Raw genomic sequence first — 72,089 nt, 5'->3', positions numbered from 1 at the left:
TCGTTTAGTTGATGGTTTGAAATATAATCTCATTAGTGTAAGTCAACTTACTGATACTGGTCATAAGGTTAAGTTCGATAAAGATGTATGCTATATTGGTACTCATACTAACGAGTTTGCTTTAGTTGCCAAAAGGAAAGGAAATATTTTTGTGTTAGATTTTGATGAGCAGCAAGAAGAAATTTGTCTAGCTACCGTTCAAGAATAACAAGATCTGTGGCATAGGCGTCTTGGTCATGTTCATATGGATCTTCTTCGGAAGATATCTTCTCATGAGTTAGCTCGAGGTTTACCAAAGCTGAAGTACAAGAAAATAGAACCTTGTTCAGCTTGCCAACTTGGAAAATAGGTGAAAACTTCCTTTACTGCTAAGAATAAAGTATCAACTTCTGTTCCTTTACAGCTCCTTCATCTAGATCTTTTTGGTCCAGAAAGGTATGTAAGCTTAGGAGGTAAGAATTATGCTTTTGTTATAGTTGATGATTATTCTCGTTTTACTTGGGTATTATTTTTACGATCTAAGGATGAAGCTTTTGTTGAGTTTAAGGATCTTATTACTAACCTTGAGACTAAGTATTCATTTAAGCTCAAGACTATTCGTAGTGATCATGGAGGTGAATTCGAGAAGGATTTCATAACCTTCTGTAAATCAAGAGGAATCACTCATGAATTCTCAGCTCCTCGAACTCCTCAGCAGAACGGAGTAGTAGAACGCAAGAACAGAACTCTACAGGAAACTGCCAGAACTCTACTGCATGAGAGTAAGCTTCCAAGAAAATTTTGGGCTGAAGCGGTACACACTTCCTGTTATGTTTTAAATAGAGTACTTATTCGTCCTATTTTTCTTAAAACTCCGTATGAATTGCTTAAGAAAAGGACTCCTAACATTAGTTATTTTCGAGTATTTGGTTCCAAGTGTTTTATTTTAGATACTCAAAATAATCGAGGCAAGTTCGATGCGAAATCTACGGAAGGAATCTTCTTGGGATATTCTACAACAAGCAAAGCTTATCGTGTTTATAATTCTGTCAAGAACAAAGTAGAAGAATCCATCAATATTACATTCAATGAATCTTCAAGGAATATATCTCAAATTGATGAAGACACTGCGGATCTATCGTCTCATTCCCAAATGAGACAGTCTCATTCCGAAAAGAGTCAGTCTCATTCTGACAAATCAAACAGTCAAGACTCTCCAGGTCCATCTCAGTCTTCTGATAATTCTTCAGGATCTACTCAAGCTTCAGATGAATCTTCTGGCTCTCCAAAGACTCCCGATAGTGTTTCAAATGTGAATTCTGTTACTCCTCTGGATAAATCATCACAAGCGGAAATGAGGCAGTCTCTTTTGAATGAGACAACTCCTATTCATTTCCAGGCAGACAATTCTAATGAGGAAGAAATGAGTAATATTCAACTTCCTAAGTCTTCTAGGACTGTGAAGAATCATCCACCAGATAATCTTCTCACTGATTTAGATCAAGGGATTTCTACTCGAAGCAGACTTCATAATCTATGTGCGTTCTGTGCTTTTGTTGCTGAATTCGAACCAAAGAATGCTCAAGAAGCAGTTGCAGACGAACATTGGTCTGTTGCAATGCAGGAGGAATTGAACCAGTTCGAGCGTTGTGAAGTTTGGGAACTCGTCCCACCTCCTCAGGATGCCAAGATCATTGGAACTCGTTGGGTTTTCAAGAATAAGAAAGATGAAGATGGAAATATCATTCGAAATAAAGCTCGTTTGGTTGCTCAGGGATACAACCAGCAGGAAGGAATCGATTACGACGAGACATATGCTCCAGTAGCTCGTTTAGAAGCTATTCGAATCTTAATGGCTTTTGCAGCTCACAAGAAGTTCAAGCTCTATCAGATGGACGTCAAAAGCGCATTTCTAAATGGCTATCTCAAGGAAGAAGTCTACGTGAAGCAGCCTCCAGGTTTTATTCACGAGAAGTACCCTAACTATGTTTACAAGCTCAAGAAATCTGTCTATGGATTGAGACAGTCCCCTCGTTGTTGGTACGAGCGTCTCAGTCAATTTCTTGTGAACAATGGTTTTATTCGCGGTACACTCGATCCAACTCTCTTTATTTTTCATAAACGTGATAACTTTCTTTTAGTTCAAGTTTATGTTGATGATATAGTATTTGGATCTTCTAACGAATCTTTGTGTAAGTGGTTTTCTGATTGCATGCATAAGGAATTCGATATGAGTTTGATGGGTGAATTGCAGTACTTTCTAGGTTTGCAAATTAATCAGTCTAATGCAGGAATATTTATTCACCAAGGCAAGTACATAAAGGATTTACTCAAAAGATTTGCACTTGATCATGTCACACCTAAATCAACTCCTATGAGTACTTCAGTTAAGCTTACAAAGGATGAACAAGGTACACCTGTAGATGTCACTAAATTTCGAGGTATGATTGGTTCATTGTTATATTTAACTGCCTCACGACCTGACATTATGCATAGTGTATGCTTGTGTGCTCGTTTTCAATCTCAACCTAAAGAATCTCATTTGAATGCCGTTAAACGTATTTTTAAATATTTGAAAGGTACGAGTGACTTGGGATTATTTTATCCAAGCTCCTCTTCCTTTGACTTAATCGGTTTTTCAGATGCTGACTATGCAGGGTCACAGGTTGATAGAAAAAGCACAAGTGGTGCTTGTGAATTTTTAGGAGATTGTTTAGTTGCATGGCATAGTAAAAAGCAAACTTCAGTAGCTCTTTCTACCGCTGAAGGAGAGTACATTGCAGCTGGAAGTTGCTGTGCTCAAATTTTGTGGATGCAACAAACATTGCAGGATTTTGGTATTTCTTATACAAATATTCCAATTTATTGTGATAATACCTCTGCAATTAATATCTCTAAAAATCCTGTTATGCATTCTCGTACTAAGCATATTGATGTTCGTCACCATTTTCTACGAGATAATGTTTCTAAAGGTAATATTGAGCTTATTTATATTTCTACTGAGAAACAGCGTGCAGATATCTTCACTAAGCCTTTAGCTGAAGATAAATTTTGTTTAATGCGCCGTGAATTAGGTATGTGTTCTCTGTAATTTATTACGTGATTTTATGTAATTTATGTGTTTAAATATGAATTATGTCATAATACTTAAATATATGTTGTGTATTTATTATTTGAGTAATTAGGTATGTTTATGAGTTTGTGTTTATTTTGTTTTTATTTGTCCGAGTGTTTATGCGTGTATATAGCATTAGATTTTGTAAATCTTTTGATTAGACTTTTCATATCCTTGAAACTCGTGCATGTATTACTCTTTCAGTACATAACTTCTGTCTTGCATCTCTTCGACTTCTTTTCAATCTCTATCTCTTCAATTCTCACTTTTTATTTAAACTCATCTTCTTAACCCTTTCAGTTTCCTATTCACCTTCTCTCTCTTAAACACAATCAAAAACCTTTCTCAATTTCTTTTCTACTTTCTCACCTCTATCCATGGCACGCAAATCTACCCCTTTCACCCGTTCTCGATCTACCGCTCAACGTACCCCAACTGATGCGGCTTCAGGTTCCAAGCGTCAATGGGTCGGTAATTTTGAACCGGAAGTATCAAGCGGAATGTCTGATAGTTCTTTTGAGCGACATGCAAAGGAGACTACTTCGACGAAAGTGATGTCAAAGTTGATTCTGAAGGAACGCCTGTGTGATCTGGATCTTCTGAAGAAAATCGGTATTGTGGGCTTGTTTGATTCAGTAGGTTGTTCGTCATTATTGTCGCCCCCGGAGATTATTTATCCCGAGTTAGTGAAAGAATTCTACGCCAAGCTACGTATTTTGGATGGAAATATTGTGTTCTCAGAAGTCCAAGGGAATCCTGTTTGTTTTAAAGCGGATCTTCTGGCACGACTTACTGGTGTTTCTGACAAGGGAGTTTGTCCGTCGACAACTCATCAAGCGTTTCAAGACATTCCTGGTCTCCAGTACGAGGAACAGCTCAAGGTCATTCTTGGTGACAATTTTGTTTCGGTGTCAGTCAAACCTTCGGTAAATGATTTAACCCCAGTTTCTCTTGTTTTGTTTCGCTTATTTCATATGAATGTTATGCCTCGTAAATCCGGTCGTGATAGAGTCACTTTCCAAGATTGTATTCTTATGTCTGTTTTTGTTAAAAAGATTCAGTGCAATGTTGCTTCCTTGATTATATCCAATATGGGTCACTGTGCCAAGCATGATTCTATGCACTTACCATACCCTGGCCTTTTGTCTCGAGTATTTGAATATTTTTGTGCCTTGACCCCTGCTTCTGTGTCTGATAAGATTTCCGTAGTTTTTGACTTGTCAGTATTAACCTTAAATGGTTTAGTTGTTTCTGAGTCCAATGAGTTAGTTTTTGATAATGCTTCTAGGAATGTTGGTGGTATTCCTAAGTCTCCTAATTATGCCTCAGACCCCTTTGATCAGCCTACCAATACTCTTCTTAATTCTCTGTTGATCAAATTAAATGAAAATTCTGTTGCTTTGGCTAATCTTAATCAGCATTTTGCTTCTGTCAAAACCCTTGGATCACTAACTTCTGAAGTTAGTATTCTAAATGCTTCTTTTGAGTTGTTTAGGAAGTATGTTTGTTCATCTTTGGATGATATCAATGCCAAACTCTCTGTATTACATACTTCTGATGTCAAGTTGTCTAAGACCATAGACTTTGAGTTTGGGACTCTACAGGAAGGGATGGTTTCTTCTGCTAAGGCATGGGAAAAGGAATTTGTTAAGTTGTTTTTTAAGCTTGGGTCAGAGAATAAGTTTTTATCTCAGCAGTTGTCAGCCATGCAAGACAAGAGCAAGATGTATTGGCACAAGAAACGAGACTGGATTGGAGATTGTACTCTAGAATAAATCACTGCTCCTCTGCCACTCCCTGCCATTCCTCCACCTTCAGTTTTTGGTATGACCAGGGAAGAATACAAGGCAAAGATTTTTGACTGGCTTCGTGAAAGGGACGGAAAGGCACCAGCTCAGGAAGCTTTTGACAAGCTATTTTCAGAGTATGGCTCAGCTCCGGTGTTTCCTTCATCCCAGAACAAGGCTTCTGGTTCAGGCAAACGCAAAGCTCCAGTTAACGTTGATGACGATTCCGATTAAGGACCCTTTTATGATGAAGGGGGAGAAATTATGAGATGTTTTTAAGACGTTTGAGACTATGTTTCTTTGATGGGTGTTTCGTACTTAAGTCTATGTGTTGGTGTTGGTGTTTGAACTTAATTTTTTGATGGATGATTTTATGTGTTTAACTGATATTCTGGATTTGTTAGATGATTTTATGTGTTTAACTGATATTCTGGATTTGTTAGATAACTATTGCAACTGGACATCCTGGTTTAGGGATGGGTTGTTATGTTTTAAGTATTTAATGTTTGAGACTGTTTTATGCATATTTTTCTGGTGTCTCATTCATTCTTTAGTTGTCTCATTCTCATATAATTGCACATATTATAAACTGCAATATATTCTGTTGGTTCTAATTTTGTTTTTCAGGCCTTTAGTGTTTTTGATAGGGGGAGCATTTATGCTTTCTTTGTCATCATCATAAAAGGGGGAGAATGTTAGATGTTCAGGTTTATGATGATTGCAGATAAACAGAAGATAAACAGAATGCAAGTAAACGAGATTCAAGCTTTGCAGTTTGTTCAGATTTTCCAGCAGTGGCTATTTCTCAAGATTAGGTTTGTTAGGGTTTTGTGTATATCTTGTTTATCTGGATAAACCTTATCTCAAACAAACCTACCACCTTATCTTATAAATCAAGTTTAAATCTCTCAAGCCTTTTCTTTACTTGATTTATCTTTTTCAAACGTACTAACAGATTAGTTTCAAAGTTTCATTCAAATATTTTCAAACAAACTTATCTTCCAACCTTATCTTGTGTTTGAAAATAAATCTGTTATAACTTTGCTTATAAATACAACTCTTCATTTCAGATTTGTAGCTAACACTTTCACGAGAATCTTTCATCATCTGAAATCAATTTCTTGTTTCATACCCGAGATATTCATATGCAGAAAAACAAGAAACCTAGTTTGAGTTGTAATCAATTTGTTTATTCTTGTACTTGTGTATTCATATCAACTTTGTGCCGGGTTGTGGCAAGCTTGATTTCAAAGTATAGCAAGGTAGCTAGAAGGCTAAGGAATAGCAGTGGGCTAGGTAGCAAGGTAGCTTGGGAAAGGGTTTCTTTCAGGTGCTATATTTGTAATCAAGGAAAAGACTGTAAGTTCTTTTATTAAAGTTGATATAATACATTCTCTATGCTAGTTGGCATGGGGACTTGGATGTAGGCCATAGACTAGGTGTAGGGGCCGAACCAAGTGAAAACTCTTGGTGTTCTGCATTGTTTAATTTCTTTATTACTGCATTTATATTTCAGTAATTTACTTTCTGCAGTTAAAAGAGACTGTCCCATACCCTGTCTCATTTGTAAAGGGACTGTCCCATTTGCATAAGAGACTGTCCCATTTGCCTTGACAGTTAGAATATTATTTTATCTATCGAGCCATCGAATTTCAGTGAGGCTCTCTCTTGGATGCTCGCCAGGAGTGGCCAATCTATTTAAATTGAGAGTGATTCTCTTGTTGCAGTAAACTCTATCTGCAGTAGGACAACAAATCAGCTTGAAATTGGTCATGTATTTGAGCTTTGCCGAGAAATCATGCAAGTTAGACCTGACATGTCCTTACACTTTGTTAGAAAGTAAGCGAACGAGGCGCGCATTTGATGGCGTGTGTCCCTTGTGAGCTAAATAGCTACAAATTATTCTTGTCTCCTCCATTGTCTGTGTTGGAGACCATTGTTTCTGAGTTTTCAGTGTTTTAATGGAATTTCTCTTGTTTAAAAAAAACTACATGTAGTTATTTTCATTTTTTTATTTAAGGTTTGATCAATAGTATAATTTTGTTTAACCCGGCCTACGTGAATTATATATATATATTTTTTAAATCAAAATCATTAGACATATTATTATTCTGTTGTGAATATATATTTTATGAGAGTGTTTTATTTTAAATATTACTATAATTACAGTGAGTGACCGAACGGACTACCAACCAAACTTTTATTGTTTCGTCTTTAATATAATAGTATAAATATTATAGAAGATAGATCGATTGATACATAGGTAATCAACATATATTAAAAATAATTATCCATAATATTTTAGAGAAAAATTTGTTTTATTTGGAGAAAATAAAAAAAGACAACATTTTTTTTGTAAATAAAAAGACAACATATTTTACTTACAAAATGTATAAATTAAAAAGAATTGTCTAAAATATTTGTAGAAAAAAATTTGTTTTAGTTGGTGAAAATAAAAGAGGCAACGTATTTTACTTATAAAGGTAATTAGTTAGATATTAATTAAAGGCATTTGAGTAAATTAATAATTTCTTTTAAGAAAATGCAATTATGTAATTGAAGGAAGAACAATAAAGTTTCGTATTTAATATAATAATATAGATAGATAAATAATTCGACTTCAGAAAGCAAATATTTATTTTATTTTGTCTATGTAACTGAATTGTAAGATAATGCTTACTCTAAATATATTTGTCTTTACATTAATAGGAAAAATTATATAAAACAAATATTTTTTATTGTGGACCCCTACAAAATATATATGCGACAACTACTGGTTAAAGATGCATATGGTTTTGACTTTTGTATTGTTTTAAGAATAGACGGTTTTGCATTGTCTTAAACGATGGGCTGAGATTGGTGATGATACTAAGTTGTTTTTGTAAAGGAGTTAAGAATTTATGGATTTCTAAAGTCAAAAAACTTAACAAAGTCTTTAAGTAAAACTATAATTAAATAAAATAAACAATTAAGCAGCTGAAAAAGATAATTTATTAGTTATTAGTGGTTATAATATTATTCTATTTTATTAAAAAAAAATCCGTGATATTTAGAGAAGTTGTTTTAATGGAGAGAAATAAAAAAGGTAACGTGTTATAGTTAAAAACGATTTTTTTTTCTATTATAATTCGATTAATAAGGCTAATAAAACTTTTAAATAAAACAAGGGTATTTCAATAAATTTTGCGTGTACTAAAAAACAGGTACCGTACCAAAATTTTTAATATTTCGTTTTTTTATATTTTGACTTTTGCATTATTTTAAGAACAAAGGGTTTTTGAATTATTTTAAACAATGAGATGCGATTGTTGTTGTTGTTGTCAAGTAATAAGTATGATGATACTAAGTTGTTCTTGTAAAACAGTTAAGAATTTATGGATTGCTATAGTCAAAGAGCTTAACAAAGTCTTTAAGTAAAACAATAATTAAATAAAATAAACAATTACGTAGCTGAAAAAGGTAATTTATTAATTATTAGTGGTTGTTGTTTATTAGTTATTAATGGTTATAATATTATTATTCTATTTTATTAATATTTAGAGAAATTGTTTTAATTGAGAGAAATAATAAAAGTAACGTGTTATAGTTGAAAACGATTTTTTTTTCTATTATAATTTGATTTATAAGGTTAATAAAATTTTTAAGTAAAATAAGGGTAATTCAGTAAATTCAGCATGTACCAAAAAATAGATACCGTACCAAAATTTTTGATATTTCGTCTTTTATATAATAATAATAAATGTATAAAATATCTGGCATGCAGATATTACAAATAGTAGTTGTTATAAGGAATAAATTTGGTTTGCCTGTCATGGCCAAAACAATAATTTAATATCATTTAGCTAACGTGTATACAATAAATACAAGTGATAGAAAAAATCAATAAAATACTAAAATATCATTTGATGAAGCGAAAGTTTAAAAAAATTGAACTAAATTTTCACGAAAAAATAATTTAGAATTATCTCGTACATCGCACGGATAAGCTTGTATTCAATAACGAAAACAAAAACATTGTAGCAACCTGTTAACCAAAAAAAACATTGCAGCACAAATCCTGTAATAACGGGATGAGTGATCTCCGCGAGAAACTATCCTATTTTTCTTGTTGGTGTGGGTAACTCAGCTAGTTTAGACATCCAAAGTTCTATGTTCGATTTAAATTATACACTCAGGAATAAAGTAAGGATAATGATGGTGAGACGTTATGTTATACCGTTACATGATTAGCTGAGATAATACGCGTAAACTGGCCTGTACACCACAACCAGCCGAGATGCGCGGCCAACCATATTCTCAGTTAAGGTGCATAAATTTTACAATCTAAAGCATCTTGCATGATTAACAGATAAATATAAATATATTCAGCACACCGGCTTGAACAGAATTAGAAATTCTATGCAATCACGTACAAACAGTTGCATGAGAACCAAAATGTGACCTAGATTGGCCCATTGAGAAGTGCTATGAGTTTTTACAATCAGGTTAGCCCACTGAAAGCAGTCGGAGAAGCCCACACTACAATGTAAGCCCACGGCAGCCCGGGAGGCCCATATTATACCTTGTATCTGTACTCTGGTGTGTACAAACGTGCATAATTTTTGTGGATCGCTAGTTGTATGCAAAATGTTCCTTTGAAGAGCCTGTGCATGAGCTAGTAGGGTAGTGGCGGCGGGTTCACCACGATAAAAAAAAGTTATTAATAAGATCTGAAAAAAATAACTTCCATGTGTTCTATAAAATTAGTCTCATAAATTATGAATAAAAATTGATTCCATTTTCGACAGAACTATTAAAAAATTTAATTCGAATCAATTTTTTTACCATTATTCACCTAATTAAAACACCTTACCTCCAGTGAAGTCAGGTACTGGAATTTTTATTCTCTTTTACGAGAAATAGTTAATAAAAAAAACCAACCTTTCACCTAGAATATACCTTAGACAATATACTTTCATCCAATAATCAAATACCAAGTGAATAATTCGCTCGGTAACAAAGTTAACATGTGATTAATGATTCGAGTTTGGTAATAAAACAATAATTGCTCAAAGCATCTTTTCACCGAGTAAGTTGCAAGGAAAAAAGAAATTAGAAAGAGAGAACCAAAGGGGAAAAAAGTCATTAAAAATATAAGAAAAATAACATGGAAAAGAATTAGAAGAAGGCATCAAGGCTAAGTTCTTTACTTTAGAATTATAAGTTTAAAATAATAAAAAGAAAAATCCACTTGAAAGAAGTTGCATGGAGTTCATCCTCCCAAATTGTAAGTCTCATCAGTCATGCTTAACTTTCAATCCCTTCTTTTTAATTAAATCAAATAATTAATCAACAACAACATAAAGCACATTCATTTTGTTAGTGGCATGGGCATTTCCCTTTTAAGGCCATTAAGTTTAGAGTTTCTTTTAGAAGAGAAACATCACTGCCCCCCACCTGGTAAAAAGTATGATTAAACCTCTAATGAAGCTCTCTAATACCCATTGATCTGGCATACTGGTATTGTTTATTTAGTAGTTTAATTTCATTCTACACAGATTGCACACGGAAAACAGGATAAGATTAACACAGTGATTAGGGATTTAAAGATAATTTGTAGCATTCTCTGAGAGTAAATATGTGATACTTATGCGAGAAATTTGTAGCAAATGTTCAAAATAGTACTAAAATCAACACCAATTTTAAAAAGTAATAAGATTTTTACGAATTCGAGCACACTGCTGTAAGAACTTGTTAAGTAACTGTCTTTAGCTTCTTTTCTTTTCACAAATATGTTTTACAATCTTACAAATATATATTTGTTCTCATAAATTATGTGAGTGAGCGAGTATCAATAAACTTATATTATATTAATATTTTTTACTTTACAGTGTAAAAAGTTTATTAATCATTTTTTAGTTTCCTTATTTGAAAAACTATGTAGAGGAGTAAAAGAATGAAATAGAGCTCATCTCCGATTTTTTCTTAAACACATAGAATAGAATCTCATTCTAGAGAAGAAAAGAAAGGAGTTAATGTTCATGTAATTGATGTTAATTCATCATAATCATGGAACTAATCGTGTCATAATCCCCATCGATGATTCAAAAGTAGACGAGGAAACTTGTTGTTTATTGGTCACCATATAAGGTGATAGTTAGTGCCCCCTTCTCTTTCTCTTTCGAAACACACTACTAAATATTATGAGAGGGTCTCCCATCCATTGACGATAACTATTTTTAATTAACTTGAAACTATACATTCACATTTTTAAATTTCTAGTCTATACTTTTTGTTCAAACAATGGGTGACACTGTACTTAGCTCCAATTCTTTACTTGATCCTAACATGCACTACGGACTGTACTTTACAAATGCACTATAATTAAAGCTTAGTGGTTAAGGCTGCGTGAGTTAGAGATATTACCATCATTCAATTTTTTTATATTCTCTTGTAAAGCCAGCTAAAGCTCTATTTGTGTAAACGTAGAATTAACACATGCAGACCAACATGAATCTGTAGCTCAAATAATGTGCCTGTATCTGGGCTCCGTCCTTTTTTTAGTATATTAGAATGGATATGTCATTTTTTTTATATCTGTTCAAAAAAATTTATTTATAGTACAGAACGCCTGTAATTGTGAGATTCTCCAACTGACACCCAGAACAAGTGTCGTTCTGAGTCATTTTAATATATATATTTTTTTCTCTTTTTCCCATGATGAAGTTGTGTTAGTGTGTTTTTGAAAGAAATAAAATAAGGCGAAGGACTGTTTTTGGACTCCGATATTAAATAAATGGAAAATGTTTTCATTAATTTTTTTTTGTTGGCTTGTAATGTAAACCTAATTTATGTGTGTATTTTTTAATTTAAATAAAAAACCGTCTAAATATGAATTTTGTAACTCCAAAAAGGGTGTCGTGAAATGTGAGTGTATAATTTTTAGGTGAGTGCATGTTTTGACACGTGCGTATGTAAATAACCGTAGTTTTTTTGGGATCCAAATTTTTTTGTTGTGTTGTAATGTAAACCTATATTTTGGGAAAATTTTAATTTTGAATTAAAAATTTATATGACCAACACTTTTATAGCTTCGAAAATGGTGTCTTGAGCGGCGAGTGCGTAATTGTCACGGGAGGGCAAATTTGTGCACAACATATTTAAATAACCGGAAATTTGTTTAGGTCCATTTTTCTATTGTTTTGTAGGTATGTAAAAATATTTGGAGTCTGTATGATTAAATAATAAATAAACATTTGGAGTTTTTTTATTAAAAACTAATATCACTAACACTTTTGTAGCTTCGAAAATGGTGTATTGAGCGGCGAGTGCTTAATTGTAAGCGAGGGCATGTTTGGGCGTAATTGGCAAAAAAATTGTATATGTTACATTTTAGATTTTAATTTGAAACTGAAGAAAGGGTGTCATGTGGGAACATTAATTTAAAAGTACGTTGTAACGGAAAGTGGGATAATGAAAATGATAAAGTGGGAAGTACATTGCAACTGAAAAAGGGATAATGAAAGAACTCTCAAATTCTTTAATCATCCGCAAGATTAACTACGTAATGATCAAAATCTTGATCTTCAATCTCGTTAGCTTTCTCATCATTTTCTTCGTCATCCCCCTGAATGTGATGGGAGGTATGCTTATGACCTCCCTCCCCATTTTTGTGGCTCGATGCGTGCCTACTCGACCGAGTTTGACGCGGTGGCCACGGGTCGGGGCCGGGACGAGTATAACAGATGTTTGTAGCCATACCAGAATCATCGTGGCCTTGAGAAAAATCCCCAAGTTTGACAATATACGTAGCATATTTATTATCCCACTGCTGTTCCTCTTCACGTATCTTTTCACTCCTACACCTTGCGAGTACATCCTCGGCCTCCCTTTTCCTCATCTCAAGCTCGTCCTCCATCAAGTGGTAGTATCGAGACATTTCTTTTAATTCATAATCATGTTTTTCCTTTGAAATGTTACCAGCGTTGAAATTCTTAATAATGTTATCTTCGTACCGGATCGATGATTTCATAAAGTCGAAGTGCATTTCCCCGTACCCAAGAAACTGTTCATTGTCACGGACGGCGAATCCTTGTGCAGCCCGTATAGCTCGCATTCTTCGGACAAATTGTTTGACCTCACTGATTTTTGCTCTGTGAGAATCAGCAGGTGCCTGAGATTCGGTCCATTTATACCAATTAACTTCCCCGTTGTTACGCATTTCCGACCTTGCTCGTCCCTTGCCCTTGTTCATGACCTCAGTGTATGAATCTAAAAATGTGGAGAAGGTTAAACTAGAGAGGGGTGAAATGGAGATGATGACTTATAGATTCGCAGATATTTATAGTCAAAAAAATGAACTGGTAAAACTTTAAACTTTGAACTGGGGCAATAATGATTTAAAACATTTGCACGTGACTAAAGTTCTGAATTATTAAATGTGCAATACCTTTGAAAAGCACATAGTACTTGTTTCAACTTATATTAATTCCGAGGAGATTCGCAAATGGGGTGTTTAATGCAGTGATGGACAAGAAGAAGATATTTGAGGGAAAAACCTATTACAATGAGGCAAAGAAATTACATTATTTGCTAAAAATCAGCAAGGTTAATGACATATTCCTCAGACTCTTCACCAGACTCTTCATCCTCAGCCTCCATCTGTAGGTGTTGCTGATGAGCCACAACGTACCTTGCTATTAAGTTATCGTCTTGTTCGATAAGGTTGATTTTCATTATGTCATATTTTTTGTAAACCTCATCCACCTGATACGTTCCCCCTCTGTTTGGGACATATCGTTATAGGCCCTTTCAATCTTCATTTTATCAGCTTTTATTTCGTCCAATATTTTCTGATTAACCTTACCATACGATTTCTTCGTGGTTTTGGATGCTTTCTTTTTCCTTCCACGTTCAACGGATTCAGCTAAACTTAGTTGACACATACCTCTCTTAACATTTATAGGCGTTGCATGCCCTTTGCCCTTATCCATTTTATGTGTAATAAGATGCCTACAGTTTGAACATAAGGTTTAAAGTTATGAAGTATGATGTATTTATAGGGAAAAATGAGCTTTGTAGTGGTACAACGTAAAGGCTATTTTGCATGCTTACAGTAAACTCCCCAACAATTATAATTTTAAAATGTTATCCAACAACCACTGAAATCTTATCAGCAACAGCAACCAACAATTAATTTGCAAATATGTGATTTGAGTTGTCATTGCTGTTTTCCATACTGCATTTAATGAAGACAGTCAGTTGTCATATTTTCACATGCAATTATCTTCAATTATTCTGAAATGACTACTCGTTGTAGTGAAAGTAGGAAAATTTATCGTTATTGTGTAACAACTGTAGAGCGTGAATAAAGATTGAAAAGACTACTCGTTGTAGTGATATTGTCATTATTAGTCCATTGCGTGTCTGAATTACTTTTATCAGTGGGTTGTATAGTGTATCCTTGTCATTCAATGTAGCTTTACAGTAACATTATAGCAATCTATCATTGCGTGTCTGAATTATTATTGATGTATCATTCAATGTAGCTTTACTGTCATTCAATTATTGTCATTGCATGGCTGAATTATTATTGATGTATTATTTTAGTTTTCCAATGGTTCCCTTGTAACAGTAATTTCATTTGGCTCAAGTTTTAAATTGTTTAAGTTTAGAAAGCATTTTGAATACTAATATCGGGAACGGAACTGACTTGATCGTGGCATAATAAAATACAACAAGTCCGAAAGTAACCATAATTAATAAAGTAAAGTCTAAACTGCATACAAACTGAAAACATGGCATAATAAAGATGAGAATGATGGGAACATGAGCAACAGTACTAATCAGCCACAGAACCTCCCGCCGGTGTGGCATAGCCTCCTTTTCCCTTTTACTGCTCTACGGGGCCGCTGCCTCACTTGCACAGGAGTATCAGCTTCCTCACCAGCGTCTTCCTGCTCATCACTGTCATCCCTCATATCTTCCTCTTGCATGTGATGGGGTGTATGCACCTGACGCCCCTGCTCGAAACTCTGTGCGGAGGTGTCATGTACCAACCACGGGTCGAACCCCCTAGTCAGGGTTTGAAAAGAAAATCCCGAACCACTTGTCTCGGGTGGAAAACTGTATGTAGTCTGTGGAAAATCAATCTGAGTAGAATGGCCCCAAGTGGATCCAGCAGCCCAAGCACTAGGAACAACATAAGGGCTCTCAGAAGTGTGGCACATAGTAGATGTGCCGAAATAAGGGCTCTGAGTACTGTGGCCAAAAGTAGATGTAGCAGCAGCATGGCTCTGAGATATCTGCCCCCACGAGGAGCCCACTGCATCATGGAGTTGGGAACTATGACCCCAAGTAGACATATGAGAGGATCCCTCTCCCTGAACGTAGTGGTCCCAGGTAGGCTCAGTATGTCCCGGGGAACTTTGCTCCCAACCTGATGCAGATGAGGTGTATAGAGAAGAACCCTCACCAACTGATGGGCGAGGCCAAGGCTCCCAACCATCCAAAGGAGCTACTGGAACATGAATAGAAGCGGTACGTGGCCTATGTGCATGAGCACCGCTAGTACGTGGGGTAGCAGGAGGTGGATGCGGGGGCCTCTGTGAAAGAGAAGTGAATCATATGGCATCTAATGTGCCATGTAAACCCTGAAGTGCCTCATCCACAGTAGCATCATCCTCAGCCACGCCCGAACCCCGAATCTGGTGGTAGGCAGCGGACAAGCCCTCAGCCTGCATTGACAACATGTAAAAGTGTGAACATAAACTCATATAAGGAAAAAAATGGAGGTACTTGACTTAAGAATATAAATCTTACAGCCACGGGTAGGTATCCCTGCGACCCCTAGAAGCCTTGTTGGCCCCTCCACATCCTAGGGTTGATCATGAAATGCCTTGTGACTCTATCGAACCACTGAGGATACTGAACTGCGCACATAGGTCTCCGAGTGCGCCTGTAAGCTGGTGGCTGAAGCACCGCACTGTGGCGTGAGTCCCACAGCTCACGCACCCTATCGAACTGCAAAGGCCATCCTCTCTGACCCCTATGAAAAGAATCATGGCCTCGGAGCAGAGAGTCGGTAGGGACCTGCTGCAAGTAGCCAAACTGTCTAGTGACCCTATCGGTGTAGCACCACTCCACCCATGTCAAGTAAAAAAGGGGAGAAGGTGCACTCATAAGTGAAATCTCAAGTGCAGGGATGTCTCGTGCCTCATCCGCGCAATCCTCGTAGGGCCTCCACCTGAAGGAATTCGCCGACATGGTATCTAGGTCATAGGAATCCCGCGCAACGAATGTGTCTACATAGTCGTAGCATTCAATGGGACCATCCACCTACAGCAAAATGTATTGTGTTAACGACATGGTTGCAACATTTGTCAACATCAAATGAAGTAGTCAGAATGTAGCATACCTCAGAGCACGGGGATGCTGCATCAAATAAACGTTTCGCTGCATCGGAGCTAAGGTTGTACAATGCTCATAGATCCAAACCTGCACGCATATAATATTAAGTATCAAATATGGATCATGTATATAATAGTATGCATGAAGGTTGTAGTGTGGATATGTACCTGTAATAAAGTCATGGAACCACAAAGCTCCCTCTTATATCCAATACTGCCAGAGCATAACCGTCGGTAAAGATAAGTCAGACATGCACTGCCCCAGCTGTAAGTACTGATGTGTTCCACGTGCCGAACAAATGGGAGGAAGTTCAAAGGCATGCGGTAACCACTGTAATTTGGCACAGCAGAGCCAATGAGCAGAAGCAAGTGTGCACGCGTGTGGTACAAGAGCTCACGCTCGTAGTCATCATCAGCAGAAGAGTGTAAACGTGACAATCACCAAATTGACGAACCAACCAACTGATCTTAATTTCACCCTTCTTTATGACATCCATATCTAGCTCTGGATCTAGGGCAACACCAAGAAGCTTATGGAGTAAAGATGCACCTACATCCCCTCCAATAGGTAACACTGGACGTCCGACACTGCGTAGGCCCAAAATGTAGTAAACATCCTCCAATGTCACAGTGGCCTCACCAAAATGGAGATGGAAAGTATGAGTCTCCGGACGCCAGCGATCAAGAAATGCGGAGATGAGGTCAGCATCATGTCTCATACTCCCGGTTAGCAGAACACCCATGAAACCAACTTCTCTTACGGCATCGTGGATACGTTGTGGTAGGGGGTTCGCCTCAATACAATCCCAGTATGTTTTGAAATTCGAACGTAGCCGTAAATGATCATCAGTACCTTGCAAGTAAATGTCTAATTATGCATTTGAAATACGCAGCAAGTAAATTATAACGGATATTTGGAAAATGAGGTGTACCGTGCCATCCCACACAAACTGTGAACGATGTCTGTTCCGTTGGTTAAGTACATCCCCATCAATTGGTACCGTGACAAAGCAACGCTCTTGGGAGCAGTGAGGCGTGCACATATTAACACTGATCGTATATATAAAACTACAAGGAGTAACAAAGAACAGCTCATTGTACAGTGTCGGGCTAAGGGGTATAACTGGAGGATGAGGGCTGCTTTCATGAATGATTCCGGGTACTGGCGGATTAATGTTAATAGAGAGAAACACAAATGCATGGTCGATCGGCCGTTACAAGATCACAAGAAGTTATCTGCAAGGATGATTGCGCAGCTTGTAAAACCACTTGTAGGTAAATCTTTAGCAAACGCCACTTATTAAAGCCGAATTTTTTTTGACATTTACTGTTTTATGTGAAACAGGTAATAGATACACCAGAAATTCCCATTAAAACAATTATCCCACTGATCAACAATGAGCACAACCACATAGTGGGGTACAAGAAAGCGTGGAGAGGGAAGCAAATAGCAATTGAGGAAGTGTATGGCAGTTGGGCTACAACATACCAAGCTCTACCCATGTTCCTGGCAGCCATTATGAAGACAAATCCTGGAACCATTGCTGAGATCGATGTTTTCTCTCATGCTAAGGAGCGGGGCACGTCCGTCTGCAAGCGGATTTTTTGGTCTTTAAAGGCAATGATGGACGGGTGGCAACATGCACGTCCTGTGATTTCAATAGATGGGACATTCTTGAAAGGAAGATATAGGGGCAAACTGCTTATTGCTATGGGTGTTGATTCGAACAACCACCCGTTCCCTCTCTGTTATGGCTTGGTTGATGAGGAGACGTACGAGAACTGGTCTTAGTTTTTGCAGCATCTTCGAAGGCATGTCTGTTGGCAACGGACCGGCGTTTGCATCATTTCTGACCGTGCTGCCAACATTATCTCCGCCCTACGAGACCCTCAAACGGTTTTGCTGAGCCACTCGACATCCATAGGTTTTGTCTCCTCCATGTAAGAAGTAACTTTTGTAGTCATCACCCAGGTGGTGAACTAAAAAATTTAATGTGGAAAGCTGGAAGAACCACACAAGTCTCAAAACACGACGCATATATGTCAAGGATTGGTGAAATTTCCCCCACCGTCCTACAATATCTTGCTACAATACCCGTGGAGAGGTGGACACTTTCCCACGATAGTGGTGTTCGCTACGGTCAAACAACCACAAACATGCTTGAGGGCTTCAACGGCAACATAAGGAGGGCTCGTTTTCTTCCAGTAACAGCAATGATGGAGTACCTCTTCTACAAGGTGGTCACAATTGTAGATAAACATCGAAACATAGTGGATGACGGTCTACAAGAGGGGCAACAGTTATGTGCACGTTCCGCCACTATGTTAGCTAAAATTCGGAGAAAGGCAACAGGACATACAGTTATTACTTTCCATCGTCTCCGCGGGATTATGAAAATACTAACACATCAGTACACAACTACAAAGGGGACGGTAAAGGGAGGTAAAACCCAGGTTGTCAACCTCAATGACCGTACGTGCACCTGTGGAAAATGGGCGACCCATCACATGTTGTGCTCCCATGCAATGGCAGGTTGTATAACACATGGATTGAGTTGGGAGCATTTCATCGATCATTTCCATAAGAACCAAACAATGCAGGACTTGTACAGGCCAATAATTTATCCGTTGGAACCAACTGAATACTGGAACTACGACTTACCCGTACCTTGGCAGGGGTATGGAAAGTTAGTGCCGGAAGAGTCCTTAAAAAATTAAAGAAAAACGCGGGGATAAGGGACAATCGGTACGGATCCAAACGGAGATTGATGGTCCGCGGTCTGGAAAGAAATGTAGTTTATGTAACCAAGAAGGTCACACCAAGCGTAGTAAGAAATACCCAGGGCGCCCACACTAAAACACGTGATCTTCTTGTCAAACATATGTACTACTGTTATTACAAGCAGTCTACTTGTAATATGGTTCCGTTTCCTTATTTTCCATTTCATTATTTACTTGTTCTATCATAATATTTTGGTTTCCAATACTCAATGCACATTCATTTTATGTCTACCTACAAAAAAAATAGAAAAATGGACCTAAACAAATTTTCGGTTATTTAAATATGTCCATGCACAAATTTTCCCAAAATAAATTTTCCCAAAACAAATTTTCGGTTATTTAAATGGACCTAAACAAATTTACGCGTGACAATTACGCACTCGCCGCTAAAGACACCACTTTCGAAGCTACAAAACTGTTGGTCATATAAATTTTTAATTCAAAAATATATTTTTCCCAAAATATAGGTTCACATTTCACGACACCCTTTTTGGAGCTACAAAATTCATATTTAGACGGTTTTTTATTTAAATTAAAAAATACACACATAAATTAGGTTTACATTACAAGCCAACAAAAAAATTTTAATTAAAACATTTTCCATTTATTTAATATCGGAATCCAAAAACAGTCATTCACCTTATTTTATTTCGTTCAAAACCACACTAACACAAATTCATCACGGGAAAAAGAGAAAAAAAAAAAATTATTAAAATGACCCTAGAATGCCACTTGTTCTGGGTGTCAGTTGGAGAATCCCACAAGTACAGGTATTCTGTACCATAAATGAAATTTTTTGAACAAATGTACCAAAAAATGGACTTCTCCATTCTAATATAACAAAAAAGGGACGGCCTTGTATCTGTACACACGTAGGTAGATGTATAGAGATATATACTTACGAATTCTTATCATTTCCGATTTCCGAGCGATCAATTATATAACAGTTATTTTAACGAGTTGTTATTACACTTATATTTATTACGTACACGGTCACAATTAAAATTATCGATTCAAAATTATATCAAATCATAAATTTTGTGAAACAATTAGTAAATATCGATTAACCATTGATTTTAAGATTGGTCGAAATAAAAGTGGCCGGAAATAAACCATGTTTGCAAATGGCAGAAATCAATTGGTAAAAATTAAAGCAGATAGGAAGAAATGGGCTGGTTATAACTCAAGTAGATTAGTATTATTTTAGTCTCTAAAAGGGAGCATCAAGGCCTTAACCAATTGTGACATGAAACAATCTTTATGCTCTCCTAATCATATATATTTGAGTGGATTTGTGCAAATATGTGTCATCCAGTGGATTGTATATATAATTAAAAATATCCACCTACAGGGTACATCAATTATGATTTATCTTTTTGAAAATGTCCATTTATTCTTTCTGAAGAAATTAATATTGGATTGGTGGGGAGTGGGGAGAGCTAATTAATTCTAAAAGAGAATAGAGATTATAGGTTGACAACATGTGACTGAAAATTTTCTAATTGTACTTAAATAATTTAACTCAAGAAACTTAAAACAATAAATTCTTTTTTCATGATTAACATAACACAATTTATTGTTAATAATATTCGAATTCTCGATATCCCCGCAGGAAGAGAGCAAGTTTAGTACCAGTAGACCAGGTTATCGGTATATATTCTAAATTCTTAGTTTTCAAAATAATGTTAAATCAACAAAAAACAGTCTAACACTTCAAGACTTCACTCTATAATTCTATATGTTTGTGTTAATATTCTCCACTACTGCATCTTTTGCTTGCCTCTCCCCACTCCCTGGTTCATATATATAAATAAATTACCTGGTGCTGTAGTTTTACAAATGTTCTTTTGATGGATAGTTATAGTAATGGCTTTTCTCCAAGAGGTGAAGCCTTTCCGGCTGGTCTTCGTGTTCTTGTTGTGGATGATGATCCAACTTGGTTGAAAATCCTCGAAAAGATGCTCAAGAAGTGTTCTTATGAAGGTGTTTAACTCATATCATTATTATACTAGTAGTTCCTTTCATTTTATTACATGTAAGCCTCTGATCATGTTTTTTCTTGGTATGATTCATGAATATTGCTACAAAGATCAAGGTAGTAAGTTTAGACGATAAAGAATGCGATAGCTCATGATTATAGAGTTGGCTTAAAGGTTAAGTGCCTGTATAATGAACCCCTTTGCATCACATACTTTAAAAACCATTTTATTTGTCAGCCTAGTAAATAGAATCATGATCACCTTGATTAGTGATTGTAATAGGTTTAGGAGAAAGGTATCTTAGCCTCTTTTGTGTTCTTTCACTTGAATACTCTGGAGGGCCTAATAATCAGTAAAAGCAAATGTGTGTTATTATTCAGCTAAATTTACCAGAAGTAAAATAGTTGATTATTAGGATGTGTTGCGAAATTCAGATGCATCGGTGTCATGACTATGGATGATGGAGCAGACCATTCAAGTTGTATTGTTCAAGAACATAGTGCTTAAAGCAGAGATTTGGAACTAACTTGGATATATTATTAACTCTGTTTTAAGATCTGTACTTAGAATATGTTCAGCTGGGACTGTTGTGTAGTGGCATACTCTATTAAACAATCTGAATATAATTTTTGTTGAACGAACTGCTTTCTTTTCTTGTGTTTCAGTGACCACTTGTTGCCTTGCAAGAGAAGCCCTGGATTTACTTCGTGAAAGGAAAGATGGTTTTGATATCGTTATCAGTGATGTTAACATGCCAGACATGGATGGTTTTAAGCTACTGGAGCATGTTGGACTTGAGATGGATCTTCCTGTCATAAGTCAGTTTACTGTCACCAAACCTTGAGCTTGTAGTACAAAATTGATGCAGATTAATATTAACTGAAATTGTATTTTATATACCTGTGCAAATCAACGGAACTAGTACTTAATGTTCAATTCTGAACCTTTCCATGCAGTGATGTCAGTTGATGGGGAAACTAGCAGGGTTATGAAAGGTGTTCAACATGGAGCATGTGATTATCTTCTGAAGCCTATAAGAATGAAAGAACTTAAAAATATCTGGCAACATGTTTTTCGAAAGAAGATACATGAGGTGAGAGATATTGAAGGTCTTGAAGCAGGAATTGAAGAATTTCAAATGATGAGAAATGGAATATCAGACCAGTCTGATGATGGATTTTCGTTTTGTGGAGGTGATCTGAATTCAGCAAGGAAAAGAAAAGATTTTGATAACAAGCACGATGATAAAAACTTTGGTGATCCCTCTGCTGGGAAGAGAACTAGAGTAGTCTGGACTGTAGATCTTCATCAGAAGTTTGTCAAAGCTGTGAATTACATGGGTTTTGACAGTAAGTTCTCAAACTCTATTTCCTTCTCAAAATGCTGATACCATTTGTTTTCTAATTCATATGATCTTCCATAATTGGCAGAAGTTGGCCCCAAGAAAATACTTGAGTTAATGAATGTGCCCTGGTTAACGCGAGAAAATGTTGCTAGCCACTTGCAGGTAGTTAGATTTCAAGTTATATAACAAATCTTCAATTAATTTTGACCAAAGTTATGCTCAATCTATTTAAAAAGCCTTGTACCTCCTTTCCGTTGTGCAGAAATACCGCCTATATTTGAGTAGATTACAAAAAGATAATGATATCAAAGCATCTCATGGTGGCATAAAGCAGTCTACTGATGCAACTACAAGAGACCAAGCTGGAAACATTGGCTTTAAGAATTCGATCAACATCAAACAGAACGATGCAGCTATTACCAACTTCAGTATTCCTGGAAATGTTGTAGTTCAAAGCTCCAATCCAAAAGGCCATGACTTTGTAGTTTCCTCACCAGATTTAGGAACCAAGGGAGCACTGGTTAGTGATGCTCAAGAAATTCAGAAGGCAACCAGCAGTTCAGGAGTTGGCCTCAACTGCAATTTTGGAACACCGGACTTAGATGCCAAGTATACGACACTTTCTTCTGTCCTTCCACCTCAATTCTCCTGGAACCGAGAACATAAACCACAGATCGAGCAAATTAATGTATTTAACAATCTGTTGCCTGATCTCCACGACCAAATTCAAATCAATCAGGAAACTTTTTTCCCCAACTATCCTACACCTTTTAACAAGGAGAGAGACAAACTGACACACATCAAAGTTATGCCTCCACATGGTACAGAATTTAGTAGTCAAAACATCAGACAACAAATGCCTGGAGAAAATGCATTTACATTGAATCCAGTTCAATCCGAGTGCTCTACGACAACCTTTAATCCTTCTGAACCAATTACCAGAAGTGCATGGAAGAGCTCAAACGATCAGGTTATAGACCATATATTAGTAAATGATCTGGATTCGTTAAATGGCAACTTGATCCTTGGAAAGAGCTCAGCTTTGACATATTTGAATGTGAACTTCCCCGCTTGTCTGCTTCAAGAAGATTGTTCACCAACTTTTTTTGAACTGCAGAACAGGGAATTTTCTGACTGCAACGACCCAGGGCTCTTAAGTGAACCCTCTACATACTTGTACGATTCTCTGAAATTTGACTACGAGTATCCCTGCGACCCATTTGAATATCCTGTAATGGATCAAGGTCTATTCATAGCATGATCATAGCTTTGGCGCCAAGCTTATTAGTTCTCTCATGCATCTAAATGAAGAGTTCTGTTGTGATCGGTAAAGGTTGACATTTCTTGTTGTAATAATTTTGTCAGAAGTCAGCGCTCATATTTCAGACTCGTATGAATACTTTCGCAGTATGTAATGGAATATACTTAGATCCTTGGCACTGGAGGCTTGAGAGTCAAGACAAGTTAAGCATGAATAAGAGAATAAAGACTCCTTACAAAGAAAAAAAATATAATAGTTGTTGCTTGCACATATTAGTTGCTAAGCCGATGATCAGAACAAGGGATGTTTGGCGTGTCCCGTGTGAGGGTACGTTTATCTGTTTATTGACGAATTTTTATGGAATGTACACAGTTGTGCAATTTTTAAAACACGCCCCCAAGTGCATAAACCAAATGCATTGCAGAGCGGATGGTTTGCACCTATGTGGCTAATTTGTGGTTAGTAGTAATATAATTAAGTTAATACCAGCGCATGAACTGAAATGGAGTCATGCACTGGGAATCTAAAAATGGGAAAGAAAGATGCTTAGGTATTGTTTCGCTACTCACATTCGGATAATCAAAACATGGCAACCAGCTTTTCCATTTGTATTAAAATCTGGTAACAAAGAGGTCAATAACACCTATCACTCAGCATGACCGAAAAATCAGATTACTTAATTCATTATAACTCATTAAACAAATTTTCAATTTAATGTGAAAAATTAAATTTATCTAAGTCCATTTATCTGTGAGTTTATAACATGAGTTTTGTATCATGCAGATTTAATCGACCTAATTTGGATACCTAAAATGAAGGTCATCTGAAACTCACTCTAGTTTAGCAACTTCTGTACTAGAACAGCTCAGATGACAAATTAGTAATGTGATCTGTTCTTCAAATCGATTGCCTATTACAAAATTCGCGTAGATTGCACAACATCTGATCAATTAACCCTTATGTTATCGCTGACTATGAACGTAACTATTACGTACCAATCAGGCAATCACTAGTATCAATTGTATTCACATGTTTACCTCTGTAAGCTTTCAAATAGATAACTAGTCTAGCAGTACATGATTTATCAGTAAAACGCAGTATGTCAGTGCTCTTTTACTTGCCTATATTGGCTGGAGTGCAACAACTTATATATTGATGATCTACATCCTACCTATCTTCAGTTATCAAATTTTGCAATAAAAAACAGCACAAGGCAGCAAAATAAACCATAAATAAGCAACAAGCAAGCCATATCTTTTTTTTGAAAGACCAATTTCATTAAACAAGCTCCAATTGTAGCAGGAGAAGACTCGATACAGGACTGAGAACAAGGGAAAACAAAGAACATTAAACATAACCCCTGCTAGCTGCCACCAGAGGACTAAACACGACCCTAAAATAGAACTAACAAGACTCTAAACAGAAAGCTAAACAAGGAACTGCAGTAACAGATAATCCTTCAGCTTACCTACTATGCCTGAAATTAACAAACCCCCAGAGAGACATGGGATGATTTGAATAAGGAACTGAATGAAGTTTTGAATTGATACTTCATTGTCTTCTTAAAATATAGTTGTGCTTCAAGTTCCTTCAACAGATCCTGATTGTGAGTGATGAAGGGATGTCCCAAAAGCTGTTCCGCCGTCCATCTGGTTTTAACACTCGTTGTTAAACATCTTCTCACGAAATCTTTTGCATTCACTGATAGAGACTCAAACTTCGGTACTAACAAGCTTAATCTGTTATCTTCATAGTTAGCAATCAACTCCCCTAAACATTCTTCATCAACATCGAGAAATCTAGTCCATAAACCACCCTCCCCTAAAAGCATCTCCAATACCATGCAACCAAATGCCCATATATCCATCGCTGCTTCATGATCTCCAAACACTACAGATTCCGGCGAACTGTATAGTAAAGTTCCTCGATTCTTGTACTGTTGTCCAGCCCCGCAACTTATCTTTCCACTCTTTTTTGCCAATCCAAAATCCGCTAACTTAAGATTGTACTTCACCACACCTTTACATTCACCGTCTGGAATATTAAAAACAAGAACATTATCGGGCTTCATGTCACAGTGAACAAAACCCTTATTATGCACATGAGAGAGTCCCTTAAGCAACATACACGCATACCAACTCGCTTCATATTCTGGCAGCAATCCACCCTTTGATTTCAATAGTTGTCTGAATGTGCCTCCATTAGCATACTCAAGCACTATATTATAAAATCTCTTGTCAAACTCAATACTATTAAAATCCTCCTCCACGAAACAATGAACGATCTCTTTGCATCCTCTAAGTTCATACAAAACAGCCCTCTCCAACCACAAAGACCTTGAAGATTTTTGTAATGAAGATTTTATGGCCACTGTTCTGGTCGAATTAGAAGATACACATTCTGCTCGAAAAACGAAGCCGTACGATCCTTGTCCCAAAAACTTGGTTCTCAACCACTTTGTAGCCATGATCAGTCTAATAGAATTAGAAGACCAATAATAAACTTTAGGTTTCTTCTGTATATATAGTGTACACTTTTCCTTACATCCTTAGAATATGATTGTAGTTTCCTCTTTGTGATCGGCTTAATAACAAACTTGGACACCAAGTTTATATCGAATTTAATTAAGCTAATACTTCTTGTTATGACATGTTAGTTTAATTAGTTCCCGTTAGTTACTTGGTTATAAAGGTAATAGGTGTACTGGTGGTTTGTTTTCTCCAAGTAGTAGCACTTTTTTTAACAATGATAGTCAATGTTGTAAAAATCTGAATTGGGAAGGATTAATCAGAGTAAAAATATGATATATTATAATATTAAATTATAATAAGAAGTAGTACTTCTTATTATGACATGTTGGTTAGTTAACTTTACTTGTAACAGGTGTACTAGTTTGTTTCCGCGAAGTAGTCACACTCTTTTTTAACAGGACAGTCCATATTGTATATCCTTTTTCTGTACGATTACCGTGTATGGCAAATTTTAGTTTGGTCAATCAAGATTTGACTATAGTCTTTAACGATAGGGTCTGCTATTATTCACATTTTTGTTTTTTTATTTACTTCTTAATTTCATTCGTATTTTAAAGTGTACAAAAAATATTTATATGAATTATTTTTTAAGTTTGTAAAATTTTGCCATTCAAAAAAGTATATTTTAACAAAAAAGTGCATAAACATGTTTTTTTTAGCAAAATGATATGTTTTGAATTTTATTTTTCAATAATAGTTTATTAACTAAATACAACAAAAACATCACATATGTGTGTCATGTTATTACTATTCTAGTTTCGATTAGGTCAAATTTTCTTTTTCATTTGTTGATTCTTTTGAAAGACCATTGATAACTAGAAATATTAGGTTATAGTCGTTGCAATGTGTGTTTTTCTAAAATTTACTTGTTTCATTTTTTTATGATTTTTTAAATTTATTTTATAATCTATTTATACTATTTATCTATTACTATTATGTAAAATACGAAATATTAAAATTTTTGGTACGGTGTCTGTTTTTTGATAAATGCTAATTTTACCGAATAATCCTTACTTAAAAATTTTTATTAAAAAATATTAACAATTAAACTCAATTATTAGTAAAAGACTTATATTTTGTAAATACCTTTACGGAGTATTTTTCATCCCCCAGCTTACAGAAGTGAAAAAATTTATGCGAATTGCCCAGTACTATTTTCACCGTCTTACTTTGTTGTTTGCGGGAACAAAACAAATGATATGTCCTTTCTTTCTCCTTCTGAGGTAATTTTTACGCGCAACCACATTCCCAGATATCGATTCTTGGAGCTTCCGGGGCTGAAAAATCCCAGCACAAAATTTCCATCAGAAGATACAATAGTGTCTCCATCCTTGATAAATTTATTAGTGGAAATTGCAGTAGCTATTGCTAATAAAGAGGAGGTTACAAGAATGATTGCAAAAGCTTTAGTTGAGATCCTCATCATAACTCCACTCAACAAACCCGGTCGGTCATTTCTAATTGACATTAAAATTAATTTTATTTATCAATTTAAATTTTATTTTATATCAAACTTTATATTATTTTAATTAATATTAAATTCAATTTTTTTTATCAATTTAAATTTGAATTCATATTAAAATTTATGTTATTTTTTATTGATATTGAAACCAACTTATTCTACTAATTTAAATTTTATTTAATTAAATTATAAAACAATCTTTACTGTAAAATCAAATCAGATTAATTATTATACAATTGAACTATAAAATAGATATTATAATATTTATTATATAGATGTCATAAATAAGATTCTCTATATTATGAAAATATAATTTGTTACTTTGTATAAGGGTCCCGAGATAAAATAAAATAATTTATACTTTTCATCCGAGTTAATTTAATTAAGCTAATACTTCTTGTTATGACATGTTAGTTTAATTAGTTCCCGTTAGTTACTTGGTTATGCAGGTAATAGGTGTACTGGTGGTTTGTTTTCTCCAAGTAGGAGCACTTTTTTTAACAATGACATTCAGTGTTGTAAAAATGTGGAATCGGTGATTAATTAGAAGGATTAATCAGAGTAAAAATGAGATGTATTATAATATTAAATTATATTTAATATATTATTATGATTATATTGATTATTTATTAACAAATATATATTTATTATATCATAATTTCTATAATTATTTATTTTAAAATTAATATGGTATTTTAATTTTAATAAATAATTATATATACTGCAATAAAGAAAAATTCGTAAAAATAAATCGGATTTCAACGATCGAATTGGTCGAATACTTTATAGGAAATCAATCGGGAATTAATCGGGAATTTTTTTTAAATCGGGGATTTTTAGAATATTGTTCACAGTCCATATTTTTATACTCCTTTTTAGTACGATTACTGTGTATGGCAAATTTTAGTTTGGTCAATCATATAGTCTTTAACGACAAGGATTGCTATTATTCAGTATACTTTTGTTATTTTTTATTTACTTCTTAATTTCATTCTTATTTTAAAGTGTACAAAAAAATTTGTTGTATAAATTATTTTTCAAGTTAGCCATTTTAAAAAATCTATATACTATAATATTAAAAACGAAACAATAAAAATTTGGTTGGTAGTAGGTTTGGTCACCGTAATTATACTTATACTTGAAATAATTATAGTTATACTTCCAATAAAATACTCTCATAAAAAATAGATAAGTATTCACAATAGTTAAAAATATTTCTAATTCAGTGAAACCGGGCTAAAATAAAATTATATTACCAATTCGATGTTAAATAAAAAATAAAAGTAGAATACATATAGTTATAAGTTGGATTTGTAGTCTCGGGCTAAAAATAATAAAACTATTGATCCTGCTAAAAATTGGATCGAACTAAAATAATATAAAAATTTAAAAGGAAATTCGATTGATCGATATAATGTCCACAATAAAACAAAATAATATATTAACTGTTCGGTTTTAAAAATATATGAAAAATATTCACGCGGACTAAAATAAAATTAAACAAAAAATTAAATATGATTAGCTGAACTTGGTTGATATAACAGACATGAGGCTAAAATAAAAAATTGTTGACTCATGTTAAAACAAAATAATTATACTACCAATCCAAAAAAAATTATATATTATTTAATCAGACTAACACAAAATAAATATTTAAAAGTTAATTTGGTGGTCGTTATAATGTCATGAGTCTAAAATAAAATAAAATATATTATTATTTGTTTTAAATAAAATAATATTCACCTAGGTCTAAAATAAAATTAAAAATAAACAATTTAACTAGGGATTAGGTTGATATAATATAACGGACCAAATGGTTAAAACATAATAATATACATTATGATATACGCTAAAACCAAAATTAAATTCGAACTAAAAATAATTCTTATAATATTGATGGGATTAAAATAAAATTAAAGTTTACCTAATTAGTTGTATAAGTGTAGGTTTGCAAGAGCGGGATAATCGAGTATCTGACCTGCAGAAATTGACACTAATAGCCAACATATTAAAAGTTTGATAGTAGATTTGTAGGTTTAATGTTTGGGTCCATATAATTACGGATTATTTTCAATATTAATATTATTCATACTACTTTAATACAATGAAAATAAAGATGATTCTTTAGTTAGTATAAACGCGTCAAAATAAAATAAATCAATATATATTATTAATCCGAGCTACAAAAATTATAAAATTGATTCATGATAAATCAAAATTAAAATAAGAAAATAATTAGACCGATTAAAATAGAATAATATGTATTTTATCCCGGTTAACATAATTTTTTTACCATTAATATATAATTTTTTTACCATTTATCCGGACTTAAACAATTTAAACTATAATAAATATAAATATAATTAATTGTATTGATCGATTTAACAAACTAAATATAATTCGTAAATTATTGATCTGAGTTAAAATTTATATTTTAATTAAAATATAAGTATCTTTTGTAAACACACATATATATATATTAATAAAACAATATTTTAAAATATAAAATATTATTTAAAAAAATAATAAAAATTTTAATTAAAATATAAAATTTGATAATAAACAATATTATCAAAAGTTGTAAAATTTTATTTAAAAAATATAAAATTCGATCCTAATTTAGAACAATAAAAAAAATAAAAAAATTAACAATTAAAATTTGATAAAATTACTTGATTTTAAATTTGATTCTACAGTGAAATAATTTTTAATAAGTATGATTCTACTGTGATTCTACTATAGAACCAATTTAAACTTTTTAAATAATTTCAATATTTTTTTAAATAAAAAATTGTGTAACTTCGATTTTTAACTTGATAATTAAAATTTATAACTATATATGATAAAAAAATAAAATAAAATATATATTTTATATTTTATATTTTTTAAATAATTCTCCACGATTCATATAAGAGGGTATTTCATGAAGTGTTACCCTATATATATATAAGAGAGTGTGTGCAAGTAGAAATCAAATTAGAGCATAACTAAAAACCGCACCACACTCAATTCAATTTAAATGTACTCTACCACACACAACCACCTAATTTCCTTTTATTTTTAATTTAATTTTTTCCGTCAATTGGTGAACTATTTTTAAAATTCAACTTCACCAAATTTTTATACATCCTCCAACAATCACTATAAATACCATATGTAATATATTTTGGAAATAAATCACTATTTTTGCCTACGAGAATCAATAAAATATACTGGTTTCGGTAATAGTACTGATTTCACTTAGTGATTCAGATAAGTTTAAATAGTGATTGACGTAATATAACAAATGTATTATGCAAATTGATAAGTAAGAGATGGGGAAAAATACGTTGAAGTTATTTTTTAAAAATGTTATCCAATTAAATGGAAAAATCAAATTTAAAATGAAGGGGAAATTATATACATAAATACATAGTGCACACGAAGGAAAGAGGAAAAGGTTAAATATGCGACTATTATTGATTTCTAGTATATATTTGAAAAATGGTTTCCATTTGATCATTACCTATATATTATACTAAATTTACCATATTCAAATATAATAAAAAAATAATATACAATATTCAAATAACCACCTACAAAATTAGCAACTTTACAAATTTAAATAAAGAGATATAAATTTTTTTAAATCAAATCAACAAATTCATGTAAAAATTATTAGAAATCATCCATTATGTTTAGAGCTCGTATTTATTCAAATTATAATATACTAACTTGAAACCCGTGCTATGAACATATTTTTTTCTATTATTCTATCATTTTAAAATATAAATTGAATTGAAATTATTAAAATGCGGAATTTGTTTATTCGGAATTTTTATATGATATGATTTGATAACAGTTATTCATATATACATATAAATTTGACATTTTTATTTAGAGGTATTTAAATTTGAAAACAAAATAATATTACTAATTAGAATATATAGCATTATTGAAATTCCTATTTATATTTACGGCTAATTACTTTTTAAATTAAATAATAAGTTTTATCTTAGATTAACAGTATACGATTTACATTTAATTTGATTTTGTTTTTGGTTTACCCCGAGACCCATTATACTGACCAAATCCAACTTATTATATTTAGTTTGATTTTAATTTTGTTTAAAACCGGATCAATAATATACTTTAGTTTTAACTCAGATGAATGGTACAATTTATTTTGTTTTAATTAGTCGAATTATATTTTGACTTTAATCTTATTTTACAGTGGATCCATTCTGTAATTTTTTTACCTCGAATGAAAATAATTTTTTTATGTTTTATCCCTATGCTATAATACCGATCAACACTATATTATTTTATATTTTGTTTTACCCCGAAATCCATTCTAATGACCAAATTCAAATAAGTATACTTAGTTTGATTTTAACCTCGATTAATAATATAAATCTTTCTTTAACCAAGATAAATTATATATATTATTTTATCTTACTTCAAGTCCATTATACCAACAAACCCGAATATGGTACTGACTCACGGACTACCAAATATTATTTTGTATTTAAATTTTAAAAATGTAGCATGAATAACATAGATATAAAAGCAATATGTATATTATATTAACCTAAGTTCGGTACCGACTCACGGACTACCAAATTTTTAATGTTTCAGTGTGTATTGCATGAATATTTTATTTTTTGTTTTACAAATTTTATTAATTTGTAATAGTTAAAAAAAGAATTAAATTGAAGTTCAAACTAATAAAAAACTACCAAGTTTCGTTTAATTCTATTTAGGCTCTATCTTGAATTCTATTAATTAGATTTTAATGATTTTACAGCCCACACGAAACTCACGAATTAATGTTTAATTAAGTGATTGTTCAAAAAAATTATCCAACAAATATCATAAATAAATTGAAGAAAAATAAATAATTACGAATTTTGCATTATTATTCTATATAGTTTAGGATTCCCACCTCTTTTTGAATTAAAATTTAAATTATTGAAAATGTAGGATATTCCATTCAATTTAGAATATCCATGTATGGTTAAAAAATATTCCTTTATTTTAGATTCAACGGCTATAATCAATTTATTTAAAGATCTGACGGTCCTTATTGATTTGGTAATATATGGATCATAATTATCAAAACTTTAAATAAGATCACTGGTATGCATATTAAAGTAAGTCCAAAAGTATTCTAAGAGATGCCTTAAAAATATCATAAAATATGATGCACCAGTAATGTATGCACTCCAACAATAATGTCTTATAGTTGTGTCTTATCATTAAAAAAATTTTATATTTGAATTATATTTGGAGTGATTGAAAAAGATGAGAGAGAAGATATGTGTAAAAAAGGAGGTAAATAAATTTTTTATTGAAAAATTGAAAGAAGGCATGTTTAGTGGAGTCTTAAAAAAAAGGCATGTGATTGATGTTCTAGTGTTTTAAGACACCAATAGGACAGTATTCGAGCACATAATTATTTAAAATCCCTCAAATCATAGTTTAGGACAATATTTAAGGCACTATTGGACTTGCTCTTATATAATAAGGATATAACTCTTATGCATATTATATGATAAGGATATAATAGGTACACAGTAAGACAAGCAAATATTCCCACGTGTACCATGAGTGTGACAATATTTACTCCATCGGTGTACTAAATAAGAAAACAAAAGATGCAACTTAGAGGAAGTAAGAGTTTAGACAAACAAGAATTTAGGCCACTGGTTATAAATTACACTGAAACTAATCTAAAGGTTTATGACATTAGCAGCATTTGTAATTTCCAGTTGTATGACGTGAATACATGAATATTTAGTGAGAAATTTAAGACATAATTTGAAGATGAAATTTGATAGTCAATGGGAAAATATTAGGATTATAAAATTGGTTATCAAAATGGCAATATCACTTATGTCACTAATTAAATTATTACATAATTCCAAATCAATCATGCCACGTCATTTGGTAACAATTTTCTGTATCTTTTTTTGGGCCTTTAGCATTACTATACTTAATATAACTAGCTTTATAGTCCGTGCAATGCACGGGCATGCGCTCTAAATTGTTAGAAATGAAGTTGTTTTAGCCCCCGTTATAAAGTGTATATTCATGTTGTCGCCCGTGATGTATTTATTTGTGTATATGAGAAGTAGCTTTTGGGATGTGCTGGCATTGATGCAGGACATGTTCTTCAATATTTGACATTAAGTTGAAACAACGTATGTAGTGATACTCATTGCCATTGTTGAAGGAGATCCCATGGAGGTTACTACAAAAATGTTTGTGGTTGCTTGAATTACTACAAAATATAGTAGTTCCTATTAACATAAACAGATTTAAGGATATTATAGGTGCCTCCTAATTGAATTTTATACAAAAACCTTACCAATATAATCTTTTCAATCGATATCATTCTTTCATATAGTGGCGTATACAAATGCACCCAAACACCAATATAAACCAACATGACCATATGTTATATATTGTAATAGTCCGCACTTTCGAACTATTAATTCTAAATCAAAACTAAAATAAAATATAATTTATTGATGATAAAAAATTCTAGTAAAAAGATGGCTACTACAAAATAGCATCTAAAAGCGGAAGTCAAAAGTCAATCTACTCCAAAACTTAGATTCTCAAACTCCGATGCTATCCAACTTGAATCTTAGACCAAACCTGAAATTGTAAATAATGAGCTGCGAAACCCAGTAAGCAACTACCATTTGACGGCTCAAAATAATATTTTTATCTTTTTTGAAAAAAATCAATTTAGACATGCGACAAATAACGCAGATCACATAAAATCACTTGAATATTTGATAACATATACAATAAGATGCACATGATACACTCTATAACGATTATCAATATCAGTGAGATGCACACGATATATTCTATAATTCACATATTTAAAATCTTAAGTAGTCAATAAGTCGTAATATTAAAAAATTTCTTAAGTCCTACAGTCCCAAATCACACCTTATGTCACATTTTGCCAGTGACCGACATCTTATACTTTATGCCACACTTCCCAAGTGTCTGGGTTCTTATTCTTATTCGATGGGGGGGTTAGTTTACATCCCTCGTCAAGTGAAACCGAAGCTTGACAAGGTATCAATGCGCAAACTAGTTCTAAGTTCTATGTATCACACTTTCCAGTGATCGAAATCTTATTCTTATACATGACTAAGACCGGGGATTTTCGAAAATTAGTTATCTTATTAATCACATATCGATATCACACTTGTAAATAAATAAACAAATATCAGAGAACATCTTATCACACAATCCACCATATGCTACACAATAATATAGATCATCGAATAGTTACTTACTAAATAATTAAGAACACGTAATCAAACAAACGTTACACAATAATACGAAACAATGGATAATCACTTACCTCAATTACGCAAGTAAATAATTCACATTAAATCATATAATCAATCCATAGTAACCCATCAAAAATGCAACATCTAAAATCTCGAACTTCTCCGCAATTTTAATTCTACTCAGATCCTTATTTAGCCTTTTTGACCCTCTAAATGATATTTTCTTGAAAAATACGAAGCACGAAAGTTGTATAGAACGGAAAAATCTTTCTGAAAAGTCCGCAATCAATGAATTCTGACTTACGATGATTTTTTTACGAATTTTACAAAACTGCTGATTTTTGTGTAAAATAACCCTACGAATTTTGATATTAAAAATGAGGAAGACAAATAGGATATTTTTATAGAGTTACAAAACCTAATTCTTAACCTACAAGTTATTCATATTAAAGTCTGATCCAAATTGTAGGCCCATTAGTCTAAGTTAATTTTAAATCCTAGTCCTTATCTAATTTAATCCTTTTATTCTATTATTCTATTATCATCATAATTCTAAAAATTACGGGATACTACACATATATATATATATATATTCTACCAGATATTTTAAAGAACTAAACAACAACACTTGAGAAAGAGAATGGTACATTAATTAGTGTAGACGATGGAGTGAAATAAGAATATACTTGTAAATCCCCTACTTGGATATAATGTTATATTTAGCCAGTGCGATTCATGAGCATACTCTAAATATGTATAGAGTATTGATTTTTTCCATAATTATTTTACATGTCTTTGTGTTAAAAATGTGATTGAAGGGTTATATAACACTTAATATCACTACAAGTTTGCGTTGTACTTTTATACATGAAAACTCATTATTTTATCATTCTTTTGTGAATTTGAACTTATTTGTACCATATAAGTATAACAGTTAAATTATGATAGGAAAATATATAATTTATTTATTTAGTAAGAGGCATGAATGGTTACAATACACATGCATGCTTAATGCATACATTTTTTAGTTGACAAATTTTTTAATACTTAATTCGTAAGATTTTACTGGATCTAAATATTAGTATCAATATGATATATGGTATTTGTCAGCAAATTTAATGAATAAATACCATTGATAGGTGTGAAAAAAATTATTGAGATTGATGACAAACAATAGTATTTTTGGTAATAATAAGCTATATATAATAATTTTAATGTATCGCCACTTATTCATAAAATGGGAGAAAATAACTGATATACCCATTTTGGGTACATCTTGACCTAGTATATCTGTTATCAGTTTGTTGGCCCTAAATATCCACCTAACGCGTTAAACACAATTATGTATTTATTTTATGTTAATATACCTAGTGATATGTATAGAAATTACCCAAATTGTTGATTTCTGACATAGGGCGGTCTGATATACCTATATGCGCATATGTGACCTTAAATACCCTTCATATATGCTAGTTGATAATGCGTATCTGGATTTTTAACACAAACTCCATTCTAAGACTTATAATAACAATAAAAAATAGACCATATTCTCCGCTCCTTTGTATCTACACGGTTGCTTGCAGAAATATTCATCTACTCTAGCATAATCCTTAAATACCTTGTATATAATAAAAATTTATGATGCATATTATCTATATTTTATACATATCTAGGGTTCATATATAATTGGGGTGTTTTCGGTAAATGGGAAAGTCGAATTGTGCTCTTTGAGGACGGTCTCATGGAGTGTTGCGGGCCTAGAAAAATTGAAGGGTTTAAAAAAGAAGTAATGAAAATAGTGTTGGGCTGAGATGCTGAGATGCGGTGGACGACGGGGAGGCGACTGGTGAGAGGGGATTTGTGGGGTTGATGAAAGAGGCGGGGTGAGAGAATTCATAGAAAGGACAACACAAGATGCGGTGGTTCATAATGCGTATCTCTAATATGTCATCCTTACATGCGTATCCTTGTATTAGGAAGTGAGAGATTGTCAAGATACTCATGTGAGACTTGTGCATCGTGTGATACGTGTCCTAGAAATGCGTGTCTTATTGGTAAAAAAAGGTCTCTCATCCTACCGCTCAGCATATTGGGCATTTATTTTGAGAGTTTAGGTATATGGGGTCATTACCCTGATATGTACTCATCCCTCCCTTTAACCTCATCCATTTCCTATATTTTTCTCATAATAGCTTCCAACGACTTCTCTCCGGGTAATCCTCTCTTTTTTTGTTCACATTTATATTTATACTTGATAACCTGCCATTGCGGGTCATTGAGTGAATCGAGTCAATTCAGATCTAAATCAATATCAGTAATTCTCCAAGGTCATGTTAATCATTTTTGTCTTTATCTTGTACTCATAACATTGTTGAAATAGATTTTAATAAATGAACGATGAGACATTGATATTAGTAATGATTTATCATCTAAATAATTTATACTAATTTTTTGTTTATAAAATATATATGTACTTATGATCAAATATATAATAATGAGTTAGATATACAAATAAAAGTATGTGTTGGTTGAGGTAATAATTTCGGGTGAGTGTAAAATAAATATTAATATAGTGATATAAATGTACAACATTAATGATTATAAATAATTTAATATATTTTTTAAAAATAATAATAATTAAATTTTGTTAGATATTGATGGATTAGATATAAATATTTATTTCAACCATTATTACATTCATGATAATGGTTAAAATAAATATTTTATGGATATTAATTAAAGTATTTATGATAAAATTATTTATTAATATCCATAAAATATTAAATTTAAGCATTAATACTTATTTTAATTATTAAACATAGATAATCCTCTACATTTATCATACTAAACTAAATTAACGAAAGGACAAGATATAATGGTTGTCTACTACTGATTAACGTGAAGGGGTACGTACTGGAGACCTCTCCCCGAATCTTAAGATTTTAAGAGAGTTAGATGTTGACGAAGGAATTTGGTAACAACAAAATTCGAGGTTTATCGCCGGAATCAAGATCTACAATGGTGTTTTTTCACCGAAAAAATAAGCGATGTGTGGTGTTTGTGTGTTAACTGGTGGTTGAGATTGATTAGGGTTAGTGGTAACACTTTTTTAACTCTCAACTTCTAACCCTTTTTAATGTGCCTATGTACCCTTTATATAAGGATCAAGCCCGACGTAGTTCTTGGGGAACAAAAAATCTAATGGGCTTAGACTTCTCATTCCAAGGCCCAGTTGAAGTCCTTCCAGAATCCCGTCTTCCTCTAGATTTAGGAATGTCCAGCTATGAGGCCCAACCGCAAAGGCCTAAGGCCCGTCCGTAACCACGGGACTTCACAGATAGTGCATCTCCCTGCACAAGGATAACACTCCGCTACCATCTATTTCCCTCGATTTATGAACACATGTATAATCGAGGTTCACTCCAAATTCCAGACGCGTCCCTGTCCCCCGAATGAGAATAACCCGCCAGATAGCAGGACAGGTGATCCCAAGTTTTTGGGTGCAAAGTGCAAGATAACTCCAAAGTTCTTCAATGAGGATACCTGTTGAATACAAGAATAGAGCTCCCAAAGCACACATCAAGGTTAACCCCGCATCCGCAACGAGGACACCTATTGAATACATGGGAGACCTTCAATCATCAAGCATATCCCTGGAGGCCTTCAAGTATTTCATGTACATCCCCCTCCTTGACCGACTCAAGAAGGGAATTCTTCAAAGAGTACCTACAACAAATATGTTAGTGAAATTAATCACTCAAGGAGGGAATTCTTCAACCAATGCCTACAAAAAATACGTTAGTGAAATTAATCTCCATTTCTCTTTTCATGTTTGTATCATTTCAAGCTTATACTTTCCTAGTCCTAAACTTGTCCTTGCTTACCTTGTTCAAAGTGAGGACAAGCCCAACTATTCAAATAAGTTAAACCATGCATTTCCCAAAGCTAGGGCACACCCTCACCTTATGGAATGCACACACATCTTCATGCATTGCAATCCAACACTCAAATAACCCATATAATGTATTTTACCCAATGAGGGTGCATTCTGCCCCTAGGGCACGTCTTCCCCTCGTGCATTTGCGGACTAAATCTAATCATTCATCCTTTTGTCCCAATTTTATTCCAACTGACTCATTCTTGACCCGAAATGATCCATTACCAAAATTTGGCTATAACATTAGATATTTAACAATACTATTCTTAGAAACAAACCGTCATATTTCAAACTTGTAAGACACAATATGTCATTACAATAAACTTTTAAAGGTTCTTTAATATACGTGAAGAAACCGCACCATGATTTTTTTTCCTTTCAAATTTTGATACTTAATGAAATAGTTTGCACAACTCCCACATTCCTACAAAATGAATACGTGTGGAGTAATCATTCTGTAGAGAAAAAATTGCAGTTATAAAGCTAGTTATCAAGTTCTGCCGCGTACTGTAATGTCATTTTCTGTAGAAAAAACCTTCCCAACATGGTTACTTGTTGAACTTATTATGATTTGAAAAATTTTAAACTATGAAATTTTGGCTTATACCATCAATTGTTTGGTGCCATTTATTAGATGAACAAGTATCATTTTATTAGTACATTAAAAATGCAATGTTATAAAAGTGCAGTTGTAAATGATATTATCGTTGAATTTCTCTAGAGGAGAGATCTGTACAATGTATCTAGTTGGTGTCAGATTTTTGTTCGATAAGAAGAGAAAGTAAGGTCAAGGAGATTGTATACTGGCATGAAACAACTTGACAGGAATGGAGCTAACAAACGGGTTCAACAGAACAATGGAGTCGAGTCAAGCAACAGCCCTAAAAAATAGGTGGGTAGTTAACTTATTTACCTATTCTATAATAGTATGGGCGAGCGGCATAAAGATAGGAACATATTAAGGCTGCTTGAGCAATATATATAAAGAAAAGAGTCATAAGGGATGAGCTACACAAGAGGACACACGCAATATATAATTCTACAACAACTCAAACACTATGCTCAATGGACAAACTCAAGATAGAAGTTACATGACCAGCAATATACACTTCTTCCGCGCAAAGTATTATTTTTTCACTCGTCCTTTCAGTGATGGAGCTTTGTACTTCATTTTATTATCATATCATCGATTGTAATCATTTATAATCATCTCCATAACATTAAGTAGACATTTTGGCCGGGTATCTTCCCATCTGCGGTTTTTACCCTTTCATGGGAGTTTTTCGCATCACCATTTGCTTGTGTCGATTATCTTTATCGTTCTTGTTCTTAGTTTTCTTGCTTCAATTACCTAAACATTAAATCATTTTACACTTAGCTATTAACCAAAAATTTTGGTTAAAATAATTGGCGTCGTCTGTGGAAAATTAGCTAAGAGTCTATACGATTTTTGACATGGTTGACGATTCCTAACATGAAAGTAAGACGACAATTCAAGGTAATAACGTGGATGTGAATGGGGAATCATTTATGCATTCAAAAAGCTACAATTGGATGTAGCTGTTAGATGGTCTATGACGAGAAAAGGAGAAACTCAAGACAAAAAGATAATCAAATATGGCTTAAAATCTATAAATGGAAAGGCTACGGATCATGGTGAAAACTCAAGTGCATGAAGAGACGTAATTTTATGATAAGAAACTTATAATCGGATGTGAGCCAACTGCAATCAAAGAATAAGGCATTGAAGATGGGATTAAGGGCGATCAAATCAAGTGGTAAGACAGCCTCACAAAGTGTGATTCCGCCCATGGCGAAACTATTACAAATATGTTGCAGACTTGATAATAACTCTACAAAACACTCTAAGTAGATAAGTTAAATGATTTTGTAAGCATCATACTGATGGAGTAGCGTATGTTCAAATAAGTCTGTAGCACATTCATGTACACTATAATATCTTAGAAGTTTAGAAGTTGTTAGAAATTCCAAGTCGTGTTGACTACTAGCAAGATATGCAGAATATGATTGCTAATTGTAAATCGATGATGCATTGTAATTATGCATAAGTGAAAGAGTATCAAGCGCTAAGGAAACACTATCAACGGATAATCTGCAAAGCTCTCAACATATGACTCAAGGCACTTTCAACGGATGATTCGTAACATACTCAACAGATAATGATGAAGTTTAAAAGAATAATCAGATCTGAATAACAGTTGAAAGCGACTTGACATTCACATGGGTTGATTGTACACAAATGGAATGTGGCAGCCTGTAATCAGGATTATGAAGATCAAGAAGCATTTTCATTTTCATACAAAACAGGGCTGTTCAAAGATGCTATATCTATCTGGATTGCATGGGATAGAGAATTGGATAAACTTGTGATTAGACCTAGATAATAGACGTATATTTCATCTTATCATACATGTAACTTGGTGATATATAAACCAAGAGTAGTAAGAGTTAAAAGCATATCGATCAATTTGACACAATCAATACAAGCAAGAACAAGAGAGCATTTGTAAGCTGTATCTTTAGCACTCTCAAGTTCAGTTTGTAAGAACTCTTGTAAGCAGCTGTGTGCCTTTGCATCACAGAGATCTTCTACATTTATATATATCTCTGGTGGAAAAATCAATCCACCAGAAAGTTTTTAAACACCCGTGTTTATTTACTTTGTGTTTGAATACTTGAATACTTCTTTATCCGCAACTAGCTTATTCAAACACTGTTATATATATATATATTCGTAAGAAATTTTAAATTTCCAAAAGAAATCAGAATTTCATTCAACCCCCCACCCTTCTGTAATTCTGATGTTAGATTGTTCCGGAATAACAGAAACGTTTGGATATGGACAATATACTAGAGGATAAGCGCCATAAATTGAATAATATGCAAAGGGCAAAAGTCGGACAACAACATGATTATTTTCAAACAGGTAGAGGAAACATGGGACAACAACAATATCTCAACATGATTTACAACTGTGATGCAAACCATGAGAAGCCAAACACGAAGTCAAAATAAGGAATCTTCAATTCACAGGGGAATGTTTCGGAGTATGTCGAACGGGAATCAAAAGAGAGGATGACAATACTAAATTGTGAAATGACAACGACCATAAAGGGATTTGGACGAGAACCAACAACAGATTCAACCCCAACAACGAATCGATAAAGTAACCATACAAAAAAATATATGACAGACAATCTAAAGCTAATGGACAAATCAGACTTGAAGAAGTCATACACGAAATCATAACTAATATCATTCTAGTAGAAAGTCGATGACATACAAATCAAGATACTACAAACTCTACTCTAGGGCAAACCAGAAGTGAAAACCTTTAGTTCTTTACAAAGGTGCAATGACATGTCCATATACGGATAAGACATACATTCATAGACGGAGTTCAAATTCAGCGACTTACTTGCATGATGGTCAATACAACTCCTGAGCACAGTTTTTGACACATATGAAAGCCTCAAATGACTCCAACTTGATTCGGCAAAAATCTGCGTATACAAAAAAGTCAACAGCTACATTATACAGAAGCTTTTGAGTTGACATCTTCGATATCCATCAAGGACTTGAAGTCCTTGACATCTGCAAACAAAATTCGTGAAGTTGGAATATAGTACACATGAAGGTTTATCATATATATCATCCTTGGGACAATCTTTTACTCTATTACGGTATGTTCCTCTATGAACTACTTTCTTTTTTATTTTTTTATTTCAACAAGTATGCAATATGTTTGCCTTTGACAATATATAATGTCTTCTTTGCAATCGATATGTCTTATGTGAAAGTATGTTTGATTATATATGTTCAATACAACATACATCTTATATGCTTATCTGCAATGCCTTATTTGCAGTATCTTTATACATATGTTGAATTTATTATGTGTTCTCACGTCTTGCATTTAGTTAAGTCATATGCATTGCATATCATACATGATGCAAATACATAACAAATACAACGCACGGGGAAATATCCCACACAGTTTACGAAGGGCTGAGTATCCTGACTCTACTGCTTTGAGAGGGCTGAGCATTCTATTACGAGATAAGGGCCTTCTTTGTCATTAAGAATAAAAAATATATATTTACATGATAGGTAAGGGGCACAGTATCCCGAGTCTGTCAATATATGATCTACGATAAATTAAGTACGTTTCAAAGGGGAAGACCTCCTAACTTCTTAAACGTTGTGCATGCACCTACGTAAGAAACATAAACTACGTGTGGCACATATCGTACATGATAAAAATAATGTATTACTAAGTTTGTTTCAAGAGGGAAAGGCTTTTTAGCAACTTAACGTAATGACGACACCTACGAAGAAATACATATACAAATGGCATTTAATAAAGATTTTTCACTATGAAATACTATTGAACAAACGTTATCAAGCTGAATATAACGAAAGAGCTACTCATCATCATCACCATCCTTTGATAGCTATTAAGCGTTGTCATCATTATTGACATCTCCTAACAAAAGAGTAACATTCGGACGTCAAGTGCAATTGTTCTTCATAATGTGATGCTTGAAAATCAATGACTTCTTTCAAAGGAGATTGATGAATATGACGAGTAAGTAAAGTAACTTGAAGAACAGACACATACGTGACAAAAACACGAGTGCACATAATTTTGACAACATCAAGAAGACAACAAAATATGAGACATGTATATCAAGACAAATAACATGTCATGTCACCCAGAACAGCTCAAGAACATAAGAACAGAAGATCATACTAAGAAAAATAACGCAATTATTGAGAAGATGTCTCCCACTCATTTTGAAGACGTTCATAAACTAACTCGACACATGGTTTCTTTGAATAGATTCGTCTCTCGGTCAACAAACAAGTATGAAAATGCTACATGTCAACTTGACAGCAACTGGACATAAAGTATTTGGCGTCTCGGTTAGACAAGGAACAAATCTACAATCAAATCGACGGAAGTATGTGAGAGCAAGTTATCCTTTGAAGATGGTGTCACAAAAATCAAAATTGGCATGAACTTGAAATGGAGATAATTTCATTGGGTGTTGAACACTCCCAATAAAATAGGGACAATTGTTGGTGTCAGATTTTTGCTTGACAAGAAGAGAAAGCAAGGTCAAGAAGATTGTATACTGACATAAAGCAACTTGACAGGAACAGAGCTAACAGACAGGATCATCAGAACAATGGAGCCAAGTCAAGCAACAACTCTGAAAAATAGGCGGGCAGTTAACTTATTTACTTATTCTATAGTAGTATGGGCGAGTGGCATAATGATAGGAACATATGAAGGCTGCTTGAGCAACATATATGAAGAAAAGAGCCATATACAAGGGAGGAGCTACATAAGAGGACACACACAATATACAATTCTGCAGCAACTCAAACACTCTGCTCAATGGACGAGCTCAAGATAAAAGCCACCTGACCAGCAATATACACCGCATAAAGTATTATTTCTGCACTTGTCCTTTCAAATGGATCTTTGTACTTCATTTTCTTATCATATCATCGATTATAATCATTTATAGTCATCTTCATAATATTATAGTGAAGTCATTTTGGTTAGTTATCATCCTATCCCCGATTTTTACCCTTTTTACAGGGGTTTTCCGCGTTACCATTTGCTTGTGTCGATTATCTTTATCGTTCTTGTTCTTAGTTTTCTTACTTCAATTATCTAAAAATTAAATCATTTTAGACTTAACTGTTAACCCAAAGATTTTGGTTTAAACATATCTACGTCTACATATTTTTATTTTACAAAAAAACATCATTAAAATTAAGATCTTGGGGATAGAAAAACTTCCTGACTACAAGCATGGCTCTCAAACTGACAATGTAACATAATGGAATTTAACATTTGAAAGGAACAAGATGCAAATTAGTGCAGTCAAAGAGCAGTAGTACACGTTTTATTTTCCTATAGTTTTCTCAGGACAGAAAACCATGTCCAAAATGATTATAGCCACGCCATGACACTGGATTACTATTCCATTGTCGAAGATAATCTGCAGACTGGAGCTCCTCATTGCCCTTGTAAAATGTATTGCCAAAATCTGTTTTCTCGGAATTTACTGATCCCCCATCCAAACTTGTAGGCAAATTGCTGATATCTACAAGTTTTATATCTTGAATTCCCAAGCCAGGACTGTATGTCCCTTGACTATATGGAAATTGATTAAACACTATATTATTTTGTAAGTTAACACCCATATTAGCCTCGTCTGTAGAAGAAAAAGATTGATTTAGTACTTCCGTTGTGCTCTTACAATTGTCATGGTGGTTAAGGGGTTTGTGTGTCAAGGGATCTAAACCAAGAAGTTTTAGTTTTTTCTTGATTCTGGTGTTCCAGTGATTCTTGATTTCATTATCTGTGCGGCCAGGAAAATGTGCAGCTATCTTTGACCACCTACAAAAACACAAGTACAATGTATAAATTTCTTGGCCCCCAGACCCCCCCGGTCATCCCAAGATTATGATTCTAAAAAAAAAGAAGTCTCGTTAATTACCTGTTTCCTAAGCAGGAATGGAGGTTGATGATCATGTCTTCTTCGGATTCTGTTAGTGCTCCTCTCTTTAGATCAGGTCGTAGGTAATTAATCCATCGTAGCCTGCAGCTTTTTCCACATCTCAGCAAACCTGAAGCACCATTAAATTGTATTAGTATAAGAAACTAAGCTACTTCTTTTAGTGCACCTGTACCAAAAACGAAAAAGACCTGCAAGCTGTGGAACCGTTCTCCAGCATTGTATGCCATTATTAAGAATAAAGCTCATGAGCTTATGATCTTCTTCGATGGTCCATGGACCTCTCTTCAGTCCGTTCTTCTCACAACAGGGTTGCCTTCCCATCCTGCTCGGATAAAGTGTCACAAAAGAACAAGAACATAAATGGAAGAGTGGGCAATGAAATGTTGATCTGCAACACTAGGGGTGTTTATATATACTCCGGGAAAAGATTCTGCCAGGTAATACATATATAAAATGCAAAGTGATTCTTTTAGAAAGAACTAATGATTGAACTAAAAAGCATCAGCCATCCACAACTAAAAGCATTATGTACAAAATATGACTTCTTAATTGATCACAATTATTGTCATAACAATTTAAAACACTAGGTGCAAGGAAATTGAGGGGGAATGGATCAAATAAACAAGAGAAAGGAACATAGAAACGACATGGATCCTTGTTGTTTACATGTTTAAAACTTTCCCACCAAGTTTAATAAGTTCAATGTTTTAATGGAAAGTGAAAGATTAATAATGTTGAAGATTCCTTTGTTTCCCTTTCGGTTGTCCAGCTCCATTAATGGGAGGCAACTCCATTTCTTCTAATGAGGGTAAGTGGTCTTCATTGTCCAAGTTCTTTGAACCAAATGCAGTCACTAGCATCAGGTACAGAAATCTTTGCTTGATTATCCCTGAGTGCTTTAAAGATTGCGTTCTTATGATATCCTAACCTTTATCAATCTGGCCTCCATATTAAAAGTTCAGAATTGAAGACATTATTGGCTTGTCTGAAATAAACTTCGATTCTTTGGACATTTTTGTACTCACTATATCAGAACTATGCTTGGTAAAATTGTGTATGTGACTGAGAGATATGATTTGTAGAAGTCAGATTACATTGAATGTTTCTATGGTATTATTACTTATGATGCTTAACAAACTTTTTATTTATATGATAAATGTCAATTGCAGAAATTTAAATACCCACACACTCGTGCATCATCGAGCATAAGCCATCAATCTCTTGTTACCAACAGAAGAAGAGTAATGCCAGGGATTATTTTAACATATAAAGCAAGAAAATAAACACACAAAACTAAACCTGCACTGAGCGGTAAGAACAATGTCAAACAGAGGAGCATTTCCAGCACGAAGCTGCTATAATTGGTTTAGATTTCCAACCAAGAATCAAGCACCCCTTTTCTTCCACAGTTGTATAACCCTCACTAATTTTCATATTTTCCAACCATTGTTTGGTCTGTGTTAGTTTCTTTATAGGGGCTGACTGAAACCCTGCACGACTCATTCGCCTACGCCACTGATCTGCTCGTTCATGACGTTCCACTCTAGCTGGCCCTTCACAACTAACAATGTTCTTAATCTCGTCCGCAAAGTAGAACTGTTCGATCTTAGCTCGCCTTGTGTCATACCTTGGGAGCATTGTATCCAGTGAGTCAAATATTGCAGAATAGTAGTGCAAGGCCTCCATGAACCTGCCTAGAAAGAAAGGTCCATTGTGGCTGGAGTCCTGTTCAACCAGAATAAGATACTTAGGTGAAAGCTGATGGAGTTTTTGCAGGACAGCGTTCAATGCACCTCGGCTTTCTTTTACAACACAGTGCAAATGAAGGATGCTATTGATTACCAAAACTTCTCCCTCAATTAGCTTGAAAGCTCTTGGCTGCAGATTTTCTAAATTGCATTCTACTACCGAGAACTCAAAATTAAGTCCCAAGCTAAAGGCATATTGCTCTAGGTCATCCCCAATCTCTTGGAGGTGCTCAGCGCAGTTGCCCACACCAGTTAAATGTAGGCGACGTGGTTTTCCTGCTCGGTTGACTAGGCTGTACATCAGACTACGCCACTGATGACCATGTCGAAGACCAAGGGACATTCCCAGGTCCACAACATGAACAGAACTCTCTCCCTCAAAGGCTTCCAGTATCATTGAATTAGCTACAAAATGACCAAATTGGATATGCGGGCAAATGTTATACACAAGGCTTAAGGCTTCTTCTTTCTCTGATGAAATGGCCATCGTTTTCAAATGTGGAATCACAACTCCTACTGTCCCAAGAGGCTGAACAAGAGCTAGCCGGTCAGAGAGGCCTTGGACAAAGCAGGAAGCAACTCTCTGAAATGATGTTCCAAAAACCAGTGCATTAGACCGTAGTTCAGACAGCAGAGTTGAGGCATGTAATTTATCACGACAAGCTACAGCCTCAGCGCAGGCAATGAGCAGCTGAACAAGTCTCATACCATCTGCATTTCCCTCTTCCTTGACTTCATCTTCATCACCCCCTATCAATGCTGCAGCTGCTTCTTCCATGGTTTCAGCTGCCAAGTATCTCTGCGTGTAAGCCCATATATGATCACGAAAATGTGGTTTTGGCACACTGTTCAAGCTCTCTGTACTTCCACTGTTGCTACCACTATAAAAGTCACTAGTACTACTACTATAGAAACTTTCCTCGCTTGAAACAAATTCATCAGTACATGGTGTCTCCTTCAGCCTCTTAGAATTCTGGGTTTCGTTTAAGAAAGGAATGAGGCAGTCCGAGAAACTTTCCCCAAAATTGAACCGGTAAGGGGTGGAATAGCGTTTTGCACCAGATAGTTTGTTATCAAGAAACCTTGCATGGATGTTTTTATCATCATTATCACAGAACTTTGATTGCAGATAGAATCCAGGAGCCATCCTACCACATGCAAAGAGATCTCTCCTAGTATGAGGAAACAATGGTCTGAACATAATTTGCTCCAAAATCGGTACTTATATATGCTTCTTCTTGTACAAGGGGGGATGATATCTATGCTTCCTAATGGGGTCAATGACAATTAAATTTTTATTTAACAAAGTGCAATGATATTGAGAGTTGTACATCTCCAAGAAGGCATAGAACAATGAGCAACATCGATCAATCAAAATATACATTTTAGTCATAGTTTAGCTAGAATCCCCCAAGTTTTGGAGTTTAAAATATCTTAATACCTTGTATTAATACTACAGCTCAGAATCAAGTTGCAAAAATTATTCATTATTCTACTGTCACTTTCTCCATCCAGTATTCCGCCATGCAAATGTTCCATTCCTTAATTCAATACTTAGTACTATTATATTACAGCATGTTTCTTTAAACAACTCTGCATTTAAACAAAGAAACAATGAAGTCCTTGGGCCTTAAAAATTATTATTAAGACTCGAAATGGATTGTACAAAGAACAATAAGTTGGTTAGCCGGCTGACAGAAGACGCGTGATTTGTAATAGGCATGCGTCTGGACAGCTTTTAGCCGTTTATATGGCACATAAACAGACTATTTTCTGATGTCCTTGATATTAGCTATCGTCACTGTGATTGCATTATGATATAAAATCTGCTGTAAAAAGAATTTACACAGTCGGAATCTAGTAGCTACTGTAAGAAATGAATGTTTTATAATCTAACTCCTTCTATATCATGTACATAGTATATCATCTGAAATAAATTGAGGGAGATCTATAATTTGAAGCAGCAGGCTCTACTAGGGTGTGTTAGGTCAACTTTCATTTCTTTCAATATTGCATTTCATAAATGTTTTAAGTTTCAAAACATTTGTTAGCATATTTCCCTCAGAACCATACATAGTATATCCTTAAGTTTTCTGGAACTATAGATGTGTTCAAACTGAAACTTTTTTACGCCTATCAACATAATAATCTTCATAGCAAAGTGGACATGAGATATTATGGTATGGATTCTTGTTATTTCACAAACGTCATTATGGTATCAAAGCCACCACCAGTCTGCCATTAAGCCTCAGAATCAAAATGGATGTTCCAAATTTACAATTTTTTTACCTAAATGCATTGTGACAACTCAGAATCACCATGAAGAACCTTTTGTTAAAAGCACTTATAGTGCCTTTGTCTTGCAATTTTTTTCCGGCTAAAAGCAGAAGATTCAGATGCCCACACACGATAATAGGTTTGGGCATGCATTCAACTTCTTTTTACCTGCAGAAGACACGTATCCAGTAGATTACAATGCTAGGATGAAAACAATTTTTGCACTTTATGAGGAATGTTGATATAAATTTTTCATAATAAGAAAACAATAACATTCTCAATCAAAAAATAACAATAACCTTCCAACTTGATCTCATAAGAAATTTACTATTTAAATGTCTTTAACGTTCAAACGCTTGTCTGATTTTCCCAAAGACACCTTTTTTTTCCTTCCTCGAGTAGTCAAGTTCTGTTGGTCACATGACAAACTGGGCTTATAGAGTGCTTTCTAAAATGGTCAAGAATTTCTGTGTTGTATAGCTTTAAAGTAGTTCACCAGATGACCAGAGAATAGGACAAGTAGTATAAGATAAATAGAGCTAAAAACAGCCTTTTGATTGAAGATGCAACATTGAACTGCATAAAACTTTTTACGAATCATACATAAAAAAGAATCAGCCGCCAAATTCAAGGAGTAAGTGATTTGAACAGATCGCTTGCATTCCATCTCGGTGTAATCATTCAATATGTTTATTTGTAAAAATTCATATCATACATGTCTGTGTTTTGGTAGTAGGAAGAAAACATCAGACTTAACAAGAAATATGATCCTGAGTCTTCGAAAGCAACATCAAAATTTATCCAAATGAACATGACATACTTACTACCTACAGGAAACAAGGACGATATGATTGCAGGAAAGAAGGACGATATCATTGCTTCAGATACCTGTTAAAATAAAAAACTCATCGAATTTTTATCAGATTTTTTAACAAGATTTTTGACCCACTGGAAGCTCAGTTTTTTCTTGAAAGACTTGGCCTTGCCTGAACCAGTTTTTCCCTGCCGCTGAAGATCCCTCAGATTTAAAAACATCCATGTCTTTTTTCCTCTTACCCCTACTACCTTTCACATTATTTGATAAGCTTAAGTAAAATCTTTGCTTTCAAAAAAAAAAAAGTAAAATCTTGAAAATCTAAATAGATTTCTAGTTTATTATCCAAATTTGGTGTCAAAAATACATTTAGGGTAATTTTGACACCAAATTTGTTATACTTGAAGATGGTATAACTAGATGGTATAACTAGATTCATGCAGCAATCTTTTGCAGATTTTCTTTGTTGCATGGGGGCTGCAAAACCATTGTCAAATATCGCAGAAAATAAAAAGAAAAGACACTGACAGCTGTGGGATTTGAACCCACGCCCTTTCGGACCAGAGCCTAAATCTGGCGCCTTAGACCACTCGGCCAAACTGTCATCCTTGTTGAATGTTGGTTTTAATAGAGTATTAACTTGTTTTTTGTCAATAATAAACTATTAACAAACACGTGGTACTGTTATTTGTTGCTTCGAATATGAGTTTGTGTTGGTAGTTGGTAGTTGGTACACAAAACAACACTTGCATATTTACCTCTACATCTATTTTCTAATAGCATAGTTGGGGTGGCAAGTATCCCGAGTTGTTAATTTATTTAGTTTAATTTTTACTTTTAATTACTCCTCCATATAATGGATATCCCAAGTTATAATGCTAAATCCATCTGTGATATATTGGGGACAGTAAAATTATATCACTAACTGAAGTGTGAAAGTTAATTTTATGTCTTCATTAGGAATAATTTTATAAGAAATTCTAAAATACCCAAAAGCGTTTCCTGATGAAGAGTTGTTACCATTGAGACATTGTGAGAATCGGGATCCTTTTGGGGGAGTGTAGCATTCCCCTAATTTCATATTGTAACACTATTTGTCAATAATGACTAAAAGATGAGAATACATGCATTGTGATTTAGGCAAATCGAACAAATATTGGAGCCAATTGATTAACTAAGAACCAAGAATACCAGCATTTCACCTACAGAATTCCACATGACCAGCTCTTTCTCTACATAACAATTTTGATGCCTCGGCTAATCTTATGCTTTTAAAAATTACTGTTCCGGTCTGTTTATGTGTCGACGCTGGTTCATACATGTTGGCTTCTTTCTCCTGCCCCATGAGTAGAGCTTTTCTCGCTGGAATAACATTTTCCCACCAAAATTCATGTAACATTTCGTGTATCATATTCCAATATTCACGATCTCTATTAACTCGAAATATTGTGCTTCCATTTGGAGTCCAACAATACAAGTCTGCCCAATCTCTGTCCATGATCTCCATCTGACCCTGTACTTGAGGCATGTAATAGAATGGCATAGTTGACCAGGGTTGTCCTAACTCAGGCTTCCCTTTGTTATATGGACACTTTACTTCCAAAATCCCACCACCAGGAGAACACCCGAGTAGACCATCAGGAGAGGCACCAATCCAATCAAATTTCTGCTCTGCATGCATTGCAAATCCCAGGGAGCTCACGTCACGGCAAGTGATACTTTTGTACTTTTCAATAGCTATCGCTTCGTTAATGACACCCCACTGCATTGCACTGTTTTTACCATCTTCTGGTGATCGAACATCCGAAGTAAATACTTTCTCATGCCAGAGTTCAAATCTCCGCTTGCCTTTCCACATTCCCAGAGCAGTACTGAAGGTACTAGTTGTCAACTTGTCCTTCCTAAGTGCAAACCACTCTTCAGATCTCTGTGGAGCATCTGATTGGGTAATACAAGCATGCACTAACGGCAAACGATGCTGAAAAATCGAAACTCCTGCAGATAATAATGGTGCTGCAGCAGTCGAAAAACTTCTAAGAAACTGTGTTTGAATTTTCCTTCTCCTGGGCAACATAACTGGTCTTCCATGATGTATGCTTCGTATTCCACTGAAGCAAGCATTGGTCATTGTTGCAATCACTTAAATAAATAGTCGAAAGGAAGATCCTGCGACCACCACAATCTCAATATATCAACAGAAGCAAGCATACAACAATATATTCTTTACACTCAACACCAACATAATAACCGATTAACTTGTTGTGAATCACACTATTTTAATAGAACCACTCTGGACATCACCTCCCTACCCCCACCCGACAGACGTGATCTCTATTCGGATATAATTATCTTGTAAATTACTATATCTGTAGCTTTAATGCCCCAATCACATCAATAGATTATTTCTCGCAATTAGCCTACACCCGATTATCATTTTTAAGAGAATAAAGATTCCGCAGTGCAAATTACTATCAAGAACAATAAAAATAGATGCAATTGAACCAACTAATTAAAATTTAAGGCAAAGGCTACAAGGTGTTTGATTATATTCCGCAATGAAATAATCAAATAAGAAACACTAATACATTAAAATTAACAAAAAGATAGTAACTTTTTACCATGGTTTCTATTTGGATTCTACAATCATCAATTTAAGAGCAATATTTTCTTTAAAAAACTAAACTTTAATTAAAAAGTACAGAAACAAACGGTGTGCGTGAACATATAGATACATGTGTGATTGCATACGTGTGTGTGCATATGCAAAGGGAAATGGTACCTTTGGATAGAGCTTCCTGCAGAATTAGCTGCAATCTTTGAAGCTCTCTAGAGTCCAATTAGACAAAAAAAAATCAGACGCAACAATGTCGTGTCTATGAAGAACTTTTCCGATATTTTTTCTTAAGTTCTCTATTTTTCATTTGATTAGATTTATTAAAACTATTTCATAATCAAAATACAGGTAAATCTCGATAAATTATAATTATTGATATCGGAAAACATTTAATATTAATAAATAATTAAGTTATTGATATGTTAATAGTTTATTACTTTATCGATTATATACGGTTTTAATTGTTTAACATTTATTTGCAAATATATGTCCAAAATATTATTAATTACCGTGAAGCAATGGATTCTGAAAAAATTATTAATTATAAAGACAAAAATGAAGTAAAATAGTTGAATTATGCACAAATAATTAGTTATAGTAGATAAAACGAGAGAAGATGAAGCGTTGGAGTCGTTCCGAAGAAATGATGTTGTCCAAGTAAAAACGACATTGTATAAATTTTTCTTGCAATATCTATACTATTTTATTAAATACGAAATAATGAAAGTTTGGTTGGTAGACGGCCTGGTCACCATAATTATAGTAATATCTATATATCTTAATGACTACTCCTTAATTTACCCATGGGTAAATAAGTTTACCTATGACCCAAATCCTATATATTTTGCCATATCCATGGACAATCCAATTAACTTCAATTGACCCATCTTAATCACTAATTACCTATTTTTGAATTTCAAAATCAGCCTATCTATGGAAAATAATTTCAAAAAAATAAAATAAATCATGCATGATTTGCTCATTCTGTTACATCACTCTTTCACTATTCCTCCAAACTCTCTCTTTCTCTCTCACTCTCTCTCTCTCTCCCTCTCTCTCTTGTGCTCGCTCTCTCTCTCGCGAATTAGAAGCTACAATGGATGACCATTGGATCTGAAAACTGAATCTTGGCACTGAAACGTTATCAGAATCATGGAATCTCAAGGTATTGCTTATCACCAGTTTCTAATTTGCTGTTGGATTATTATCTGTTATTTTTGTCATGCGATTCACCGAACTATACATTATGTACGTTAATCACTAGTGGTAGGATCCAAACGTGTTCGTGATCGTAATACGGAAAATATTTTGAATGCATCGCACACCTCAGGTAATCAAGGTATGAAATCTGATGACCATGTCTCATTATTACACTTTTTATTTTGTATTTGATAATGATTTTTCAGTTTTTGTCCAATCAGAAAAAAAACATCGCGTCCATGGCCGGAATGTAGATTCCATTCTTATAGACATGACTAATTCTCAGAGTGCAGATAATTACTAGATGATTTCCTCCTGCAATGATTCATGTAAAGTTTCTTCATTTTACTGACGTAGTTTGAATCTAAAAGTTATTATGCAGACGTTAATAAGTTTATCTTTATTCTTTGCTTCAGTTAAACCCGAATCTGATCCAATAAATATGCGTGGAAATGCATTGTCAAATAGTAGCAAGGAGAATCAGAATCCACTAATTTTGTCAGGTTAAGCATCTCTCAGCCGATCAACTATTGAACATGGCCAAAGTCGGACATTCTAACAATTTTAATGTATAGTTAATGTTGTTTATTTTTGATTGTTACAGGTACCAAACCGCAGTCGTTCAATCAGTCTTTGAGGACTAATAATGCAGAATATCTTAGCCGTAATCCTCTAAAAATAATTAACGGTAACTTGAATTGCAGAACAGTCATGTATGTTAATAGGCCTGGTATTTTAAGTTAACTTTGTATTCCCCTTTAATGGATGCAGGTAATTCTGCAAGTCGGTCTCCTTTGACACCCTTATCAAAGAATATCGAATTTAGTCAGAATTTACAGTCTACAGGTTTGTCCACTTTGAATGATTTTTGTTTGCTTCTTAATGTAATACTAATGTTGTGTTTACACAATACCATGATCAACATTCAGTGGAATTGAAAATAAGTTTTTCTCTATTCTTTGCTTTAGTTAAACTCGGATCTTATCCAATAAATTTGAGTGGAAATGCATTGTCAGATAGTAGCAAGGAGAATCAGAGTCCAATAATTCCGTCAACATATAAAGCATCAACTCTTTCTTTTTGAGTTTCTAACATAAAAATTAACTCAGCTTCTGGGTGATCATTTATTCTCCTTAAGTTAGAGTTTTCAGTTTTGATCCTAGTATTTTCAAGTGTTTGATCTTTATAACTAACATACAGTGTTTTAAGAAATCCTTAATCACAAATATCATCGGTATCAAAAGCATGTATAGTTTGAGATACATTCATCTCAGTAGTCTCAAATTCACTATCAGCATTTTCAATGAGAGAATAGTTGACCAAGTATTGAACATGGGCAAGGTCTGTCGTATACTGCGGTTCAGATAAAACTCTGCTTCCGAACATTCTAACGATTTGAGTATATTTAATGTTTTTTATTTGTGATTAATTGAGGTACCAAGCCTTCACCGTTTAAGCATTCTTTGAGGACGAAAGTCTCAGAATATCTTAGCCCTAATGCTCTAAAAACAATTAATAATAACTTGAATTGCAGAACATACATATATGTTATTAGGCCTGATATTTTAAGTTTACTTTGTATTCCCCTTTCATGTATGCAGGTAATTCTTTTAGCGAGTCTCCTCTGACACCCCTATCAACAGATCTCGAATTTAGTAAAATATTACCTGCATATTAGTCCACTTTGACATGTTTTTATTTGCTTCTTAATGTAATACTAATGTTGTGTTTATACAATACCATGTTCAGCATTCAGTGGAATTGAAAATAGGTATCTTAAACACACAGAGCTGCAAGATATTAACGTTGAACTATGTAAGCAACAAATCTCCGAAGATTTTCCATTGTGTTTGGAAGATTTAGGCAAACAGTCTCTGCGCACTCTTGACACGACAAAGGCTGGTAAATTCCCAAGTTTACATTTATAGCTAGAATATTCTTAATTTTAATATACCTTTTGATTATGCAGTTCCAGTTGTCGGTAATTACCAATCCAGTGATAAGGATAGATTAACCACCGGACAGATGTTAATGTCAACTCTCCATGAAGTTCAGGTTGACAGTAATTTCCAACCCAGTTTTGAGAAACTAGGTACTGACGGATATTGCCTCAATACTAAACCAAATGCAAAACCAAACCTGAAACAACCTGGTAAACAATAATAAGTGTGGTCAGTTATTTTTTTTTACTAAAGAATCTTGTTTGATAATATAAATGTCTTTACTGGAAATTGCAGGAAAAAAAACCAAATAAGGGTGCGTCGAAAGAACTGCAGTTTTAAGGAACACAAAATATTCCTGAGTACACTGACGGATGATCCAACTTTTAGCAAAAGCATTGTGCACAAGCCTGTTGGAACTGCGTCACCTTCACATGCTTCTCAAACATCAGGCACATTTTACTTGACTCATGGTTGGAAAAATTTGTGTTTAAAATTATATGATATTGGCTGAATTGGTTATTTTTTTCTCCAGGTAAAAGAAAAAATAGGTTGTGCGGAAAGAGTCTGCGTGACAGAGAATTACTCGATAATTCTCCATACACGCCACCTGGAAACACTTCACGTTCATATTGTTCTCAAATATCAGGTCAAAACATAACCAAAGTTATTTTTTATTATAGCTGTCCATGGTTGTCTTATTGTTATATTGGCAAAAAACAATTTTTAAATTGTTAAATTCATCGCATAATTTGATAAATTTTGGGTCAATTATGTAGGTGTACAGATAAATGGAGAAACATGCGCAACTCCTGATACTCCATACGTTCATAAATTACGACCCACGGGATTTGAAGGTGCGTTTCAAAATCAAAATTGTAAATTAGAGATGCTTACTATTTATGCAAATAAAGATAGTAGGAGTTGATCTTATTAACAATGTTGTTGTTGTAGCAGGAGAACAACGAAATATGGCAGCTCCAAAAACTAATCAAAGTGCCAAGAGTACTGTCACTTTTGTACTGCCCGCATCCACTATATTTAAACGATCACAAGTAACTTTAGATTCCAGCAGTGATAACGCTGTAAAACAACAATCCAAAAAAACCCGTGGTAAAATTAGTCCAAGTTCTTCGGCATATGATACATCTTCCGTAAAATGTTATTATGAGCAAGGAGAAAGTTCAGGTTCTAAGAACTTATTAGGAGAATTTAACAATGTTGAAGATTGTGACAGCAGCGACAGTGATTGTATATCTAGCGGTAAGAACTTAAATTCAGTTTCATTCTTAATTACTCTGATGTTCCACAGTCATAATAATTTCAAATTTTGTAGGTGATTGTGAGTTGTGACGATGTTGATGTACATGAATTTGATAATATTGTTACTAAGTGGAGTGAGTACCTCGATGTCGGTGATCCTGATAGAATTTGTTCAAAGTGTCAGACCATCATGTGGAATCATGAAAGAAATAATAAAAGTGCGACCAAAAAGCCTCCAACTTTCTCTCATTGTTGTAAAAATGGTCAGATAATTCTTGAGAAAGAAAAGCAACCTCCTGAGCCTCTCGCTTCACTCCTTACTGGTGGATCCCATTTTAGGCATTTCAAGGAAAATATTAGAATGTACAACTGTATGTTTGCCATGTCTTCCACCGGAGGTCAAATTAATCGTAGTATCAATCATGGCGGTGCTCCTTACTGTTTCAAGGTAAAATGTGTAAATTACCACAGTATAGGAAGCTTTGTACCACTTGATGGTGAGATCCCCAAATTCTGTCAACTATATATATATGACACTGAAGATGAAGTACATAACAGAATAAATGCCGTTAAGGGAGGATGCGATGCCGTGGATGAAGATATCGTTCAGTCGTTGTTAGAAATGTTGGATAAACATAATCGTTTGGTCAAAGGTTTTCGTATGGCACGTGAAATAATTAGTCAGAATGCAGTTGATGAATTTAGATTGGTTCTAATATCTTCGTCTTCCGCATCTGGTCGACCTAACCATATTGGTCCATCGCATGAAGTTGTCGGGTTGATTGTCACTGACGAGTATGCTAAAAGATGCAGGGATACAATAATCCATTCGAGAACCAATGGATTGGAGAGAATTTTTGAAACTGATCCACGGTTTATGCAGCTTCAGTATCCTATTCTTTTTCCTCATAGAGACATCGGATATTACCGTCAAATCCCTTTAAACAGACCAAATCAAAAAAATCAGAAACAACGTCAGAATACCGAAAATAAAGATCCGGATGAAAAGGGGGAGAGAGAATTCATCACGATGAAAGAATATTACAATTATAAACTCATGATGCGGCCTTCGAAAGGTATATTCAAAATCATGACCTAAATTTGAACACTTATATATTAGTTTTTTCTACCATTCTAATTTTCTCCGAAATTATCTCATGTATATTCAGGTTTGACTCCACATCTGGGAGGTCGTTTATGGCAGCAATATGTTGACGCATTTACTGCGATTGAGCAATACAGACGTGACTGGATCAGAGGTCACCAGACTACAATTCGTTCTGATATGTACCACAACATACGAGATGCACCAAACAAGGGTGACAACAATCCTGAAAATATCGGCAAGGCAACAATTTTACCAGCCTCCTTCACTGGCAGTAAAAGATACATAAACCAGTATTTTAAGGACGCAATGGCAATTTTTCGAACACTTGGACACCCATCATTGTTCCTTACGATGACCACTAACACAAAATAGCCTGAAATTCAGAGGATGTTAAAGTTTCTACCTGGTGTTGATGTTGTTGACGCACCCGACGTCGTTGCAAGGGTATTTAAAATGAAAGTTGACCAGCTTCTTGATCAAATAAAAAATAGGAACTGCTTTGGACGTTGTATTGGAGGTATGCTATTTTCAGGATTTCTTCATCTAACAATTTTTTTATGATTTAAATTTAATATGACATGTATGTCAGGCTTTATTTAATTATTTTCATCAATTTCATATTACAGTAATGCACGTCATAGAGTTTCAAAAGCGTGGATTGCCACATGCTCACATGCTAATATGGTTGCATCAAAACGATCGTCCCAAAATAACTGAACAAATAGATAAAATGGTTTCTGCATAAATTCCTGACCCAAGTATTGATCCAGTTGGTTACGAAGCTGTCAAGAATTACATGATCCACAGTCCATGTGGCACTGACTGTGTCAAGTCTCCGTGTATGGTTAAAGGTCATTGTATTAAACATTTTCCTAAAAGGTAATTCATCATCTTTTACATTAATTTAATTTTCCAAAGACTGCTGAAAGAATACAACATTTAATTTTTCACCTTTTAGTAAAACATTCCTTTTAGATTTATTTTAATTAAAATGAAACATCGTTCATTCCTTTTTAACAGGTATAATTCTCACACATACTTTGACGAATGTGGCTTTCCCATCTATAAGAGGGGGACAACTGGAATTACCGTAAAGAAAAAGGGAATTGACCTGGATAATCGGTATGTTGTCCCCTACAATCGAGATCTTCTCATAAGATTTCAATGTCACACAAATTTGGAGATTTGTAACAGCTTTAGATCATTGAAATATCTGTTCAAATATTGTTTAAAAGGACATGATACCGCCACCATGTATCTGAGGAAAAAAATAAACAACAAAAAAGGGTGCACAACCACAATCACTCCTGAGAAACAGCCGCTTGATGAAGTCAAGCAATACTTGGATGGAAGATATGTTTGTGCATCTGAAGCATCATGGAGGATATTTGGTTTTGACATCCATTCCCGATGGCCTTCCGTTGAACGATTGCCAATACATCTACCGAATGACAAGCATGTGTCGTTTAAAGGCTCACAAAATCTACAGGAAGTTTTCGACAATGCTGGAACAAAGAAAAGCAAATTAGAAGCATGGTTTAATGCAAATAAAACATATGCAGAGGCCCCAAATTTAACCTATTCAGAATTTCCAAGCAAGTTTACATGGCATCCACAACCTGGTATCCGGAAACAGAGGAAAATAGGTGATGTCATCGGTAGGCTTGCTGATGTACATTCATCTAGTGGTGAACTATTATATCTCCGCATGCTTCTGCTCAGGATTAAAGGTGATGTATGTTTCGATGATTTGAAGAAAGTCAACGACCATGTTTATAACTCCTTTCACGAAGCTTGTGTCGTGCTAGGTATCCTCCAGAATGACCAGCAATGGCGCGAAGCTATAGGTGAAAATGCGCATACATCCATGCCTCCACAATTATGTGCCATGTTTGTCAACATTTTAGTATACAGTCCAATCTCTAATCCGCGTAGCCTTTGGGAAGCTCATTGGGGATGCACGTCAGATGATATTCTTCTTGTGAGGCGATATCTCACTGGGAATCCAAACCTTTGTCTATTAGATATTGAGATCCAGAATTACGTTCTTGCAGGTATGAGCTGTTAATAATGCTTTGTACATGTTCCATGTTTGGATTAATGTTATTAAGTTTTATTAATGTTATTGCAGAGAGAGAGAAATTATTGAATGATATTGGTAAAAGCCTTAGAAACTTCCCAGATATGCCATATCCAGGAGATGCTTTTTTTTCCAACTCTGAGAATATACTAATTCTTGAGAAAACATCCTATGATACAGAAGAAATGAAGAGAATCCACACAAGAAATCATAGTCTTCTCAATGATGAACATAAGATAGTCTATGATTCCATTCTTGACAATATCAACCAGAAAAAAGGTGGTATTTTCTTTGTTTACGGAAGTGGAGGATGTGGAAAGACTTTCTTGTGTCAGACACTGTGTTGTCGATTACGATCAGAGCATAAGATTGTGCTTCCCGTTGCCTCATGTGGTATAGCTGCCGTGTTGCTTCCTGGTGGAAGAACCGCACACTCCCGCTTTCACATTCCACTCAAGCTTGATGAAAATTGTTCTGCCGGTTTAAGATACGGGACTGATATTTCTGAGCTACTTCAGCGAACTGATTTAATAATTTGGGATGAGGCTCCTATGTAACATCATCATGCTTTTGAATGCGTTGATCGATCCTTGAGAGATATTATGTCTGCTATTGATAAAAGCAGAGTTAAAAAGCCATTTGGTGGTATAACCATTATTTTTTGTGGAGATTTTAGGCAGATACTTCCTGTCATTCCAAAAGCGTCAAGGGCTGAAGTTGTCTGCTCTACCCTCAATAAATACAAGCTTTGCGAATCCTGTGAAGTATTTTTATTGAAGTAAAACATGCGGCTTAATGCAGGAAATAGTGATTTGGAGAACAAAATCATTGCGGACTTTAGCAAGTGGCAGCTTGATGTCGGTGATGGCAAAGAAACCAATATTTCTCCAAGTCCAGACACTGGTGAAATGTTAATAAAGATTCTTGATCAATATATCGTTCATACGTCCGGAGATCCAATCCAGAAGCTTTTTGAAGTGACGTACCCAGATTTTATACAAAATATCTCTTCACATGAATACCTCAGATCAAGGGCCATACTCACACCTACCAATATCGTGGTGGATGAGGTTAATACAACGATACTTGAAAAAATTCCTGGCATGGTTTACACTTATCTGCGTCAGGATTTAATTAATGATGCAGGTGATGATGATAATGATTTTAGATCCGCGTTTCCAGTTGAGTATCTAAACTCTATCAATATGCCTTGCATTCCTAAGCATGAGTTAAAATTGAAGGTAGGAGTTGTCGTCATGCTTATGAGAAACTTAAACCAGATCATGGGATTATGCAATGGTACAAGAATGATTGTGAAATACTGTAGGAAAAATAGTATTGAATGTGAGATTTTGTGTGGCTCTCATGTTGGAACGAAACATCTAATTCCTAGAATTGAGATGATTCCAAGTGACACGAACTGGCCGTTTGAATTTAAACACGTTCAGTTTCCGATTCAAATATGTTATGCCATGACGATTAACAAAAGTCAGGGACAATCACTTGATACGGTTGGGCTTTACCTTCCTAAAGTAGCTTTCTTGCACGGACACATTTATGTTGCAATATCCAGAGTGACACGACCTGAAGGCCTCCATATTCTTATAGATAGTGATGATGGTATTAGCACAGATATTAAAAATAATATAGTTTTTGAGGAAGTGTTTTACAATCTTCCAAGTGTAGACAATTGACATGACATATTAAGAACTTCTTGTAACATTTTTCTATATTTCCTTCTTAACTCTAGATTTATTGTGTTTGATATATCAATGGTGTAAGTTCAACATCCAAAATGTTACACTTTTTTTACTGCACCCGTGTATGAACATAATATAAACAATAAATCTCCAATTATTTTGTCTATTAAAAATATGTATTATCTGTTTGATTAGGAAGATTTTCTTAATTGTTTATATATTGTACATATTTTATTAGGAATTGGATTACAGTTTTCCCTTTTTCCGTTGGCAAAAACCCAAATGATAAGGTTGGTTAGTTGTCATAGTCACATCAAACACTTACCTTAAGAATTATCAGCAAATTAAACCGGGATATTACTCTAATTCTCATTTAAAGGAATAGATTTGCACTATCAATTTCAAGCTAAATTGTTGGCATCTCCCTAATGCCTTGCTGGTTAAATATATTTTTAACATTTTTACAGGAGTTTTGTCATTTGCTAAGCATCATCCTTTTTTTCTCTCAAGAGTTCAACCATTTTGTACGATCTTCAATTCTTTAAGCGATTTATACAGTTCTTAGAATATTGAATGTATAAATATCTTACCTGCTGAGTTGTTATTAAATTTTTGAATAAACTTTTTTCTTGCTCTTCTTATAGTGATCTTTTTCAATGGAATCATTTGATCGTCTATCCAATCTCGACAAGACAAGCACTAACTGGAAAATTAAGGTCAGGGTTACCAGGATGTGGGCTAACATGACTTTAGAGACGAACTCATTGAAAGGCTACAATCTTATTCTCCTTGACGATGATGTATGTTTTAAATGTATTCATCTTTGCGTTTTTTGCTGTCAATCCTTTTTTCCAATATTATATATTTATGTCATTTAATTATCTAAATGTAGGATAACCATGTTCATGCCTTTGCCTATCATAACATTTGGAATGGATTCAGCACGAAAATTATGGAAGGCGGTGTCTATGTTTTTGACCAGTTTGTAGTTAAAGATCCTGTTGGAAACTTGAAGCATGTGCAGTCAACGCTCTGCATCAGATTTACAGGCTCCACTATTGTGAGGACTGCTGATGATGATGGCATGATCCCTTCACAAAAGTTTGAGTTTTTAGACCTGGGAGATTTGTTTGCAGAAGCAAATAAATATCTTCCTCAACAGCAGCCTGAATTTGCAATAGGTCTGGTAATGCACTCTTTTAACTCGATATTGTCATAATTAACTCATATGAAACAATTCTCCTACAATTATAAGACAGTCTACTTTAATATTATGTAAATAAATTTTGTGTTAAACAGATATTATTGGAGTTGTGGAGGAGTATGAAGGTTTGAACAAGCTTCATACTCGATACGGAGATAGGGACATTGTGAAGTTTAGAATATGCGATTCAAGGTAATGTGCATATGTATATTTGATCAGTAGTGTAATTACGCATATACACCGCATATTGCTAATAGATTATTAACATATATGATATCTAAACCTATTTTGTAGTAATGCCCACAAAGTTACTGTTTGGGGTGATCTTGCTGTGTCGTTCAACAACAAGATGGCTGGAAATCCCAAAAACCGATCATTGCTTTTATAACAAGTACAAAAGTGACTACATTTATGAGTAAGTACTTATGCAATCAAATCTATTACACAGTTATATTCTTGCTGATTAAACAATTAACTTTATTCCCATATACAAATTCTGTTCAGATTGGTACATTACCATCTACTCATCGACATTTTTTAAATCTATTGATGATGAATCTATGAATGATATGAGGCAGAGGTAAAAAGTAAATTTAGAGTTAAAATTAACTTATCGACGTTTTGCTCTATTTTTTAATTTCTTCTATATGTTTAGGTTGCTTGAGGAAGGATATTTAATGAAAAGAGACAAATTGTTCCAAGCTAAACAAATTGAACTGTTTCCTATATTATTTGAAAAATTGTCACTCAAAGATCTTAATGAGAATCTGACATACGATCACCTCAAGGTATTGCATTTATATAATATTCAGAAATGGTATTTTTTATATGGTTGCTTTGTTGTTAAATATTACATTTTCATCGTACCCCAGAAAAGAATTTGCTGCACCTTTAAGATCATTAAGGTCGATGAGGAAACAAATTGGTGGTTTTATAGCTGTAACAAATGTCTCCACGAGGTTGAGCGCATTGGAACAGTATTCAAATGTACCCATTGTCCTCAAAACATTCCCGTGTCTCCGAAAAGGTAACCTAACTATTTCAATTTATTGGAAATATTGGTAGGCTTGATACTGTTAATTAAAGCCTAAAAAAATAGCTAACTATTTTCTCAAGATTTCGTATCATGGTCCTTGCCGAGGATGAGATATTTTCCTGTAATATTGTTTTAAATGATCGAGTTTCTAGAAGAGTTCTTGGAACAAGTGCTGCAAAGGTGGTTTCTGATTACGATAAGGTAAATAACTATTGAAATAAAACAGCTGCAGCGTCACCATGTTATACCACATATGCATTCTTATTTTCTACAACTGTGTTCAGGATTCCTCCAAAGCCTTTCCAGAAGTGATTAAATCATTAGTCGGAAGACTATTTTCAGTTGAGCTCGGTCTGACAATATCAAACGTTGTTGAGGATAATAACATCTTTTATGCTGATGATTTATATGAACCAACAATGAACACTCCAAATCCTTCTGAATCTCCAATTATGTCCGAAGATTATTCCATCAACATGGGTTTTGAAGTGAGATTATAATGCGGTTATGTTACATTTGAGTTCTCTTTAGTATTCCCTGCTAAATAATAATATTTGCAGACTTTCTTATTAACGGTCTTTGCATGTATAGTACTCTGAAGGTGATGACGGTAATGGTACTCCAGGCTCTGCTAAATCTGTTACCAAAAAAATTAAGAAGGTACTGACAATAACTAGCATCCTATGTTAGACATCCTTTTTACTTGTATACCAAAGTGCTTTTCGCTGACTAGGAATTGTCCTTATTCATCACTCTAAAACTATGTCCACCTAATTTGATTAATGAATATGTCACTTTTGCTTGCAGGAAGGTTGATAGCATGTTTCAACTTTGAGTATTTTCCAGAGCTTTCATCTTGCTTATGGCTGAATTATTTTTTACAGTTATTGTCCACGTGACATTATTTACAATTTTGATTGCATAACAATATTTTTACCCTGTTTTCAACATTTGTTATCTATGTATTTGATTTTTAATCCTTCATAACTGTGATCAGCATCATCACACATAAATAAAAGTTTGGTTTACAATATTTAAATATTACCTTGATCATCTACGTTTAATGAAGCATGGTTGAAGCACTACTTTTATTAAAAAGTAGTCCTTATTTATCAAGGACCCTGTCGTACACCATTTAATTTGACATTCAATGTCGTTTATGGACATAAGATTTTATAATGGAAAGAAATGTTTAATTTCAAATTGTATAGAGAAAAGATCATTTCTTCAAGAGAAGACAAGTTCTTAAATTTGACTCGAAACATTCATGATGAGCAGCTTTAAATTCAAAATAAAGGGTTAGACTATATGTTTTAAATTCCTCGCATTACTCAATATTAAAATTTACCAAATGTAACTACTTACCATCTCATTATACCTTAATTTTGACATAAATCAATACCTTAATTATGGCAATCCTGATTCACACATTGCTTTATTTAGGATTATGATATAATATGTGTATTGTTTGTGATTTGCAGAGTATACCACAACCTATAAAAATTATCCTAACTGCCTACAATCAAGATGACAATATCTTCCTTTAAAATTGGTGTTATTGAGTATCTTTACCATATTCAAAATCGATCCTATTCTACTTAGACGGTACTATATATTCAGTAACTTTCATAGTTATTCTACACTAAAATTGTTGAAGAACATACAGGTTTGTACACATATTTCTCTTCAATTTCAATAAAAAATACTATACATCATACATTAATCCTATAAACATTTATCATCTTTCATCCAGGTATGGATGACCATCAACATTTGTCCGATCTGAATGCCACTCAAATTGCATGGACGTTGAAAGTTAGGGTGACAAGAATGTGGAGGTCACTGATTGGTCATGGAGAGGTCTCGAGGCACAATCTTATTTTACTCGACTGTGAGGTATGATTGCTTTTAATCTGTTGCAAGTAATTGAGTTCACCACGTTTCTATTTTTCATATTCATTATTCATGCATATACTCTCTTTATATTACAAAATACGCACATGGTTGCAGTTGTTTTACCTGCTATTTGGAATCAATTTGCCGGACTTTTGATTCCAGGAACCTTATACCGTACAAGGAACATATGTATCATGCCTGCAAATGGTTTGTACAGGCTTGTGCGTAACACAAACTATATACAGTTCCTACCCATCACTATTGTGGATGTTGTTCCAGTGGATACTCTAATGATTCCGCGGCATAAGTTTGAATTGACTCCCCTTCCTGCTATTTCTGACGCTCTTTTGAATTCGAATTATGATGAGATGCCTGTTTACTCCACAGTTATTGAATTTTAAACGTCGACAATCAAGATTTCTAAAGTTATAAACGTTAGTAATTTACAATGTCAAAACAGATGTTATCGGTATTGTCGAAGACTTGGAACCAAAGCGAACAATCCTGAGCAGATTTGGTTCAAGGGATATGATCCACTTCAGACTAAGTGATGGAGAGTAAGATATTCCGTATTCTGTTTATATAATGCAAATTTGTACAATCAGAACTGTTTAGATTACCACGTCTTTACTTTGATTTTAGGACATCGCACCGTGTTTATTTTGTGGTTAATTTCCCACCGAATATAGATTTTTTATACCAGGATATAGGAACAGAAAGGAAAATTGTCATCCTTGCATCTGTCCGCATCAACGTTTACCAAGGTTTAATTCTTGCTTTCCTGCATGTACTAATTATTTTTGAAAAAGTCAACAGTCTGACTCTTAGATTCCATTTAAAGCATTCCTAAAGTATTCTATTTTTTCTATTTGAAAAAAGGTATAATTCGCATAGGTAATTTGCCCTCAACAAGTATCTTCATCAATATTGATTATCCCGATGTCGTCACTTTGAGACAGAGGTATGCACATTAAATCAACTCACATTTAAATTATTATATAATTTACTATTCATACTCTAAATTTGTTTTCCTTTTGTCATGTAGGTTAGTGAATATCGAAAACTGATGCATTAAAGAGATATTGCAGCTGGAGTATTTTATTATATTTGTTAGTTTATGATATTTAACTAAATAAAGTTTTATCGATATTCGGAATAAGCGTGCAAATTGTTCTACCACAAATATTATAATTTGTTATTCAACGTGTATGTTTCTCATGTTAATACATCATGTACCATTCATAAATATATTGATCACATTGATCCAATATGAAATGTAGTGTAGATTAAACAAACTATTCGATAACTATATCGAATATTAAATCTTCTTGCTGAAAAGTAAAAACCAAGTTATCGTCTATTTGTAGCTCATTATCAGTCGCAAATTGGTTCCATCCAGCAGAGAATTGAGGTAATCCAGTAGAAAACATTATCTTAACATTCCAGGTTAAAAGCCCCATCCTAAAAGTTACAATTTCGCCACTTATCCATGTCCTACCATTCGGCTGTACAGTTGCTGGGATATACTGAAAGATGATATGTCTTTGTTATATCAATTAACCACAAAATGAGTAAAAATTATATTGTATTTACAAAAAAAGTCTATGTAAATTGATCGAGTAATGTAACAATACCGCTCCGTGACATGCGTTGTTCACATTTGAAGCAGTCATTGCTGCGGTGAACTCCATTCCCATGAGTTGATCATTTTTCTGATCACTTATATTATTGTCTGCAACATCATTAGTTACGTCTTCAACATCCATATCCAAGTTGTCTTCTACTTGCTGAATTGCTTCTTCAGGAACTTCTGCAACATGATCAGTGTCAACTGTAATATTCATATGAGCAATTTTTTCTAATTCCTCAACTCCACCTGGAAGCTGTTCATTAATATCTACAGAGAAGTAGCAAAAGGTATTAATATTATTATCGTGGTCACCCACGTTTCCATTATTACCGTTTGACTGTATAGCTTCATTAACTACTATAAATTTTTTTAAAAAATTATCTGTTTAAAAAATTGGGATCCTAATCACCAGACAAATAAAATGGTATGTAGTATTTAAAGTAGTACAATTTCTTGAAGAACAGCTGACCAGAAGTTTTTCATTTTTTGAACTATCAAAAATGATAGTTTCAAACTTCCCAGATCCTCTATAGGTAAGCAACATGAAATCCTTCCTCTCGAACATTTTGTCATTTACTAGCTCCAGTATATCAGAAATCTTCCCCGTGGATTCAGAGTACTGACAATTGTATATCTTTCCATTCTGCAAGATCAATTGTACTTTTGCAGGAATCAACTTTCCAAAAGAGTTGTGAAATTTTTCTGGCATGACCTGCCACAAGCATAATAAGTATCGATAAATGACAAAATTACTATTAATAGAGAAAGAGATACATATCATAGTGTGGGAAAGTAAGTATTGCTTAATTAAAAGCTTACTATTACTCTAGAGTCTATTGCATCGCCAATACCGAATATCATGAATTTGCAACCAATCCTAGTTATTATATCTGCAAATTAATTGTTGGTATCCAAGTTTAGTCATAATGAATAATGAAATTTAAATTTATGTATCCTAAAACAAATACGTAAAAGCTTTGTAAAAATGTGCAATTACCTCAACAAGTTGAATGCAATTGGGAAACAACTCTTGCAGAATTATAATCCACTTTAATTGCATCAGGATTTAGTGCACATACCATAAATTGTCTGAGGCCCTCATGCGTGAAAATCAGAATTGTAGCCGAATACCGTCTAACTTCTTTCAGGAACCATGTAAGGTTAACAAAACTGTTTTCCTCCACTGAATACTTGACATGAATTTCACGACCACTTGGGAACTGAAGCCAGACATTTTTTGGTATCACACTTGCAAATGTTGCAGCCAACTTCTCTGGTAGTTTCTGTATAAATCAATAAAATTTTAAACACTAATTATTTTGATCCATATTCGCAGCAACCTTAAAATTGCACCCAAAGTTAAGATATGAAATGTGTACAACATTAAATGAAAAACGTACCACTACATTTTGTGCATAGTTATCTGATTTAAGAATGACGATAAATCCTGGAGGCTTGGTTTGATTAATATCCACCTAATGATTACAGGAGCATAATACTTTTACATATATTTTTTAAAAGAACAAATAATTCTATTCTATTAAACTGAATCGATATTATCACATACCATCTTATGTTTCTGCTTCAATCTCTGATTTTTTTTTGTAATATTTCCATCCTTTCTTACTAGCAATGAATTACAAAATTCCTGCAATGGATCGATATCATTGTCTTCTTCCATTAACATACTTTCTCCTCTTTCGCCACCAACAAATTCATGTTCCACCTCCATATCTATAAAATTGTAATATAGAAACATCAATACAATAATTATAACTTTAACCTTCATCAGATTTTGCCACATTGATATGTATCAACCTTCATCAGAATCTAAATGAATCTGTAGAAACCAATCTCTTCCTATCATCTCTTTTCCTCTAATACGCCTTTTTAAGTAATCAACCTCAAATCCATCTTCCTGAAAAATCCTAGCTGAAATGATATTGCTATCATCCATAGTAAATACAAGTGTATCTATTTCGTGCAAATGAAATATCACTAGCACATATCCAAGGCAGTAAAAATATCCATTTGACGAGTTGTATGAAATGAAAGATTCATGCCCTCCAACTCGGATTTTCTCTATCGTCTGTAGCTTTTGACTGTATTTATACCGCACCAAACTTGGTACAACCTTGGAAAAAAACAATAAATAATGTTATTTTTATGAATTACATATAAAAACATACGAATGCACAAATATATAATTATATATGCTCTTCAATTTGATCACAACGGAAATTACTCACAAATCCTCCACATGCCAGAGTCTCTTTAGACACAATTTTCAAGAATGATGTGTCCGCAAACAAGTTTCCTGCCCCAAAAAAATATTTGATGAGTTTCTACAGATGTACAATTTCCTTAATTCATAAATAATTTATATGTAGAAATCAAAATATTTAACTTATGACAGTACCTCTATCAAGATCTTTAGCATAAACTTCATGTTTATAGATGCAAACATTCACGTTGTTCACATTATAAATATCATTATGCATTCTATACAAGACAATATAATCTCCAACTCCAAGTCCTGTGTCTGATAAAAAATCATCCCATCCTTTCCCAAATTTGCAATGTCCTCCAATCCTCTCCACCTCGCATTTCCATTCCTTAGTAGTAAACCTCAGACTGATCGAGTTCCCATTTTTCAAGTTTTTGTAGAAATTCTCCGTTCCTGGCTTCAGTGTCTAACATATATACAAATAATTGGACAATTATACACCTTATACCAACTGATATGAAAGTATGAATTTTAGCTGATATGAAAATAATTCCAAAATCTATCATACCAGATCTATCGTATTTTCTTGCAAGTCTGTGCTATTTATGCAGATAAGGTAAGATTCAATTTTGTTCAGAATTGCATTGTAAACTAACCGAGCAATAGATTTCTGAAACTCAATATTTCCATACAGGACAACGAATTCATCCTGTTTCCATTCAGGTTTATTCTTCTTCCACTTATTTGGATGTATTGTTGGGTAGTTTATTTCAACTGCGGCTTCCTTATATATCTTCACATTAAAAACTCCATCCTCATAATAATCAAAGAGAACAAAGTTATATATCTTAATGCCATAGTACTCCATGAAACGAGCAAGACCACATATTTTACCGACTTCTGAATCATATCGAGCACGCCATATATGTGTTTTACAGTATATCTTCAAGTGATCTGGAATTCTTCTACCACAAAAACCTTTAAAATTCGGTGGCACTCTCTGATGAAGTACCATTAAATCAAAATTTCTAAAGATTATAAAGAGATTAAAACTATATAAATGAACGCTATAAAATCTACACTTACAATTTGCCCGAAATTAGAAACTTCCACATTTGCTGCCAGAAAGCTACATATACTATCTTCATTGTCTGTAATATTAGTATTATGTTAATGTACCTAAATAAAACAGTATACTGACTAAAGGTTAAATTCTTACCTAAATCTGCTACATTCTTCGTTGTAGAATCTGATGTTCTCTTCATCTGTAATTACATAATAAATATATTCTAATAGATATAAATCATGAAATTTACTTAAAACCAAGATGGATGAGATACAGAGCAGAAATTTCATAAGAACACTACATGCATAAGATACAAAAATATTAGATTACATGAATCGAAACAAAACATGTTCTTAAATTCTATGCAGCATTAATAGATTAAGTTAAGATATATATACATAAAACTCTATGAATCAAGCAATATAACTGTATACCAACAACTGATTCATAGCTCCATTCCATGTATATATATATACTGTATGTAAGCAATATAACTATAAAATCAAAATTGATTCATACCTCCATTGTAGACAACGAGTTGATTGTACCGAGAATGCTATTGCCTTATTTATGAAAGGAAGTTAGACTTCTTGCTTAATGGAAGTTGAGAATCCCAAATTAACGACAGTTTGCGTTATCTGGGTTTTTTTAAGACAGGTATGTTGTTTTTTTTTGGGTTTATAAAATCTCAAAGTCAACGTTATTTGTGTTATTTGGGCTTTTTTGTTTGCTTTTGTTTTTCTTCTCTCTTTCTCCTTATATTAAAAGGCCCATTCTGTAAATTATATTAATATATTATATTTCTATATAAGGATGATTTTGTATTTTTTTATTTTTAAAATAATTCATGCAAAATATTGAACT

The 72,089-nt window shown here is 33.9% G+C and overlaps 9 protein-coding genes and 1 non-coding gene across 10 annotated transcripts; 5 read left to right on the top strand and 5 right to left on the bottom strand.

The window, feature by feature from the left end:
• Positions 1-17,227: 17,227 nt before the first annotated feature.
• LOC141711889 (uncharacterized) lies at positions 17,228-18,060 on the top strand. The gene is made up of 2 exons (XM_074514590.1): positions 17,228-17,527; positions 17,614-18,060. Exons 1-2 carry the CDS (start codon positions 17,228-17,230, stop codon positions 18,058-18,060), a joined length of 747 nt encoding a protein of 248 aa, XP_074370691.1.
• Positions 18,061-20,728: 2,668 nt separating this feature from the next.
• LOC141671781 (two-component response regulator ORR26) lies at positions 20,729-23,812 on the top strand. Its single transcript, XM_074478132.1, has 5 exons — positions 20,729-21,032; positions 21,694-21,846; positions 21,985-22,377; positions 22,459-22,535; positions 22,636-23,812. The coding sequence occupies exons 1-5, from the start codon at positions 20,900-20,902 to the stop codon at positions 23,632-23,634; spliced, it is 1,755 nt and encodes a 584-aa protein (XP_074334233.1). The 5' UTR covers positions 20,729-20,899; the 3' UTR covers positions 23,635-23,812.
• A 1,095-nt stretch (positions 23,813-24,907) lies between these two features.
• LOC141722221 (mitogen-activated protein kinase kinase kinase 20-like) lies at positions 24,908-26,184 on the bottom strand. Its single transcript, XM_074525032.1, has one exon. The coding sequence runs from the start codon at positions 26,099-26,101 to the stop codon at positions 25,118-25,120; it is 984 nt and encodes a 327-aa protein (XP_074381133.1). The 5' UTR covers positions 26,102-26,184; the 3' UTR covers positions 24,908-25,117.
• Positions 26,185-44,686: 18,502 nt separating this feature from the next.
• LOC141722205 (transcription factor MYB20-like) lies at positions 44,687-45,872 on the bottom strand. The gene is made up of 3 exons (XM_074525031.1): positions 45,611-45,872; positions 45,402-45,531; positions 44,687-45,301 (listed from the first exon to the last, which is right to left on the bottom strand). The coding sequence occupies exons 1-3, from the start codon at positions 45,741-45,743 to the stop codon at positions 44,824-44,826; spliced, it is 741 nt and encodes a 246-aa protein (XP_074381132.1). The 5' UTR covers positions 45,744-45,872; the 3' UTR covers positions 44,687-44,823.
• Positions 45,873-46,745: 873 nt separating this feature from the next.
• Positions 46,746-48,317, bottom strand: LOC141711880 (GRAS family protein RAD1-like). Its single transcript, XM_074514582.1, has one exon. It carries the CDS (start codon positions 48,315-48,317, stop codon positions 46,746-46,748), a length of 1,572 nt encoding a protein of 523 aa, XP_074370683.1.
• A 2,468-nt stretch (positions 48,318-50,785) lies between these two features.
• TRNAL-UAG (transfer RNA leucine (anticodon UAG)) lies at positions 50,786-50,865 on the bottom strand. The gene has a single exon. It is a non-coding gene; the product is annotated as a tRNA-Leu (tRNA).
• Positions 50,866-51,336: 471 nt separating this feature from the next.
• LOC141671773 (uncharacterized) lies at positions 51,337-53,173 on the bottom strand. Its single transcript, XM_074478119.1, has 2 exons — positions 53,041-53,173; positions 51,337-52,427 (listed from the first exon to the last, which is right to left on the bottom strand). Exon 2 carries the CDS (start codon positions 52,387-52,389, stop codon positions 51,460-51,462), a length of 930 nt encoding a protein of 309 aa, XP_074334220.1. The 5' UTR covers positions 52,390-52,427; positions 53,041-53,173; the 3' UTR covers positions 51,337-51,459.
• Positions 53,174-54,517: 1,344 nt separating this feature from the next.
• On the top strand, positions 54,518-61,023 carry LOC141711871 (uncharacterized). The gene is made up of 15 exons (XM_074514571.1): positions 54,518-54,578; positions 54,680-54,763; positions 54,847-54,921; positions 55,677-55,730; positions 55,825-55,977; positions 56,045-56,227; positions 56,551-56,664; positions 56,795-56,872; positions 56,973-57,295; positions 57,352-58,354; positions 58,448-58,695; positions 58,759-58,903; positions 59,157-59,265; positions 59,407-60,440; positions 60,518-61,023. Exons 1-15 carry the CDS (start codon positions 54,518-54,520, stop codon positions 61,021-61,023), a joined length of 4,170 nt encoding a protein of 1,389 aa, XP_074370672.1.
• Positions 61,024-61,251: 228 nt separating this feature from the next.
• LOC141711861 (uncharacterized) lies at positions 61,252-62,160 on the top strand. The gene has a single exon (XM_074514560.1). The coding sequence runs from the start codon at positions 61,252-61,254 to the stop codon at positions 62,158-62,160; it is 909 nt and encodes a 302-aa protein (XP_074370661.1).
• A 662-nt stretch (positions 62,161-62,822) lies between these two features.
• Positions 62,823-63,758, top strand: LOC141711853 (uncharacterized). Its single transcript, XM_074514547.1, has 4 exons — positions 62,823-62,966; positions 63,059-63,347; positions 63,466-63,562; positions 63,665-63,758. The coding sequence occupies exons 1-4, from the start codon at positions 62,823-62,825 to the stop codon at positions 63,756-63,758; spliced, it is 624 nt and encodes a 207-aa protein (XP_074370648.1).
• Positions 63,759-72,089: the final 8,331 nt, after the last annotated feature.

Source organism: Apium graveolens, chromosome 1 (genome assembly GCF_009905375.1).
Source record: "Apium graveolens cultivar Ventura chromosome 1, ASM990537v1, whole genome shotgun sequence".
NCBI classification, from domain to species: Eukaryota; Viridiplantae; Streptophyta; class Magnoliopsida; order Apiales; family Apiaceae; genus Apium; species Apium graveolens.
The sequence above is the reverse complement of the archived record's forward strand: the minus strand, read 5'-3'. Positions and strand labels throughout refer to the sequence as shown.

Coding starts and splice junctions, on each gene's coding strand:
- LOC141711880 (XM_074514582.1), bottom strand. CDS start 48,317: ATGGCTCCTGGATTCTATCTGCAATCAAAGTTCTGTGATAATGATGAT.
- LOC141671773 (XM_074478119.1), bottom strand. CDS start 52,389: ATGACCAATGCTTGCTTCAGTGGAATACGAAGCATACATCATGGAAGA.
- LOC141671781 (XM_074478132.1), top strand. CDS start 20,900: ATGGATAGTTATAGTAATGGCTTTTCTCCAAGAGGTGAAGCCTTTCCG. Junction 21,847..21,984: donor GATGGATCTTCCTGTCATAA/GTCAGTTTACTG, acceptor CTTTCCATGCAG/TGATGTCAGTTGATGGGGAA. Junction 22,536..22,635: donor ATGTTGCTAGCCACTTGCAG/GTAGTTAGATTT, acceptor TCCGTTGTGCAG/AAATACCGCCTATATTTGAG.
- LOC141711889 (XM_074514590.1), top strand. CDS start 17,228: ATGTCTGTTCCGTTGGTTAAGTACATCCCCATCAATTGGTACCGTGAC. Junction 17,528..17,613: donor CAAGGATGATTGCGCAGCTT/GTAAAACCACTT, acceptor TATGTGAAACAG/GTAATAGATACACCAGAAAT.
- LOC141722221 (XM_074525032.1), bottom strand. CDS start 26,101: ATGGCTACAAAGTGGTTGAGAACCAAGTTTTTGGGACAAGGATCGTAC.
- LOC141711853 (XM_074514547.1), top strand. CDS start 62,823: ATGGAATCATTTGATCGTCTATCCAATCTCGACAAGACAAGCACTAAC. Junction 62,967..63,058: donor TTATTCTCCTTGACGATGAT/GTATGTTTTAAA, acceptor ATCTAAATGTAG/GATAACCATGTTCATGCCTT. Junction 63,348..63,465: donor GCAGCCTGAATTTGCAATAG/GTCTGGTAATGC, acceptor TGTGTTAAACAG/ATATTATTGGAGTTGTGGAG.
- LOC141711871 (XM_074514571.1), top strand. CDS start 54,518: ATGCGTGGAAATGCATTGTCAAATAGTAGCAAGGAGAATCAGAATCCA. Junction 55,731..55,824: donor ATCAACAGATCTCGAATTTA/GTAAAATATTAC, acceptor TACCATGTTCAG/CATTCAGTGGAATTGAAAAT. Junction 57,296..57,351: donor GCGGTAAGAACTTAAATTCA/GTTTCATTCTTA, acceptor CAAATTTTGTAG/GTGATTGTGAGTTGTGACGA.
- LOC141722205 (XM_074525031.1), bottom strand. CDS start 45,743: ATGGGAAGGCAACCCTGTTGTGAGAAGAACGGACTGAAGAGAGGTCCA. Junction 45,532..45,610: donor AACGGTTCCACAGCTTGCAG/GTCTTTTTCGTT, acceptor ATGGTGCTTCAG/GTTTGCTGAGATGTGGAAAA. Junction 45,302..45,401: donor CATTCCTGCTTAGGAAACAG/GTAATTAACGAG, acceptor GTGTTTTTGTAG/GTGGTCAAAGATAGCTGCAC.
- LOC141711861 (XM_074514560.1), top strand. CDS start 61,252: ATGCGGCTTAATGCAGGAAATAGTGATTTGGAGAACAAAATCATTGCG.